Raw genomic sequence first — 72,089 nt, 5'->3', positions numbered from 1 at the left:
GTTAAATCCAGATCTTCAGAAGCGATATTATAGGTGGTGGTGAAACAGATCAATATTTTATCCTTTTTTTTACTTTCAGCCCAGTAGGTGGCCATATGCAAAAATAATGCAAAGCGCCAAAAACTATAGAAGAAGAATGTGAAAGTGAAAGTTGAGATTTATAGGTTTCTCACCCACACCTATCATATCGCTTCTGAAGATATGGATTTAACTACTGGAATCATATGGATTAATTTCATGCTACCTTTATATTGTTTTGGACCTTCAACGTTCATCATCTTTTGATGATGTTGTATAATTTTGTATCCCAACATCTCTCAATTTGAGTTGCAGATGCTTAATAAAGCATTGGAAAACTTTGTTTTGGTTGATTTGTTTGTAGAGCTTATTTATGAGCTTATTGTGATATTTCTGCTGCTCAAGAAATGGCTAGTCTGTTCAGGATGAGACAAAGTTTTTTTTTTTATTTATCTTTTTACATGCATTTCATTATATAGTTGAATTTGTCTCTGTTATAAATTTAGGTAATATGACAATGGCTTCAAACACAGGCGAATAAAGGCCTACCTCACCTGACCATAGTAATAAAGAGTTTGAGACTGACCAGTTTGAGTTGTGGTTTGTGTGCTTGATCATTTCCAAAATCCAAAGTGTTTTGGAAGTCTTTGATAATTAAGTGTGTAGTTTACTGCATGTGGGATTTAATTTAAAAGGTAAGTGACATAGTTGATCAGAGTTGACATCACCATTCTAGATAGCTAGATTTCATGATAAAATTAGTGTATTCCAATTTTCCCAATATTGATTTGATTCTTAGATTCTTTAGTTGCATGTAGATGAAATAGGATTATTTGTTCCTTCTTTCTAAGCATATTGCTATACTTTTAAAAATGTTTCTGTGAAAGAGATGACAAATGCACTTGTTTTTAAGTGTTTTTGTTTCTGAATGGATATAATTATTTCTCTCTCTTTCTTTGTCTTTGTCCTTGTGTGAAAGACATACCGCAAATGGAGCATTAATGTTATGTTGATTTTTTGATCGGCATCTGCTTCCCATTGCTTTAGGTGCAAAGTATTTTCAAACAGTTTAGGTTTTGATTCCACAAGTGTCTAACTCAAGGTCAGCCGCTGTATTTTAAATGGAGGACTGAGTTTACATGAAATGGTAGTAATGTTCCTGTCAGGTTGTGTGATGTGGTTCCTCATTCACTAAGTGTCTCTTTGGAAGTAAGAGTGGGTGCTTTTCAGTGTATGAATGTGAATGTTTTTATTGCAGTTGGAAGAGCTTTGGTATTAAAAGTATGTAAGCTCTCCCTGATTTTTTTTTCTTTGTGTGTATATTTGAATTCCAGTGTAGGACGCCAAAGTGGGAAGGTGGTGTATGTGCTGGGAATGTGTGTGTGTGTGCGTGTGTGTGTGTGTGTGTGTGTGCTTGTGTGTGTGTGTGTGTGTGTGTGTGTGTGTGTGTGCTTGTGTGTGTGTGTGTGTGTGTGTGTGTGTGTGTGTGTGTGTGTGTGTGTGTGTGTGTGTGTGTGTGTGTACACATGTCCCTATGTTATTACGAATGTCTGTGAATCCTTTGTGCAAGAATAAACCCCATTCCTGCGGATGTACGAATTTGATACTCACACAGGAGATGGACATAAATGCATATGAAAGGTTGCATTATGGCCAGTGTCTGGGTGGTTCGGTGAGGGGTCAGAGCGCGTGTCCAGTGCCTCGGGGCATCAGGATGAGGATGGGCTCCGGGGCGCTTGAAGATGACCTGCGCCGTTCCTGTGCAGTCGCGCTTGTACAGCTGCCGCAGTCTGGCATTCAGACCGGTCTGTGTGCCCACAACCAAAGGCCAAAGGCCAAATGTAGGTCATTATCCAGTCTTGCATTGTAGATTTCAAGTTAATAAATCACACCACGTAGGTCTATTCCTCTCTGACTTTCATCAAATCCTTAAACTGGAGTTTTTGATCGTTTTTTAAATCTATATTGTTAAGCCTACGCTTTATGATGATTATCAAGTTATGAGGCAGTGTCCCATCGACAAATCACGACACTTATAAGCGATTTATGTACGGTTTTCTCTGATTTCTCAAAGAGCAGCTGTACGCCACTAATTGAAAATAAGATTATAAGGCTGTTTTCTTCTTTTGAATTTGAACCTTTTGTTTGTGATGAATTGTTTTTAACGGATGTTCCTCGGTCCCCAAACAACTAGCAAACAAAAATAGCATGAATTTAAATAAATCAAACGAATTCAAGTTTAATTCTATATTACCAAAATTTTAAACAAGAGCTAAAATATATAGCCTAACGTATATTTTATGTAAAATAATGTGCATGATAATGTAAATATATATAACCTAATAATGGAAGCCTATATATAAAATATAGGCCTAAAGCCTGGGCTATATATGAATGTTTATAAGTAAAATCGCCTTTATTCTGTACGTAAATGAAAGCTTGTGCATTTACCCCCGAAAATGGAGGAAACAAATTTTGGGTAGCCCTATGTGACTGATTTGATTATTATTATTATTATTATTATTAATTTATTAATTTGGTAGGCTAATTTAGTATTATGCTCCATTTGGTTCTGTCCACTAAATAATAGAAGTGGTAAAATTAGAAAGCCAAGAACCCAGTCACGGAATTGAGGAGAAAGAAAGGAGTTTTAACTTAAACGTTGCTTTTAACGCTGCTTGTAGCATTTTTCAGATTGTCAGATTTGACCATAAATAAAATCATAAAACGACACAAGAATGGTAAGCCAACTTTTAATGAATGCAGATAGGTTTAACCATGATATAGGATAACTTTTATTTAGCCTCCTTACAGTAGGCTACTAAAAATGTATCTAAGGCCTACAGTAGGCCGACCTCTTTTGATGAATGGGGGGGGGGGGGAATTATAATAATAATAATTTATTGCATTTTTAAAATGGAATAAATTTGAATAAGAGAGGCCTCGATAATTCCCATACGCTTTCAGAACATTCTGGATTTGACTTTTATGAATATACTGTATGTAGGCCTAATTATAAATGACTCAGTCTGCTGCTGCTACTGTAGAAATGTGACAGTGAAGCTGATTGTCAATACACGAACAGTACATGCTTAAATCTATTATTGGCCGCTTTACTCTGACTGATGACTTACACGGAACAGACTGAAGGCATGGATTTAACGTGCTTTGAAGCGGCATGACTCATTAATTTTTTCGGTGACGGTTTAAAAGAGCTCTTTCTATCCCGCGTCCGCATGACTCATAAAAAAGCCACAATGCTTATGTTGAAAATAAGGATCTATTTAATTTAGGAAACCAATTTGGGAACCAAACAATGATGCCACAGTCACAAAATGCACAAGTCTGTAAATTATTCTTATTTTCTAGCTCGCAAAAATTAAATGATGTTATTTTTACATCGATCAAAAGAATAATTCTTGTATCTGTTGCCTACTTCCCTGACGGATAATTTACATCCAAACGATGACGCGATTTAAAAAGAAAAAGAAACATCAGCGTAATAAATGTTGTGCTTTCTGTGATGTGCAGGTTAAAGAAGCATGTAGGTTTCCATTAGACTCTTTAAACTGCCTTCTTGACGTATGCATGCCAGGAATAGGGCTCTCAGGAGCAGGGGCGTCACTTTGTTTTAAAAAAGTGGTAGGGACATTTTGGTTGTGTGTGGGGGTATTGATGAACAGTTTAAGAGCTCCAATAAACATTTCACATGATTAATTTGATAACTTGATCTGTACATCTGGTACTGTCAGTACTAGGATTGTGTTAGTCAGTGGATAAATAAATGGATCAATGAACTTTAGCCAGAATGGCTGGTTGGTCTCATGGTAATGTTTTCACTTTTAGTACAAGGAGTTCCAGATTCTAATCTGCTTTAATAAAACTTTTTAAACTTTTAAGGCAAAAAGTGGTAGGGACATATCCCGCCGGTTCCACCCATAAATTACACCTTAAGGAGAGACTGCCATGGCACCTTGGCACATGCTACGTTAAACCTTCCCAATATTGTTGACGATCTACAATCTCTAAAAAGAAGTAAAATAAATATTAGAAGTAATCCAGAATAACATGCTAGACAGGCCTTTATGGATCTGAGGCAAGGTGGTGAACAAATTGCATGCAAGAACAATTACATTTAGAGAGAAATGTTTGGACAGGGTGCTTAAGGAACTTTTTAGCTCTGCATGAAACAGAGTAGAGGTAAAGTGGGATGCTTAGCCAACTCTCTGGATTTAGACATATCTGAGGAGAGGGTCCCTGCCTCAGGCTGCAGCTAATGAAAATCCCATGGCTGAGCATCTGAGCTTCAGAAACTTTTTCATGGTCATTTTGTGAGCACCTTTAATTGAATCAGAGCCACAGGTCACAGAGACTCTGCGCCATACCAACCCCCTCCCCAACCCACTACCCCCCTACCCCCCTTCCGTATAAACACATTTTGGGATTATTTATTTTTTAGCTGTGCGTCCACAGCAGCCAGGTCAACTGATACCCAGATGGTTTCGTTGAGGAGCCTGTTTACGGATTCCTGCAGTCAGAGAGGAGTAAAGTGAGGATCTGTCGGTATGTCGCTGATTTGAGTTACTCAGCTTTACATATAGTCAAGATATGCGTGAGGAAAATTTCTTTTCAGGCCTGCAAAACCTGCTCAATGTTTATACTCTATGTTGTGTATAAATACATTTTTGTTGTTTAATGGATGGATAGATGAGTGAGTGGATGGGTTGGGCTTTTATAATGCAGAGGCTCTAAGAGGACATTTAGAAAGTGCCCCTGAGAAAAACAGTTTTTGTAGCATAATATTTTACTTTGACTTTGAAAGTCAACATTGCATCTCTCTTTGGTAATAAATCTCATGGTGTCTGGAGTGGCTGCGAAAGTGTGTGGGGCCATTGGGAAGACAGTCCTTCTGTTTTTACCCAATGTCCCTCACACACAAACTCACACGCAGACACACCAGCCCTCTCTTTGCTTTTCTGAAACAAACTCTCGCTTCCCAGACTCCCTCTGTCATGTGTTATGACCCAGAGGTTGGCAGCTGTCAGTCAGAGCTTTGGCTTCGGCTTCAGCTGGCCATCAAACTGCTGGACAGAGAGAGTGGGAGCGAGAGAGAGGAAGAGAGATAAAGAGCCCTCAGAGGAAAATCCATCCTCTTTTTATGGGATCATCTCTCTGCATGCAGGGCATATAATTGAATTACTGCACCTCCCCGCCCTTTCCCTTCACATGTTCCAGTGCAAACCTGTAGGTTGACTTGGCATGTTAGGATGATAAAGACTTCCACACATGATCAGAGTCTGTGAATCTGATTGTTTAACAGCACAAAAGTTGCCCTGTTTAAACTTACAGTAACTAATGCTGGTCTTGACCATATTAAATCCTTATCACTTAATCATCCCCAAAAAGTGTAGAGTGCACGTTCTTCAGAGGGAGAAATCCTTTAATCTTCAGAGCCTTATTATAGGCTTGATTTGGTATTTATACTAAGTGTCTATCTTAATGCTTGATGTGAATTGTAGTTTATGAACTGGATGGATCTTGTTCTAAATATTGATATTTTGTATATCTTACTGGGGAAAAATAACACTAGACGAGAGAGGGATAGAAAGGCCAGAATTGTGTGAGTTGAGGGTCTCAGCTTGGTCACATCCAACTCTGCTCAGAGCTTTGTAGAAATGGCAAAACTGGGAGAGAAATAGTGGGAGAGAAGGAGAAGGGAAGAAAGAGAGAGAGACCATGGGCAACAGACTGGACTGATTTCCTGCATGGGGTCATGCTAGGGACAGGTTCAGCCGCCCCAGGTTCAGGAAACAAGAGTGGTCACAAAGCCACAGCAAGCAGAGGAGACAGGGTCAGCCTTTGATGACTTACCAGAAATCCAAAAAGACGCTAGAGATTTTCGTATGGGGAGAAATTGGTGTTTCCCCCTAATCTTTAACCTGAGTTTTGGTTACTGGGGTTTAGGTTATATGGGGTATTTTAATAAGGAGACTGTGTTCTTTTTTCTGTTCATTACAACCAATTTGTTCCTAAAGAAAAGACTTCAGAATTGAAAGATGCAGTTTATATCTTTACCTTGTGAAATGGTCATTGAGATTGAGATTCCACCAGATTCCTCCCATAGCACTTCATTCTGTCCCATCAGAAACTTTATTATGTTAGCTAGACAAAGACAACACACTCTTATTGTACAGACTTGGGTTAGAGTTTTTTCAAAATCCCTAAACCAAGACCATCTATCTATCTATCTATCTATCTATCTATCTATCTATCTATCTATATTTCTGTCTATCTGTCTGTCTGTCCGTCTGTCCGTCCGTCCGTCCGTTCGCCTGTCTGTCCATCCGTTATCAAGACCCAACATCAAAGTTTGTCTTGATAAACTTTATCTTTCACATTTTAGAATTTGTCACTTCTTTAACGTACACTCATACCTATTTAAATTTACAATCAGTCATATGCAAGCACTGCAGTATTCTGAACATATTTATGTGGTGTTTGCTCTTACAGTAAAATGTCCACTGATCTGTTTGATCAAGAGAAGGAGGCCACATTCCCCTCTGCTTTGCTGGTTGCCATTGAAGAAATGGAGAGCACTGACTCTTGGTCTGCTTTCCTGCAGATGCAAATGATATGGCTATGGTTGTGTGCAAGCCAACTCTGTCAACACAAAACTTAAGAGCACTGGTTCCTGAGGCCATCAACTTAAAGTTAGAGTTGATGTTTTCTCCAAATGTGTCTTCTGGAGTACATTTTCTCCACTGGGTTTTTGATTGCATGAACATGCCATCACCTCAGGCTATGAAATGTTCTCTATGAGAGCTGGCTGGAGATTTCAGCCATTTAACTTTGAGCAAGAATCAAAAAACTCATTGAAGGCTACTGGCTAAAACAGGGACTTTGCTCAAACACCAGAAAAGTATCCAGGGTGCATTGTATATATTAGCATTAACAAAGATATATTGAGGTTTACAGAGTATATAGACAGTTAATTAATTTTTAAATAGGCCTAATTTTTATGATCATCTCCATTAGCAGCATGCCTTCTTTACACATTCACTGAATTAATACATTAAACCAGTTCTAGTGTTTTTAGAATATCTGTTACACCAACTTTACACTAACATTATAGACTTCACAGCTGATGCGTTTTTTAAACACATTAACCATGTTCATTCTGCCTTTAAATATGCTCAGTGGATGTAGTTTAATTAGATAGTGTGCGAGGGTCCTATATCGTGCACAGTCTCCAATTTGCGCCCGTCTTTCCAGAGTTCACACAGCATCCTAATCTAAGTCATGTTCTTCATTAATTGGGTTACAAAAATGCGACTGCTACCACGAGCGGCAGGCTGGTTTAAAGCGGTCATGTCTTTTTGATTAACCTCTGCTCGGTAATTAATGGGGGTTCCTCTGCCTCTTTTTGGGTCGCCGTAACGACAGTCCGCGTTTTTTAATGTAACGTTATTTATTTATTTACTTCATTGTATTTTTATCTTTATCTAACCTGTGTATGGCTAAATGTGGGTTATTGCTCAAAACTTTCCAATAACTATATTTCTAAATAAAAAGCTGCCATATTCTTCAAGGTTTATGCACAAATTAAAACCTTTCATCAGAATGTGAGATTTATGTTTAGTCTTACGAAGAATCAGACAGCAGCCTCATAGTGAATCAGTTTTTGATTTTAATTAGCGAAAAAACTTAAGTGTAACAAAGCTGCTTGTCTGAGGAAGTGTTCTGACCACTGCCATATTCTACAGTCTTTTAGCTTGGTTAATTCAGCACAGAATAAAACAGTTCTTATGTGGGCTGACCGAGGCAAATGGACTGGATGTTTACACTTGTCCGTCATGTTGGCTCCGTGAGGCCTTATATCCAAAAAAAAAAAAAAACTGTTAGACATCTTGGAGAGCATTGCGAGCCCCGTAAGTGCTCTATGTTTAGAGATGGATTGCAGAGATTGGCGCAGCCACATCATCGACCGTTTTTAATTTCTTTGATCAATGGATGTTCAAACTCAACCAAAACTTTGCAACTCCGCACTAAGTTGAATTGACAACACACTGGACATCGGCACGAGATAAGTGTTTGCTTGTTCGTTTGTATCAATTCGGAGTCTACAGTTTACAATATTGTTTCCTAAACTTTTAAACTGAACAAAACAATTAATTTAATTTTAACATTTAAACTTAAAGGATAATTAGGAAACATACATAAACGTTTCTCCCGGGCTGGCTTTTTAAGACCTAAACTGAATAAAAAAGCAACCTACCAAGAACATTCTGTATGCAACATTTTCCACTGAAAATGGTAAACTAGCTATAGGTGGTTTGCTCCAGACCTTTAGGTCTGTTTTTTCTGTCTCAATGAAAGGAGTGAAGTTGTAGTTCTTTGGCACAGGGATTATAAAAATGGAAAGAAATAACAGGTGGGTTGAGCCTACAACTTAAAATTATTTATTTTTTTCTGAAAGAGGACGGTAAATTCTCTTTAATGTTTTATAATAAATGATTCTGAATAAACGGTTGGATCATTTTCATTATTGCGCATTGATCACACACTGACCAAACTCGTTAATTTCTCCAGGAATTTAAACAATATAAAATAACTGTTACTATTAAAACTATGGCCCATTTTTGAATTTTGACATTTTTGGTTCTATGTGGGGAGATGGAATGTTCGAAAATTCAGTGGAAATCCCTTTAACTGAGGTAGAAGTTTTAAAAATAATTAAAATCGTTTAAAATGTTACCTTATTGTATCAAATAATAATACATAATAATACAGTAGCCTAAAAAAACACAAATTAAATCAAATATTATTATTATTATTATTAATAATAATAATAATTATTATTGTTATTATAATTATTATTATTATTATTATTATTATTATGGTATTTATTAAAACGAACATTGTATACATCTGTATTATTGTTAAATTTACATTACATCGAATAACATTTTAAGTTAAAGTGAGCAAAGCCCAGATACACATAGGCATAAATATGAATAGTAGCATTTTCTTTCTGAAACATGAAATAACACATATAATGTCCAGCTGCAATTAATTATTTACTTATATTTTTGCGCCTATTCCCCGTAAATGTGTGCCTAATTCTTGATCAAATTTACTGAAAATAAAAGGCGATCATTTTCCAGCAAACGCCAAGTAATATCTGAGTTATAGCTTACACTGATAATCTGAAATATAACTAAAAAGGCCTAATGGCATTTCAAAATGGTTTGTGTATAGTCATAGCTCAGTAAATTACAAATAAATGAATTTTGCCATCGATTCTTCATGCACATGGGATATATCACATACAGTATGTCACATTCTGGCAATTTTTAGAGACAGTAAGCTCTCATTCGCACGGCTGATCCCTGCTTGATTCTGCTTTGACAGCATTGTCATAAAATATCATCTTCATTTGGAAACCCATCAAATCTGGACTCAATATTGGGTGATTTATAGCCTAAGATCCCATCGGTCAGCCAGACGTACTTTAAATAATTACTCGATATTTATCACTCACAATCATTCTTTTATCTCCATTCATAACAATTTTGTTTTATTAAGAGAACATTGGAAACGTTATATGGTTAACTGACGGGAGCAGCATGTGATTGATTACTAAACATATTGAATCAGACCGCTGTCTCATGTTGCCCCCTCCCAGTTCATGGGTCTTTGTTTCTGATTCTTTAAATCCCACCCACTTGAAATGAAGAGGTAAAAAAATCACCCTCTCTTTCGCTTATACTCAAAATTGTTCTCTGTTAACAGCATCCTTGTACTATATGCGCTCTCGCGCACGTGAAGAGGTGATGGAGACGGAGAATTGTTTGTCTTTTTCCTCGCCCCCAAACAGGATCACGCCGGAGAATTCCCCGGGTTTGGAGCATAATTCTGGCTCTTTCTTTCAGTGTGACGATCTACAAAAGTCCCCACATCTTCCACTTGCGCATCGACATGAGTTCTTTAACACACAGTCTATTGGACGCTACGCTGACGGCGGTCCTGGGTACTTTACGCGCGGCGTAAGTACTACAACTCCACGCGCATCGCCTGGAAAACATACAAAGTATCTAGAGAATATGAACCAGGACCAAAAGACTTCATCGACCAGTGAGAAGAACTCGTCATTTTATGAAAATAATTCCGATGGTAAGTGAAAAGTTTTAGTTCAATAGTTGCATGTCAGCGCCAGAAATTCTCGACTGTAGGCTAAATGTTGTGGTCATGGTGGTGTCTGGGTGGTAGGGTACAAAGGGGCTAAAGGCACACCTTAAGGAAAAATTTGTATTTTTCTTGTTACAAAGTTTATCAAGATTGGAAAACTAAAATTATTTTTATTGAATATTGATGGAGCAAAAGTCCCACACACTTGGGGTAAAAGCCCCACACACTTGGGGTAAAAGCCCCCACACTTGGGGTAAACGTTCCACACACTTGGGGTAAAAGCCCCCACACTTGGGGTAAAAGCCCCCACACTTGGTGTAAACGTTCCACACACTTGGGGTAAAAGCCCCCCACACTTGGGGTAAAAGCCCCCACACTTGGGGTAAACGTTCCACACACTTGGGGTAAAAGCCCCACACACTTGGGGTAAAAGCCCCCACACTTGGGGTAAAAGTTCCACACACTTGGGGTAAAAGCCCGCACACTTGGGGTAAAAGTCCCACACACTTGTGGTAAAAGCCCCCACACTTGGGGTAAATGTCCCACACACTTGGGGTAAAAGGCCCACACACTTGAGGTAAAAGTTCCCCACACTTGGGGTAAAAGTCCCACACACTTGGGGTAAAAGTCCCACACACTTGGGGTAAAAGTCCCACACACTTGGGGTAAAAGTCCCACACACTTGGGGTAAAAGTCCCACACACTTGGGGTAAAAGTCCCACACACTTGGGGTAAAATGCCCACACACTTGGGGTAAAATCCCCCCACACTTGAGGTAAAAGTTCCACACACTTGGGGTAAAAGTCCCACACACTTGGGGTAAAAGGCCCATATACATTTTGTGATATATTTTTGCAAATAGTCGTTATAGGGCAAAATTTGCAAGATGCTTTTTTGAATAACAAATAAAGATCAAACTTATTTAAAATAACCACTTCAGAAAAGGGTTGACTATTTTCTGTTAATTCTGTAAAAATATATGATTAAATGACCTCAAAATCAAACAAACTGCAGTGTAAAATGACAAACAGGTGTTTAGGAAAGTACTGTAGTAGTTTTTGTTGCTATTTAGTGTTTTGGGAGAAAATAAAATCAAAAGTGCCTTTTACCCCGGGGGGCCTTTAGCCCCTATGTACCCTAAATAGCTTAATAATAATAATAATAATAATAATAATATATCTCCGTCAGCGTTTAGATAACATTTTTAAAAAACTGTTTATAAGACATATCAAGGAAAACCATAAACACCTTAGGCGAATCCTACACATGCTATTTAATCATTAAAACATAGTTTGTTGCAATGTAGGCTTATCTGATTCATGGACCTAAATAGCCCTCAATTTATTCAATTATCCAGAATTATGTCACAACAAACAATGTGGTGTTTCCTTGTGCCGATGAGCGTAATGCCTTTATTTCATTATTATTAGTCTTTTTATCGGTTAATCCATGTTTGGTTCGATCTGTAACCCAACATGTTTTGTTAAGCACTTTGAAAATAATAGGCAGAATTTGACAATATGTCATTATTTTAAATGCGTTTTCGCAAAACTGACTGCCCCTAATTAAGGGAACGTGTTGGCTTTTATTTTACAACAGCTGTCTCCTTTTGGTTGTAAGAGCTGTCTTTTAGTTTAAGTTCAGGCCTGGTCACATAATCGTCTACAAGTGTCCTGCTCAGTCATTTTAGTATTAGGTCTAATATAAATAAAGCTGTAAAAAAAAAAGTTTCAATTATAAAATAACTGAGGATGAATGACTTTGGCGCCGATGTTTTAGTGTCTCTGCTCAGGCAAAGGCCTGGAACAATATATTTGAAGAGCAATTTCTACTTTATATAAACTTAATTATAAAAATATTACGAGGTGTAATGTTCATAAAGAATCTTTCAGAAAAATATACATGGTTTAATCACGTTGTCGCTGAGACGGCGGTGGATTTGCGGAATTCCTTTGTCTCCGCAGCTCTGAGGTCGTGTCATTTGGTCTGTCTTGTTTGTTTTAAAATGTAGGCCTACTCTGTGACATCCTAAACACGAACACTGACTTCCCGTCATATGGAATAGCGGAATTTAGGAATATTACGACGCTTGAGGATTCTGTCTTTTGCATTTTCAAACGTCATGGCTGGGTTTCAATTAAAGGTGCAAATCACGATCTTAAAATCATATTCAGTTCGTATAGTTTATTATTATTATTATTAGTAGTAGTAGTAGTAGTAGTAGTAGCAACATCGTAGAAAATGCATTTCTTAATTTAATAATGAAATAACGATGGCTGTGATAATGAAAGTAACCCGAAAAAATGCTTTTAACGTGATTGCACGTTATGTGGATCATTACAAGGAGTTCTGGGGTTACTGCTTTGGCTAGCTTTGTGCTCCCTTTGGCTGGAAACTTTAAAAAAGCACACAGAACAGGATTACAACGACGGGCATCTGTGGCTACCATAGTAAACTAGGCCACTCTATAGGCCTACAGTTACAAATAACAGAGGAACACTACGTGAATGAAGATTATCTTGTGACTTCCATTTTGTAACAGACTATGCAACTGGATCAGATTTGAACCTGCCATTGGAGGAAGAAGAAGAGGGGGAAACGCTCCTTTGGCAAACTCTCACTCAAATGCCCCTTTTTAATATTATTTATTTATTTGTATATATAGCCTAGCTATTGTAGGGAGATATGTTTTCTTGTGAAATTAATGTCATTGTAAAGATTAAGAATATTGAAATAATGCGCGTGAGTGCTTTGATGCTCTCGTTAATTTACGGACGTTTTTACCAGCTGTTTATTAGGCTAGATATATCTATCGATGCTATTGGGAAACGCGCCGTATTTAAGTGGTGTAGATGCGACTAACGTACTCAGTGATTCGGAAACCCCTGCAATTTTCTGTATTTTGCATTTTTCCAAATAAAGTTGATAACAAGATAGTAAGTTTATGATACTGATTAGCAACTCAGAACATCAGTCACTTGGCGACTGTTCTGCTAAGTAGGAAGGCATCAGGCTTTTATTTGGTGATTGGGGTGTGTCTAACAAATATAGCCTGGACTTGAATGGAAAGTGCGAAAGGGCCATGTTTAATATTATGATTTCAGTTTTATATACCATTGAGAGCCCAACACAATCTTTCCTCTTTTAAAGCCAGACTCTCTTTCCTGTTTTGTCTCTTGGCCTATAGTGAATAGAATTCCGGGCCATCACATTTCTGTTGTATTGCAGATATTTTTATGTTTTATTTTTTAATCTCAGAAAAGACAATTCTTTTTTACAACTTCATCATTCTTAATTGAACAACTTCATCTTACCGAAGGCCAGTTAAGAAATCTCGGCAGGTTCGTTTTAGGGCAAAGATAATTTACAGTATGGTACAGAATCATCCTGTATTCCTAAAATGTTATTTTAGTATTTTTGTAGTTCTTTAAATATTTCAAGAGATCAGATCAAACAACACACAGTTGAGTTCTTGTTAGGGGACCGTGCAGCACTGTCATTCTCAGACATTACTATGAGCCTCATAGATGTGCCTATATTATTATTATTATTATTTGCTTTAGTTAAGTAACAAGAAAAAGATGTAGCATTCATTTTAGGGCAACCATTTTATTGACCAAAAGATTATGGTTTAAAAGATTCAACCATTATGTGGTTCATATATATAATGACATTATCATATGTCATTATGCTCAGAATGGATCTCTTAAGGCTTCATTCCATAGGCCTACTCAGACAGCTATAAGAAATCTTAATAAGACATTTGAATCCAGCTACGTACATTAGGACATCGAGAACACAATACATGTGCTTTACTTTCTTTTCCATGAAAATTAAGGATTACATTTAAATTAATTTACATTTATTCGTAGTGTTTATGCTATTTATTTAACTCTAATTTGAATAAAAATATTGCATTAGAATTTTCCCAAATTCCCATGTAACTTTCATTTACAGATATTTTTTTTGATACAAGTCATTTAAACAGAAGAGACGTTCTCTTTAATCGCAAAGTTATATGAAAGGCTCATTCCTTTTAAAACAGCACTTCCAATCCTTTATATTCTCCTGAGAAAAGCAAACTCATCCTGTTTAACTTGTGTTTATTGTTAAATTTCACTGGATGTCGTGTTTTTCTTTCTTTTCTTTTTTTTTTTTTTTTTTACGACCCTATTGAATATATAGTCTGAGCTAAAAAAAAAAAAAAAAAAAAAAAAGAAAAGAATAATAATAATAAAAATGACTGCCTTCATTCCTAACCTATTCAAACTCAAGTTTCATGCTTAATCAAAACAAGCTCTACTGACAGTTCTTGTTAATACTCTGTAGTGTGACTCTTCCAGCTGATTTCAATAGCCTGCCATTTAAAATATAAAAAGCAAAGATATTTTTGTTTTTTTATGTGCCTGTTGCTTACCATTTTTTTCAAACAAGTGAAGGGAATTACTATATTAGATAATACATTTTCGATGAAAACACATTGAGCATTCACATGCTATTTATCACATAACTGCAATCCAGTGTTTCAAGATTTATTTTTTATTTATTTTTTATTTAATTTTGTATTTAATTTTTTTTAGCAAAATTAATAGTGAAGCAATATACACAACATTAAAACCACCTGCCTAATATTGTGTAGGTCTCCCTCGTGTCACCAATTCAGCTCTGACCTGTCGAGGCATGGACTCCACAAGACCACAGTGTCCTGAGGTATCTGGCACCAAGACATTAGCAGCAGATACTTTAAGTCCTGTAAGTTGCGAGGTTGGGCCTCCATGGATCGGACTTGATGGTCCAGCACATCCCATAGATGCTCGATCGGATTGAGGTCTGGGGAATTTGGAGGCCAAGTCAACACCTTGAACTCTTTGTCATGTTCCTCAAACCATTCCTGAACAATTTTTGCAGTGTGGCAGGGCGCATTATCCTGCTGAAAGAGGCCACTGCCATCAGGGAATACCGTTGCCATGAAGGGGTGTACTTGGTCTGCAACAATCTTTAGGTAGGTGGTACGTATCAAAGTAACATCCACATGAATGCCAAGGTTTCCCAACAGAATATTGCCCAGAGCATCACATTGCCTCCTCCTTCTTCACATAGGAGGTCATATGCATCCTATAGTCCATCTCTTCCCCAGGTAAATGACACACACGCACCTGGCCATCCACATGATCTAAAAGAAAACGTGATTCATCAGACCAGGCCACCTTCTTCCATTGCTCCATCGTCCAGTTCTGACACGCTCACGTGCCCATTGTAGGCGCTTTCGGCAGTGGACAGGGGTCAGCATGGGCACTCTGACTGGTCTGCGATGCACTGTGTGTTCTGACACCTTTCTATCATGGCCAACATTATGTTTTTCAGCTATTTGTGCTACAGTAGCTCTTCTGTGGGATCGGACCAGACAGGCTAGTCTTCGCTCCCCACACGCATCAGTAAGCCTTGGGCACCCCTGACAGGGGTGGTCCTTCCTTGGACCACTTTTGGTAGATACTAATCACTGCATACCGGGAACACCCCACAAGAACAGCCATTTTGGAAATGATCTGACCCTGTCATCTAGCCATCCCAGTTTGGCCCTTGTCAAAGTCGCAGAGATCCTTACGCTTGCCCATTTCTCCTGCTTCCAACACATGAAATTCAAAAACTGACTGTTCACTTGCTGCCTAATATATCCCACCCCTTGACATGTGCCATTGTAATGAGATAATAAATGTTTTAATGTTGTGGCTGATCAGTGTATTCAAATGGAAAACCTGCAATGCAAAAGTTTTTAATTTATGCTACATAATGTAGGCCCATATCAATATTGCATTTTAATTACGTTTGCTACTTAGTTAAAACTCACATATTTGAAATTCTGGTAAAACTTTACAATAAGGTTCCATTTGTTAACATTAGTTAATGTATTAGGTATCATGAACTAACAATGAACAATATATTTGTTACAGTATTTATTAATCTTATAATGTTTGTTAATAAAAACACAGTTGTTCATTGTTAGTTCATATTAGTTCATAGTGAACTATTGTTAAAATATAGAACATTTGATTTTAAAAATGTATTATTATATGTTGTAACTAACATTAACCAGGATTAGTAAATGCAGTGAAAGTATTGTTCATTGTTAGTTAATGTTAACTAATGTTGTTAACTAATGTTAACAAATGGAACCTTATTGTAAAGTGTTACTGAAATGCGTCTATGATTATTTTGAGGTCACATATCTCTGTCAGACAACTTGCTTTATTACAGTTGAGGAGAACTAATTATACAGTATAAATTATATATTATGGTTAATTCATGACACGAGTCAAAGTCATTGACAGCAGTGGATCATTATTTATTTCAGCTTCTGTTTTGTTTAGCATATCAGGTCTCTTCAGCCGAATGTATATATAAAACAGACAAAAAAGCCCTGTACCTACTTATCTTTTCAGAAAATGATGTTAAATTAGTCTTGTGATTCTTAGACACCAAATCGATCTCTGCTCTGCATTTAGTGGCAAATACTGCCCATCTGTAACACTGCCCTCAACAGCAATCATTCTATCTTGGCAGGAGATAAGCCCTTACCCAAGCCGCTTGGCTATCCCTTCCTAGACTCTGAGTGTTGTGGAAAACTGAAAGAGCCGTCCAATGGATTGCCTGAAGACTCCATCGCTGATTCCATTGACCTTTCAAGCAAGAACAAGAAGAGACGAAACCGGACGACTTTCAGCACCTTTCAACTGGAAGAGCTGGAGAAGGTCTTTCAGAAGACACATTACCCTGATGTCTATGCACGGGAACAGCTGGCACTGAGGATGGAGCTCACAGAGGCAAGAGTGCAGGTGTGTAAGGCTCCATCTTGTGGGACAAGTTATTATCTATACATGGTTACCTGTGAATGTAAGATTCAATGAATAATCTGATGTATATTAGGATTAGGATATTAATTTGAGGGTATTTTTTGGTTGTGGATGCTTAATTATATTCCTTACAAATCATTAAAGCCTACCTATACAATTGCTGTTGCTAATTTAATAAATTCACCATTAAAAAGAATTGTTAAAATGTTCAAAATTCACATTTCACATTAGCACAAAGAATATGCAGTTTTGTTAAAAAATGTATAGGGTGTAAGATGACTGTAATTCTCACAGGGCCTTAATTTGTATCAAAGCAATTCTTCATCACAATAAAAATTTATTTGCACCCCCCCCAAAACAGGTTTGGTTCCAAAACAGACGGGCCAAATGGAGGAAACGAGAGCGCTACGGGAAGATGCAAGAGGTGCGACACCACTTTGCTGCTACATATGATATCTCTCTTCTCCCTCGCTCTGACTCATACCAGGTACACACACAAATACACATTAAAAAACAGAGACCTTGAGAATATGAGATTTTTTTACTATTACTTCAACACACACTGGGGAGTTGCTTTGCTTCAGTTTGGACGGGACCGGAATGCATATTTTCATAGGCTATATTTGTTGTCTAAAACATAGAGATTGAAATTAGATTTCTATGGTCTAACATTCTGGTCACGTTTTATAGGTTAGCACTTACAAACGTTCTTTAAATGTAAAAATATACTTAAACAACTTACTTACTGTTCTCACACTAGTGCAGAGCTAAACTCTTGTCATGCCTACTGAGACAAAACGAAGAACTATTATCCCTATAATGTGCAACACAGAATACTCCATGCTTGGACACAAAACAAATGTGTAATACTGTAATACTATTAATCTGGCACTTTAAACTAAAAAAAACATCGCCATTATTAATTTCTACATTTCTATTATTAGATATTATGCAATCATTTATTGTAATTTAATCATGGGCATATTACAATAATTAATTAATGTCTTTTGTTTTTGACTTGCATGTCCTTGTAGATGCAAAATAACCTATGGCCAGGCAGCGCGGGAATGGGAGGTGTAGGCGGAGCAGGCACTGGCTGTGTCCTTGGCACAGAAAACATGCCGTCATCCTGTATGACCTCTTATCCCCATCCCCATAGCAACCTACCTGGACTCATGGGTATGTCTGCATCCACAGGCCATCCTCATCATCACTCACCCCACCATCCTAGCATCAATGGGATATACTCACTCCATGGCTTCCCAGGAGGCCTGGGAGCCCATTCCTTTGAACCAGGACCAGAGTCTGAATACAAGCCCTCAGGCCTTGTGGCCCTGCGGATGAAAACCAAAGACCCGGGAAGCCTGTTATCCTGGCCAACATGACCGTGCAGCTGCAGCGATTGTAATGACCTCACTGAGCCAACAAGCAGTTAGCATGCCTGCACATACAGGCATATTAGTGTTACCCAGAAACAAAGAACTGAAAGACAATTTTTAATGCTCAATGTACACCTCTCTTTTTTGCAGCCTTTTAATCTGTTTCCATATGGAAGCATCTCATTTGTTTGTGTATGTTGAAACCCTGTGAGCCAATGGGCTTGGCACACAACTTGCCTTAATGAAATTTCTTTTACAAATTTTCTTGGATACTGAAAATTTAAAAAACTGTGTAAAATTAATTACCAAAGGAGATGTGCAACATGTTTATTTAAGTATGTTAATGGTATTCTAATAGTTTCAGTGTATGCAGACAAGTGTTTTAGCCCCATCATGACAGTTAATAAATGATTTTACATTTCCCAACTTTATACATTCAAATACATCACCACTGACAACTCACAATAGTTTTGTGTGCCAATTTCTTATAGATAAATACTTTACATTTAGGCTGATTATTTTTGGTATTTGAGAGAGGATGTCGCCATATTATATTACTGTAATAATGCCGGATGGTGGCATTTTTTGTAAATGGATAAATGGCTGCAAAGTCTGTCAAGTGTCACTCAATGCATCAGCAGCATGTGACAGCCCTGCTAATACAAAACCAACTAAGCAACCACAAACCCCTCACTCTTGGATTGATTATGGATTCCAAAGCGTCTCTCCGTCACGCTCATCAACTTTTCTGGTGTCTTGGTGTGGTGTCTGACAGCAGGGGCAGAACCACAAGCCAGATGAGTTCTTAGTCAGCTTACATGCTATGATACAATAGTTTTTGCCAAAAATTAAACAAACTTTAAAAGCACTTTTGAGTCCATGGCTCTGGTGGATACAAAATAGTGTTCAAGGAGATAGTGTTAAAAATGTTTGGGGGTTAAATTGTAATAGAAAATATTTTAAAGCAATAGGAACCTCCACAAACAAGAATCTGATTGGTATTACCTGACATTTTTGTATGGATTTAAATTAATATATGGACTTCAATTACAAATGAATGTACATACACTCACTGAGCACTTTATTAGGAACACTATGGTCCTAACAAAGTGCCTGACGTTGCCTTCTGTTGTTGTAGCCCATCTGCCTCAATGTGCAACAGGTTGTGCATTCTGAGATGCTATTCTGCTCACTACAATTATACAGAGTGGTTATCTGAGTTACCGTAGCCTTTCTGTCAGCTCGAACCAGTCTGGCCATTCTCCGTTGACCTCTCTCATCAATAAGGCGTTTCAGTCTGCAGAACTGCCATTAACTGGATGTTTTTTGTTTATGGCACCATTCTGAGTAAACTCTAGAAACTGTTGTGGGTTAAAATACCAGGAGATCAGCAGTTAAAGAAATACTCAAACCAGCCTGTCTGGCAGCAACCATCATGCCACGGTTGAAATCACTGAGATCACATTTTTCCCCATTCTGATGGTTGATGCTCCTGACCCATATCAACATGGTTTTATGCATTGCACTGCTGCCACACAGTTGGCTGATTAGATAATCGCATGAATATGTAGGTGTAAAGGTGTTCCTAATAAAGTGCTCAGTGAGTGTAAATCCAATACAGTTCTTGTACAATTATTTCATACTGCTTAGTGCAAACTTTTTTTAATCTATACAACTATGTTCCTCATAGGGACAGAGCTCACAAGCATGGAAAAGTGTATTTCTAAGACAAGTCAATATCAGAAGTTATAGTTTCACATGCTGTTTGTGTTTTTTGAAATGCCAATCCAATGTGGAAAATAGTTAAGAGTTTTGTGTCCCAGCAATGTGACTGGAATGGACTTTTCAGCTCCATCTGGTTTTAAAGACCACATGCCAATCCTACTAGCAACTCTTTAAGGGTGATTCACTTAATCTGGATGACACATACTGAAAGACCAAATAGTTTGAGATGAAAAACCTGACTAGCAGCAGTGACAGGATTTTCAAAACTCCTCTCATTTTCTTAATTCTCTGAATGGGAACAGATCGACAGTTGATTTGGGGCAAGCATTTTCTGATGCTTCTTTCCATTGTGCAGACAGAATGACAGAAATGCTGGATCACATTAAGTGCCAGTTTAGCGGACCATGCCGAGTTTTGAGAGAGCTGACATGTGGTTCCAATAGAGGATAGAAAGGGAGGCTGACACAATCTCTCTCCACACCCATAGCTTCGAATTCCAGCCTGATCTTTTAAGACAGTGGAGCCAGCACTACACATGCAAACTGATTAAATCCCAGATAAAAGGATATGATAAAGACATACAGGAACACAAGAGAAGCATTAAATTAAATTGATGAGAAGTACAGTGAAACTACCAGGATGTTGTGGGTTGAAGAATACAGAGAGCATAGTGTGCTAAATGTTGTAGGATGTGTTAGCATAGACATACCACGTATATGAGACATAAATTCATGAAATATTATGATTTAAAATGAATCCAAACTAGAGTAGAAATGTGTAGGCCTATATAAAGTTAAGGAGATCCGGCTGGGCTATTTTATTGACAAGGCCTACAGCAGGACAATTAGAAAAGTTTTAAATGTGTGAGCGGTTGAATTTTCCTTCTAGTAAGTCTGTAAGTAAGCAATATATTGTACTGGCTATTGTATTTATATTAGGCGTAATGAGTTTATTTCTATTTGATAGTGTTAGATTATAATTGTACCTATATTTGTACCTAGCGCATAACTTTCTGAATTGCATGCTTGTCGTCTGTTGACCACGCAAGTCTCATATATGAAGCAAAAGCACTTTTTGTAAATCACTCTGGATGAGAATGTGTGCTAAATGCCTTCAAGTAAATAAATATCTTAATTCTTTGTATTTTACATTGCATTTTTTTTTTTTTTTTTTTTTTTTTTTTTTTTGTATACTGATATACAGCAAACCATCATATTGGTTACTTGGCAGACAAAATCAGTTATAACCGTTCTGAAAACGTATTTTTCTATACAATAAATATATTTTATGAGGCTGAACCTCTTTGACAACTAAATCCAGCATAACGCAGACATGCTGTTTTTCACGTTTAAACTAAAAAAATGACACTTCCGTTCATCTCAGAGGAACGTGCAATGGTCACCATCTGTTGGACATAAAGTGAACTACAAGATTTTTTGTTCGTTTTATTCGTTTATTTTATCACACACACATTTTATAAAGATAATAAATAATTTAACTTAAACTAAATGTAAGGTAAGTTGGAAAATCCCTTTTAATGGTCGACTATACTATCTAAAAAATTTTTTTTATTTCAAAATATTTTTCTGCCACCAACAAGGATTTATAATTTGATTTAAAAACAGAATAAAACGCTGAAGTGTATATATATATATATATATATATATATATATATATATATATATATATATATATAATTTTTCCTCGGTCATTGTGGAAATACACTGATATTATATATATATATATATATATATATATATATATATATATATATATATATATATATATATATATATGTATGTATATATATATATATATATATATATATATATATATATATATATATATATATATCAGTGTATTTCCACAATGACTGAGGAAAAATTTGTTGAATGACACTCATGTTTATGAAGGGACTAAGATAAATATTTAGCTTTTGGAGCTAAAATGGTGTACAGCAAGACTGGGCGCTGTACGGCCAGCCTTGATTGACAGACACTACAACCAATAGTGTTGACGTTTCTCAGAGCTTCAACCCAATCAAAGTCGGTGGGCGGGATATGCTTTAGTCTTGACAAGATGGCGAATGAGGTTGTTTTGCCGCAGGAACATTGAACAAGTTATAACATTTCTCAGTTAAATTCGCCAACATTGCGGTATCATAATTGTTCATTTTTTTTTAGTTAGGTGCGCAAAGCTTGAGGATATCTAAAATGAAGGGGAAAGAGCGGTCGCCGGTGAAAAAGCGTTCAAGGGCCTTGGATGATATACGAGATAGGGGAGGAAGTCACCCAACCAGTAAGAAAATGGGGGTTATCTCGATTTCTGGTGGTGGAAGCAACAACGGCAATAGTTCATCTAAAAGCGAAGGAGGGTCTGCAAGACGGAGTTTGATCGGAGACAAAAGAGATGTCCGAGATTTTGACGGACACGTCTCCAGTCGGACTGGAAATAACCACGGTTACACCAGCCCTGTTGCGTGCTCGAGCAGCAAGAATCACGCGCCGAGTCTGTCTTTAGAGGCAGCCGCTCGCAGCAACTCACGCGGAGAATCGCGCGCCCCGCTTCCCACCAACGAAAGTGAGTACAAAACTTTAAAAATCAGTGAGCTCGGCTCCCAACTGAGCGACGAGGAAATCGAGGATGGGCTTTTCCATGAATTCAAAAAATTTGGTGACGTGAGTGTTAAAATCAGCCGAGTCAACGACGAGAGAATTGCATTTGTGAACTTTAGGAGACCGGATGATGCCAGGGCGGCAAAGCACGCACGAGGCCGCTTGGTGCTGTACGACCGTCCTTTGAAAATCGAGGCTGTCTATTTAAATAGGAGGAGAAGTCGATCTCCGGTTGACAAAGACCATTTTTCTGTCGTTGCAGGCCATAGACATTTGCATACGCAGAGGCCGCTCTCTCCAACTGGCCTAGGCTACAGAGACTACAGGTTACAGCAGCTTGCGCTCGGTCGGCTTCCTCCTCCCCCACCCCCTCCTTTACCCAGAGAGCTTGAAAGGGAAAGAGAATTTGCCTTTTATGAAGCAAGGGCAAGGCCTGCTTACATTGCAGAGCGGGCCACTCCTTTCCGCGAGGAGGACTTTATCTCTCCAGAGGACGATCAGAGAGCCAACCGCACACTGTTTCTGGGTAATTTGGATATTACTGTGACTGAAAACGATTTGACGAGGGCTTTTGAAAGATTTGGGACAATCACTGAGGTGGACATTAAAAGACCCACTCGTGGCCAAAGCAGCACCTATGGCTTTCTCAAATTTGAGAACTTGGACATGGCCCATAGAGCAAAAATAAGCATGTCTGGGAAAGTTGTTGGCCGAAACCCCATAAAGATCGGATATGGCAAAGCGACCCCCACCACACGCCTGTGGGTGGGTGGTCTTGGACCATGGGTCCCTCTGACTGCATTAGCGAGGGAATTTGACCGCTTTGGAACTATAAGGACTATAGACTACAGAAAAGGGGACACTTGGGCTTATATTCAGTATGAAAGCTTGGATGCCGCTCAGGCTGCTTGCACACACATGCGTGGTTTTCCTCTCGGTGGTCCAGACAGGAGGCTAAGGGTGGACTTTGCTGACACAGAGCACCGCTACCAGCAGCAGTTCTTGCAGCCCTTGCCCTTGCAACACTATGAAATTGTGGCTGAGTCTTTCGTCCATCGTGCCACCCCTGAGTCCATCAGGGTCAGAGAAAGGACTCCACCTCCACTGCACTTCAGAGAACGAGAACTGTATGCTGGGGCTGAATGGCCAGCACCCGCCATTCGTGAACGTGTAAGAAATCCTGCATTTGAGCCCCTTGAGCACTTGGAGCGTGAACGACGGCGAGAGGCGTGGTCTCTGGAGAGGGAGCTGCCAGGCAGGGACCCTGCACGTAAACGGCGCCTCATGGAGGATGGGAGACATCTGGAGTGCTCTCCTGACAGCAGCAGTGAGTGGGTGGCCCGTCGTCGGAGACCACCCTCCCTAGAGGGCAGCCCAGGTGGTAGCAGCCGCGACGGGCGATTCAGTGACTCTGAGCGACCAGTGAGAGTTGATCGACCATCCCCAGCACGAGAGAGCCGCAGCAGCCTGGACCGAGCCCCCGGTGAGAAACGCCTCAAAAGCAGCAGCAGCCTCTCAGAGTCCAACATCGCTGCCAATCCAACAGAGAAAAAGCGCAAAGCAGGTGATTCAGCTAAAGGAGCCTCCAAGAGAGACCGATCTGAGAGTAGCTCCAAAAGCAACCAGACATTGAAGCAGGATGCTGGTGGGAAGCTGAGCATGGCCTGGAATGGCATGTTACTCCTGAAGAACAGTAACTTCCCAGCCAGTATGCACCTCCTGGAGGGGGATCTGAGCGTTGCCACCAGTCTCCTTATTGACTGCAGCACAGGCAGCAAGGTCAGTCAGCTACGCATCACACAACGCCTTCGCCTCGACCAGCCCAAGATCGATGAAGTGTCTCGCCGCATTAAAGTCGCCGGCCCAGGTGGGTATGCGGTTCTACTGGCCGTCCCAGGCAGCTCAGAGGAGACTTCATCTTCAGATCCAGCAGCATCAACACAGAGGCCCCTGCGCAACTTGGTTTCCTACTTGAAGCAAAAGCAGGCCGCTGGGGTCATCAGTTTACCTGTGGGGGCCAGTAGAGATAAGGACAACACTGGGGTCCTGCACGCATTTCCGCCCTGTGATTTCTCACAGCAGTTCTTAGATTCTTCTGCGAAAGCTCTTGCCAAAACAGAAGAGGACTTCCTGGTCATGATCATAGTTCGAGGAGCATCTTAACAATCATAACACACACGCATTGTTAACTACAAGCTTCTCTAAATGTCTCTTAATTGCATGCTGTGTAAAGCAGAAGTGATATTACAGTAAAGGGCATATGTTATTATCTGTTCTGCCAAACTAGTACAACAACAAAACAAAAAAAAAACTTTAAGGCCCATTCATATAGCAAAATTTAGCTCTATGGCAATATATTTGTTTTACGTTGCAAGTTTTTTCAGATGTATAGTTTGGGATAAGTTGTACCCTGCATACAAAAAAAAAAAAAAGAATTATACAGGGCATATTCAAAACGGAACATTTAATTTGGTATTGGTCATGAAACACTTTAACTAGTTATACTTCATGTTTTTCAGTCAGACTGCAGACAGTCATCTTTGTACGAAATAATTTCTGTGAATGTTGATTTATGTGGTTATCAATTGATTTAAGGGGTTCAACTTGGGTTCATGTGTCTTGATGCTTTGAACAATCATTATTTTGCAATGGATAGTGTAATATAGGTATATAGTCCTGTAGGGAACTAAAAAATGCTCATTGAACTGCATGTTGATGCCAGTGTTCTGTCTAGCTAATATACAAAGATGTAGCCAAAAGAAGATGTCATCAGTGTTTTATTGATTGAAAGTAGAAAACAGGCTAAATGTTAACACCTTAAATCCCCTTACCACATTAAAATTTAATTCTGAACATATTTTGATTATAAAGTAGATATATCTAAGCCCTCCTTAGACCAAAGTATAACATCAAGGTTATTCTTGTGTGTTTAAAGAAGAAAGAGGTATTCTGACATACTGTTTCCATATTTTTTGGGTTACATTTCAAAAGATTTTGAATGAAGCATTCTGGTTTCAAAGTGAGGTTGTTAAATGTCTCAGTTTAAATTATAATTGATTGTCAGAAAATCATTTGATTGCATAAGGTGATTTTATTTGTAAAAACCTTTTTTTTTTTTTTTATTTTAATTTTTTTTTATAGGTTTGTCATAATTTACCAGATATAATCAGTTAACGTTTATATTGTTGATAGTGCTGTTGAAGGTCTCTTTATTAAGATTTTCAAGTTAATGTTAAGTGCATATGGCCTATAATGTGATATTTCATCACCATCACCCGTAATTTACTCAATGCCACGTATATAGCAATGAGATTACTGGGAACTTAATGTGTAAATGATACCATACAAATGTAAAACATCAAGCCCCAAGACTTGTACAATTGTAAGACAGTCCTAAATTTTCTTTTATTGGCATTCTTTAGTTGATAATGTAGACCATACATTTTTAGTATGATTTTAGTTGAAAGGCCATTTATGTTTGAAATAATACAAAATGTTGTGATTCTGGGTGTGTCATTGTTCAAATGGTTTTTAAAAAAACAGTCTATGCTTTCTCTAATATCCTGAAAAAATTGAGTTTGTTTTCTTAGTCTATTTAGCTAATTGCAGTGTACTGATCCGATGAATAACTAACATCTTTCATGTATGACTTTTATGTTCCACTAAATTGTGTTTTAAAAGTTGATTGGTTGGTTATTTAACAATATAAAAACAGCCGATTGTGTACATGAATAAATGGACATGCTGTATGTTCAGTCACAGCCTCACAGGACAGGAAATGGACGTTCCACAAGTGGACTTCACATGGCTGGATCCAGAAATGATTGTTTGAAATGATTCAGGAGCCCTTTGGATGCACAGGGCAAGAGCTTTCAATTTAGTGTTAGTGTACTCACACAGAGAGAGCATCTACCTGCTTGTGTAATTGTTTTTGTGCTTACAGTTCCCATATTTAAACGGAAATAATGACACTCTTGATTTGTGCTGTGTTTACCTAATTTCTTGATTGGGGGAAAAGAGGAATCGGTCACTCACTCCTTGCAAAGCTCTGACGTGGCTGTTTGTACACACACAAAAAGTGCACTGGCCCCTCATTTGATTTTATCACGCTATCAATAAATTGTTTCATTTGAGGGAGAAATGTTTATTCGTTGGAAATGAATTGAAGAACGCCTGCCACTGCTTTTTTCGGTTGTGTTTCGGGAGGAATTGTTGCTCAATTGCTTGTTTCTGCTCAGGAAACAAAAATTCTCCCCTTTGTTTTTCGGCCCGGGATCAGGGATGGCTGTGAGAGCAAAGGGAGAGAGCTCTTTTGTTGCTCAATGTTGTTGTTAATCTGTGTTTCCCACCCTTATGTCCTGGAGCTCCCACACATGCTAATTAACTGGGGGTTCTGCTGCCCCCAACCCTCAAACAGATCAGAGAGAACGGGGCTGTTCTGCCAAGTGTTGAGAATGTAGCACTGATCGGTTTTCGGAGTTGAACAAAGTCAGTGGAGAGATGATCTTTGCGCAGACCTTCATCTAAACTGAAATATCTGTTTCGGCACCTTCGCTGGGGTCGTTGAATTCTCGCAGGCATGGCAGCTGTTTCCTGCTGTTTCAAGCTTCCATATGTGTACCTCAGCTGGAAGTATCCAGGCTTGCTGTAACATGGCCGGCCACACTGCTGTTTCACACTATGCGTTGCCAGCACAACCGCCAGCATGATAGAGGCCAACCGAACCTGGTAACAATGATTTCCAATTCTCAGAGGAGCAGGCATTTGTTTATTCAATCCTTTGATTTCTTCTGATACGAGTTTGTCTTGCTTCATTGGAAATCAGTGAAGGAGGAGGATTTCCATGATCAGAGAGGAAAGCAATTTAGAAAAGTGAAAAGCGTTTTAGCCTTCAAAATTGTTCGTCTCGAAGCGAGTTTGATAGTTTTGCTTGCTTAAACATTTATTTTCTGAAACAAATTTTAAAAAGACATCCAGATGAGCATTACGTGGTAAATTGACCTTCTGTTATGAAGAAACCCTGAAAGAAAATCAAACATTTCCTGCTGCGCTGCCCATATGAAGTCCACCAAAGTTTGCTTGCAAGGAGCCTCATCAGAAGAGAATGAACCCACCCTTCTTCCTTTGCTAGGAAGAAGTCCATTCAGCTGCATCACTACACCAGCTGCTCATTCATGTCTATGAAGGGCAAATGTGAGGATCCAGACCAGTGCTCTGGTGTTGGTGGTGAGTAAGGGGCATACTGGGACTTGCTTCATACTGGGGCTTTAGACACAAAGTCTACCTGGTACAGGTAAGTTTAAAGTGAGCAACAGAGTATAAGGTTTTGAACTTTTACCATTGGTTGTAATTTTGACATTTATGTGTCTACATAGTTTCCGAAACCTTTCCCAAAAATAAATATTTTTAAGAAAAATACAGAAATATATGAATATTTAAAGGAATAATTCACACAAAATTCTGAAATTATTTACTCACCCTCATGTTGTTCCAAAGCCTCATTCATTTCTTTCTTCAATGGAACACAAAAATTGTTTGGAAAAATGTTAGAGACTGACTGCCTCAGTCACTGTTCACTTGCAGTATATCTTTATTTTTCCATACAATGAAAGTAAATGGTGAATGAGGCTGTCAGTCCACAACCTTCTGCATAACTTCTTTTTTTGTCCCACAGAAGAAAGAAAGTCATATGGGTTGAGAACATTAGGATGAGTAAATGACTAAATTTTTGGGTGAACTATCCCCAAAAATTATTATTTAAATGGTTGAGACAACTGATAATGTGCTTGTAGTTTTAAACAAATGAATTGGTTAGTTACTCTAGGCAATAAGAATGCTCATGGTTAGTTGATATTAACATGTTTATATATATATATATATATATATATATATATATATATATATATATATATATATATATATATATACACACACAGTACTGTGCAAATGTCTTATGCACATAAGATGTTTCTCAAAAATATTAAAGATGGTCTTAAGATGGTTATTTATATTTTCAGTTTTAGTGTGTCAACAGGAAATATACATTTTATACTCCCAAACATTCCTTTTGCAAATAGAATAGAAGAACAGGGAGTCCTGCAACAGATGGCATAGTCCCCACAGAGTATACCACTGAATTTTGAGTCAGTCTGGGATTACAAGTAGAGACAGAAGCAATTGAGACGGCTGAAATATATAGAAGAACTGTGGCATTACAGAAGAAGCTTGGAACATCCTATCTGCCAACAGAAAAACTATGTCTAAGTGTACCTAGGAGAATTGGGGTTGTTTTAAAGGCAGTGGTCACACTGAATATTGATTTAGCTTTTTTATGTTTACTAGACTTTGTATGACGTTAATTGATAAATGAAAACTATTTATGGCATTATTTTTAGACATACTCACAATTTTTTCCCAAGTGCCTAAAACCTTTGCACAGTACTGTGTGTATGTATATATATATATATATATATATATATATATATATATATATATATATATATATATATATGAGCCTGTTTTTAAGATTTATGCAATTCAATTTTTAATAAAATTCCATCAAATTGAATTGTGATTTTTAACTAAATTGAATTAATAAAACTTAAAATATTTAGTTAAAGATTACCCGATAAATTTGATGAAATTTTGATATGAAATTGAAATGCGTAAATCTTAAAACTCTTGTTTTGAGTGTAGACCTGTACATACCAATTAAAGCTTAACAAAACTGACATTCTCTTTACGTAGGAGTCAGTCAATAATCATTGTCTCGTCTGCAAATGGTTCAGAATGCTGCTGCTAGGCTCCTGACGGGTACACGTAAATGAGATCATATCTCCCCCATCTTGGTTTCTCTCCATTGGCTGGCGGTGTGCTACAGAATTGATTTTAAGCCCTTATTATTTGTTTTTAAATCACTGAATGGTTTAGACCCATTTTACCTTTCTAATCTACTGCAGCTACATAATCCCACAAGGACTCGTAGGTCCTCTGAACAGAGAACTTTGATTGTTCCCAGGTCTTGGTTAAAGCAAAAGGGTGACAGAGCTTTTGCAGTAGCCGTCCCAAAACTCTGGAACAGCTTACCCTTGTACATAAGAAATGCCCCTTCTTTATACATTTTTAAATCACAGCTGAAAACTCATCTTTTTTCTGTGGCATTTGGTCCAACAGAGTTTAGTTAATTATTAGTATCATACATGTTTTATTGTTGTATGTTCACTGGTATTATCCTAATACAGTGTTTTATACTTTATTATTGTACAGCACATGGATCTACAGTCTGTTGTTTTTAAGTCGTGCTTTATAAATTGACATTGACAGTTGACATTTAGCCTTTAAGCATTGTAATTAGCCTTAGACTCCTTATATTGAAATTAAGATAATTTCTACATTAAAATTTATAATGCAGTGTCTAAAGCTCACAGACTTTCTCCTGTGTTTTGTTATTGCTGTAGTGGGGGGATTATTTGAGTACTAAGGACATAATCGGGGCACGATCACAATTACAGGGATGTTAATGTTTGGGTCTCACGGTGTCCTGTATTGTCTGAGCAGTGTGAGGTTCACCCAAAAATGAAAATTCTGCTACTGTATTACTATGTTCAGTGCAACAAAAAAGTAGTCAAAGTTAGTCAAAGTTCAATTTCATTGTGAAAGTTAGTGGTAACTGAGGTTGTCTGTCCCTAATAATCTGACAAACATGTTTTGTTTTTATGGCCTTTTGCAATTAGTTTTGATTTTAAGGAAAGATATGATGTATGCAGTACATCCATTCAGCACAACTCATTTATTGACCAAAGGTATGAGGAAATTGGCAGATCAGTTTTCTCTCTGCAAAAAGGTTTGGGCACCATAGCAAACATTAAAAGCAGGACATTTCATAATTATCCATTTATGACTGATGTAATTTGAATAATTTTCTATAAAAATATATATTTATTTTGCAATATTTAACTTTTTTTTTTTCAGTTTGACATGATTCAAAAAAATTCTAACACCGATGCAAATAATCCGTTCTCTCCCAGCACTGAACATGGCACCCAGCTGTAGTCTAATATGTTCTCTTGTAGCACCACAGTTCTGACTGACTGGCTTGTTCTCAGATGCTATGGAATGGGCCTGGTAACTTGGTAACTGTAGGTCTCCACGGTAACACTCTAGCCCCTCCCCTGGCTTCATTTACATAATCTCTTTGTGTAGCCCAGGCACTGTCCCCTACCCACTTCTCAAAGTAATGAAAAGACCACATTAAGTCCGACAGTCCAAAACATTAGCTCATTGTTCCTAGTTGTAGCTTAGTTTTCTCACAACCTCTGCATAAGCTACCACATGATTTCTGTAAGCTAATTCAGGTTTCACAAGAGGCTTTCTGCCCTCAGATTTTACTAAGACTACTACTTCTTGTAACTGAATACAGTCAGAATTTCCTCTTAAAAGAGTTCATTCTGAATATATTATACCTGCACTGTTAATTTTTTTAATTATTTTGGAGGAGAGTAATGGTTATGGAGAAGATCCATAAGACTCGTTCAACCTTTATCTGTCACTTGGAGTCAGTTGTTGATGATAAAGTTTATCAAAAATGAAAACTCTCATCATTTACTCAACCTTATGCCATCCCAAATGTGTATGACTTTATTTCAGCAGAACCCAAATTAAGTTTTTTAGAAGAATATCTCGGCTCTGTTGGTCCTTACAATGCAAGTGAATGGTGACCAGACCTTTGAAGCTCCAAAAATCACATAAAGGCAGCATAAAAGTAATCCATAAGACTCCAGTGGTTTAATCCATATCTTCAGAAGTGATATGGTGTGGGTGAGAAACAGATCAAGATTAGTTTTTTTATTTCCATAAATCTCCACTTTCACTTTCACATTTAGACAATGTAAGTGGAGATTTATGGTAAAAAATCTGTTTATCACCCGCACTCATTGTTTTAACACCAACCCCCACCATAGCAAGAAACATCACTCACATATTCTGCATATATTCTGTTTTTCAACTGATGTCCTGATCTAATTTCCAGGATGACAGATTTGAGTGTCCTGCTGAGTGTTAAAAGCACAGTTGGTCATCTTCAGATACATCTGTTAGATGATTTGTTATTGTTTATAAGCCTCTGCTCTCATGCCTTTGATTACTAGAGTTGAAAAAGCATGCATGTAGTTATTATACTTTCACAGAACAATGATTTTGTCAGAAGTTGTTGTGATACCTTCATGAGATTAAGTTTTAAGATTTCCCTACACATTTTGCATATGATTTTCTTTTGTATATCCACAGAACATGTGTTGCATTATTGTTATCCATTCATCAGTAATTAAGCATGAAAAGAGTGAAGAGTGTCAGGCCTCATCACAGCTCACATTCTGTAAGTACCAGCTATTTTGTTTTTTAAGCTATGCTGTTATATTTTTAGAATTGAGTAGGTTAATATTAATACTAGTGGCTTCTAATGATATATATTTATATATTTGGAATGTTGCATTAAAAACTATTGATGTATATGCTATGTTCTCAATAAAGGTATATTTTTACACCACTTTGACTTTGTGTAATATTGTGATAAAAGAATGAATAGTTGTGATAATGAATGAATGTGCTTTAGAATCACAACATACACACGAGTAATCCCAACTTGTCAGTGCATAATTTTCTTTCAATATTTAAGATAATTAATGGAGTTCAGACATGGTGAGATAGACATAGACATGGTGTAATAGAGACAGACATGGTGTTCTTACACTTTGCCCTTTATAGCCAAGAGAACATCTCCCAGGAATTAAAAAAAGCTTTACAGGATGACTTTCAAATACACTGCTTGCTTTAATTGCAGTTGTGGAAAAACTTGACAATTGTGAGAGTTGTCAACAAAAATAATCCAAAACCTTCAACAAAAGTAAAAACATAAACGATTAAATTTGATAACAGTACATTATAGCTGGTGTGATCTCTGTCACTGACATTAAGAGGATGTTATTATGTCCCCTTAATTGTCTTAAGGCTAGCTTTTGAGTTTACAAACATTTGACTTAATAAAAAATTACTGAAATACAAGTTTACTTCTAAACCATTTCTCCAAAGAACCCTGTCTTTATTGATAAATCAAAAGTGATAATAATGAAAAGCTTTCTGGATGCATCACAAATCTTGAAAACAATTTAAGGTAACAATTATTTCAATGCCCAGAGCATGCCTTACTCATTCTTTGTGATGTTTCTATTAGACGCTTTCCAAGAATGTTTTCCATTTTGTTAAATTGTTGCATTTGTGCGTGTTTTGCTCACTCTCATTATAAAATTATGACTTTGCTGATGAAAGGAAAGAACTGGATATTCCAGAACTGGACAATTACAGTGTTAACTGGTACAGCATTCCAATGGCAGTACATTGTGCCGCTAGAGAGCAGTAGCTAACATAGAACCTCACCACCAGGCAGAACTGCAACGTGTGAGCTGAAACTAGTGTATATGTCTGCAAGTTCAAATGCAGTAATGCATAGATTCATTAATTAGGCCGATATCACTGTTCCATCTTTGACTCTCATTACAGGATAGTTAACACTGTCATTGTGTTCAAAGGCAAATAGTGGTGATAAACATACTGTAGTTGCACTGTAGGATATTGAGTTGTACCAAAATGTAAAAATTAAACTGACAGAAATATAGGAAACTATATAAAATAATTCCCCATATAAACTCTCACCATCAGGGCCTCCAGTACAGGTACACAACATGTGAACCCACAAGTTAACTGTCCTAATTTTTGCAACTGAATGCAGCTGCAAATTTCTTGGTTGTTGTCAGTAGTGAACAGCAGTATGACTGATTTGGCACCAGCAAGAAAAAAGAAAAAGCCTAGGTCTGGAATATTGAGATCCAAAACATCTTCCAATTGGGGCACTAATGCCAAAAATTTTATCCATCAATACATGTTTGTCCATGTTGCTGTCAGTCATTTTACCCCACCTCAAAATGAACAGTTAATATATAGGCATTAAATTTGGACAAAGGAAGCACCCTCATGTGACAGCCCTGCAGCCATCTTTATGGGCTTATTACCACCATTTGACAAAATATGTTTTTTGTAAATGAACACATGCAACTTTCTCCTTATTAAGTTCTAGTATAGAGTGGTCCCAAAAATAGTTGGGCACTTTTGGAGACTTACTTTACATTTTAAATGTATGCATTTCTTTGCAATGGATAACAAAATATCAAACCAAATGGCATCTAAATGCTAGTTCTTTTCTTAGAACCAACTTGTGTGAATCATTTTACTGGTTAACTGGTCCCAAAGTGATTTTGGTGGATGTATTAAGTCAGCTCCCCTTAAGTTCACACAGGTGAAAATAATATTTGACATCCAGAAAGTGTCCAAATACTTTTTTCATTTTGAGCAATACATTTATATTGATTGATAATTTGAACTTTTTTGTGAAATGTTTGCTTGATAAATGTGTTTGTGCTATATTTCTTTTAAAATAAGCACAACTTGGTTTTTATATTGTTACATAATGCAAAGACATTCATACATTTTTTTATTGTGGCTGTGGCTTAATGTCTTCTGTGGTCTGGGATATACCATCATCACAGTGGAAGCATCTGAGTATTTTTCTGAAGAAAGATCCATGTTAGACTGATTATGTGCTGAAATTAAACTGTGAAAGAACTCAAATGCTCCAATGGTAACAAAGTCTCCTCACTTTGTTCTTGCTGGTCTGATTGACTTTAAAGATGAGGAAAACACAAGAGTGGCAGCGAGGGATGCTTAACATTGTGCTTTGACATGAGAAGTCAATTTGATTTATATATAAAAAAAATTAAATTCACTCATCCTCATGCCATCCCAGATGTGCATGACTTTCTTTATTCAGCTCAACACACAAAAAATATTTTTTTAGAAGAAAATCTATTTAGAACAATAGCTTTGTAGATCGACAGTGAAATTGTGCAAGTGAATGATGACCAAAAATGTGAAGCTCCAAAAAGCACATAAAGGCAGCATAAAAGTAATCCATAAGACTTCAGTGGTTTAATCCATGTCTTCTTCTCAAGCGATCAATTGGTTTTTGGTGAGAACAGACCAAAATGTAACTCCTTTTTCACTATAAATCTTTACATCTGCAGTCTCAGAGCGCTAGATGGTGCTAGGAAGTGCAATCAAGCTTGAAATCATGATGGCCAAGACTGCTGATGTCAAGATTTATAGGGAAAAAGGAGTTATATTTCGGCCTGTTCTCACCCAAAACCGATTGGATCGCTTCAGAAGACATGGATTAAAACAATATGTATTAGATTAATGCTGCCTTTATGTGTTTTTTGGAGCTTCAAAGTTTTGTCCACCATTTACTTGCATTGTGTGGACCTACAGAGCTGAGATATTCTTCTAAAAATCTTCTTTGTGTTCTGCCGAACAAAGAAAGTCATACACATCTGGGATGGCATGAAGATGAGTAAATGAGAGAATTTTTATTTGTGGGTGAACATTTTGTTTAATATAGTGTTGGTCATAAAGAAATCTCTGCATTCAAATGAACATACATTTTTGCCATGCTGTGGTCCAGCAAAAAGTTCAGGTCAGGTCCTTTTCCGTTCAGTCCTCGGAGGGTGATGGAAACTGAGATGGCTTAGAGTTCATTCCTTTTCTTATACGACACCATTTCTCTGAGGTATTGGGCAGAAACAGCCATTACTCCTAATCAACTCTTCATTCAGAGTCTCCAGTCGTTTCTTTCTGGCTTGCCAGCGTCTCGCCACAGGCTCCAGGAAAAGAGAAACTGATGATAACAGGTAACACACACCTGCTAGATAGAAGGAGCAGTCGTAGGTCTGAGTGTAGTCATACAGGAAGCCTTCAGGAGTAAAACGCAAAGCATTAGACACGTATCACAGTCTTGACATATGTAATGTTTTTTTTAAAGGTGGAGTGTGTTTTTTCAGCACCACCAGCATCAACAAATGGAATTGCAAAAATAATGGTGTTTTCTGCTTTTGTCCACCACTAAACTAGCAACATTGTCCAAGTAGGTTAAGATGGATGCTGTCTTGCACAATACACTTGTGAGATCAGTCAGAAACCTAACACATATTATGACTGATAGATGGGGAAAACTTTTTTTAGTTTTCACCTAGAACATCCACACACCTGTTTTGTTACTGGATACACTTAAGAAGAAAGAAACAATCTATGGTGAATTAAAGCAACCAGGTCACGGCCTTGGGTTGAGTAGTCAAATCAGTTTTGCTTCACTGGCTGCTCATTATTTATGGGGGGCGGGGGATTGTGGAGGGGGGCCCTGACAAGATGGTTCATGTTAGCATAACCGTGTTACAGAGTTCAAGGCAAGGTCTATACTCGCCATCCTAAAGAGGCCCCTCTGAAAGGAGACTTGCATTTCCAAGAATTTTACCTCTCTTTAGAGCTGTTGACATGTTTTCCACATAAAGAGATCCTGTAATGTTGTAGTATTTGTGACTATACTGTATATTGTTAATAAATAGCAGTTAATAAGATAAACTAAATCTTTGTACTATCCTCCAAACAAATGATCAAACCAACAAACAAATTGCTGCTTAGTGCTACTTCAAAATGTTTTGAATCTAACCAGGTAGGTAATCCTATTTTTGGATGAGGTAATGTGTCTCCCATATGCACTCTACTCCAAGAAATATGAAACTGTGCACCCTTAACATCCTCTGAACACAAACACATGCACGCACACAAACAAACACACACACACACACACACACACACAAACAAACACACACACACACACACACACACACACACACACAGAGAAAGAGAGAGAGAGAGAGAGGCAGGTTTGCTTTACACATTACCAGGACTGGCCAAGTTTTTCTTTAGCTTTCAATTATTCACTTTTTTTGTGACATCACGGCTAGGTTCACCTATTAAAGTTTATCTCTTTATGATCTTGGCCCTCCTCCAAACCACTCATACCTGCCAGAGGAGGACCTGTTAGACAGCCAAGCCCCACAAAGAACATGGAGAAACCCATCGAGTTGTTCAGCTTTTCAGAACCCACCAAGTCCACCTTGAAAACACAAATATGGAAGTTTATGAAATTCACAATCATATGGAGACTTCTCTGTCTTGGCAATAGACTTTTTGGTTGGTAAAATTTCAAGATTGAACATGGACATTGATGATACTGAACATTACAAAAAAGTTATTTTTAAAAAGTCATTTCTTCTGAGAAAAAATAAAATAAATTGAGGGTTTTGAAGAAAACCCTCTGCTATGGACTAAACAAGAGCCAGCTGGTGGAAGAAAAGTTTAATAAACCCATTTTCTGACATGATTTAACACAGAGACTTTTTGTTTTGTAATATTGGTAAAGTGTCATTTCTGCGCCACGGAACAGAATTGCAAAAATAAACGCTTGTTTTCAAATAGCCTTCCAAATATGCTCTTAGTCTGCTGTTGATCGAACAGATATCCCTGCTGGTTGAGTCAATGTTGTTGTGTCAGGCTGGACGGGCCACTAGAAACAAACAGGATATTTTATAGCGCCATATAGACACAGTGTTTAAAGCTTTCAAGAAAATCAATCAATGAATGGCTTACTTATAGTTTTCCAGCTTAATATGCAAAGACAAGGAGAAAGTATTTTAACACTGAAAAAGTTACACATCAGCTTTAAGATGAAACATGTTGGCGACAGAATCTCAACAGTCTTTTCCCCCCGAGTGGATTTATGTACTAACTTTGTCTAAAAAAATATTTGAAAGGTTAAACCTTAGATTCCTTTCAGAGGAATGAGTGCCAATGCTTACAGCAGTGCTGCCAGTCAATCTATTCCTCTCTCTCTTTACACTATCCTTCATAGAGATACAGTGCAGTACAGGCATATCGATATACAAGAAAGAAGACCTTCGACCACATGTAATGACTAGAGTGAAGGAAGCAATACACAAACTTTTTGACAAGGTGTGTATTTTTACTGAGCAGTACTGTCAACATAACTCTCCAAACTGACCATATTTAGGTGAAAAACAGCAAGACGTAATGACAAGGTTTGAAACAGATCTATCGTCTTTATAACGTCTTTATTAACTTACAATATAGTTGCTGGAAACATTGCCTGAAAGTCACCTCAGAGCCAAAACAATGAAAAAGAAAGAAAATTTAGGCCTACTGGTACTCACCAGCACAGGAAGTATGAGGGCCATGTACCCCCCACAGAAGATGGCAAAGAAGACAGCGTAGACCATGAGCAAAATGTAGGAAGTGGCCAAAGGGGACAGAAGATTAACAACACCGCACAGGATGAGGTAGGCCTTATGGTAGTGATATTTGTGAATCAGATTCCTGTCGGTCACCCAGCCAGATGCGAGCTGGGCCACTGTCTCTGTTATACCTGTGAGAAAGAAAGTGTTTAATTAACTCATTGTTGATTGAACTGATGAACTAATGAACTCCCATACTAAAGAGTAATCCTCTTTTTTTAGTGACTACAAGTCACTACAAGGACTCTAAATGTTTTGAGTAATTCTCTGAGTTTGGAGACCGGTATCTGGTCCCATGGATACCAGGAAGTAATTATGCATAAATAATCGATGATGAGTGCAATTTGGAGGTTGCATTTTCCCTCTAAGATTATATTTTAATTCCACTGACAGTTAGGTTTAGGTTTGGGGTTTGGGCATATGGTTAATATAAAATGCATTTCTGCTGACTGTATTACATCATTTACAACTTAAAATACAACTTGTTTTTGGTGCCACTCTGTGGACATTTCCCTCCAAAACTGGAGCTCACATGTGCTCATTCGTTCAGCAACACTTCCAGCTTCAGCCACTGGGGGCAATGGTTCAAATTTCAGTAAGCACAGACTGATTTCAGCTGAAGAACTTACTCACCCTAACCCTAGCCCGGATGACCTACAATTTCCGGCAAGACTTTGAATTGCGGTTTGACTGGACACTATACAATCCCATAATCCCTTGGCAGCTGAGGGAAAGTCATGTTCAAAATGCTGGATTTAAAAGAATGGTGGTGAACCACAAGTCAGATGGCTCTTCTCAAATATAAGTGATATATATATATATATATATATCTCAAGATAATTGTTCCTTGTGCTTAAATGGTGTTTTCATGTCACAAGACAATGCCCTTATCCAAGGATGAAGTATATTAACCTGTTCATACTACCCGCATACATACCTAAAAGAATGAACTGTTCTGCCGGCAGATAAGTGCGTCCATCATTAAATGCAGTACATACAGTGACAGTATGCTGTTTCAGAAGCAGCTTGTGAGACCAGTCTGGGCTGCAAACGCCATAAAACACCAAAAACTTTATAAAAGTATCATAAAAGTAGTCCATACAACTTGTGTGCTACTGATTTTTGTGACGAACAGACCAAAATTTAAGTCGTTGTTCATTGTAAATCTTACCCTCCATTGTAGCTCTTATTTGGTTACGCCATATGCAAATACTAGTGGTGTCAATGTAGTCAGTGACTTTAAACCTGGTGCAATGCACCTAAAGCACCATATTTCAATTTGTACGTAAGTGTGAATGAGATTTGTGAGCTCTGGCTGAGGGGCAGATGCTTGCTTTGTTCCTTACTCAAAGCTATTGTATGGGTTCAACAGACATGGAATATAACACACAAGTTGTATGGTGCTTTTTTAGTAACTTTTAGTGAACTGTTGTATGATGGAGAAAAGGAGTGTGTACATTCTTCAAAATGACTCCTTTTGTGTTACACAGAAGAAGAAAAAAAAAGGCAGAAAAGTTTGGAACAACATGAGGGCTAGTAAATGTTGACATAATTTTTGTTTTTGGGTAGACTACTCCTTGAAACAACCCTATATTCTTAAAATCTGCATGCTTAGCATTATTCACATTATTTTGGTTAAAGCCTCTGGCACAATCTGTTTTTCAGTCCAAAAAAAGACAGTAGAGAACAGGTATGATAACATTTTATGCTGTGTTGTACAAAGCTTTCTCAGAGCTGCTTAGTATTTGTTGTTGTCTATGATGCAGTCAGAATGTGTGTCAATTCAGTGTTCGTGTGTGGCAGAGCTTTATTGAACAGACCAGGAAAAGACCTGAGGCAGCACTGTTCTACAGATTAATAAATAAACAACAGATCCAAAGTGTGACACTCACTGCTGATCATGCGATCTTTCAATTTATAAAGGGTGTCACAGATTATTCAATTAATAACTAATGTGTATACTAGTTTATAAATGTACAGACCCTATATTTTAGATTTTTTTAAAGGGGTCATGACACACTCTTTTTTTTCTTAATTTTGTTATCTTCCCTGAGGTCCACTGATAATGTTAGTAAAGTTGTTTTTTTCACCAAAACAGTAATAATTTAGTAATATATTATCATTTTCCACCATGTCTCTTGCCCTCTGTCTGAAATATTTGGTTTTGGCCTAAGCGCCTTCATAAAATTTCAAACGTAAACGCTCTCTGTAATGACTGGCTAACATTGTGCAGCCCTCGAATACAGTCATATTTGAAACTTAGTCGGAAGAGAATGAACAAGCTCCACAACATTATAAAACTAAATTTCAGGGTTTACACATAACGCACATCCAGCACATTGCATCAGAATAAATTAAACTGTTCACTCAAGCACAGCAGCACCATAAACTAAACAGTCATGACATTTGAAATATTCATGAATGAAACTGTTTACCCACGGTTTAGCGATTGGGTCCAATAGTGTTTTAAACTGCCCCACCCTTCAATAACAGTTCCTTTGCTAAGTTTGAATTGTATTATGATTGGTTTACAAGCAATCCACGCTGATATGAGCTGGAAAAAAAAGTACATTCATAATCCAAAGCACGATGAAACAAGACTCACACACACATTTGGTGTACAAGGTCATGGCAAGGTCAACGACATCTGTCTAGTGCATTTTTATACACAAAAATTATTCACAGTAGTCCAGATGGGTCCCCTATGGCATTCAGGAATAGTTAGTAGGCCAAACTAGGCCTGTCTGTCTGGTTCTCTCTCTGTTTACAAACTGAGCAGCAGTGGGAGGGGCCAAGGGTGCGATGATGTAAAGTAAGCAGTGATGATGTTAATGTAGAGGCAGTCATGAATTAATGGGCCCCCTAGTGAAGTAGAGAAGTTGTGGAAGTAGAGAACGAGGTGTTTTTGCAGCTTGGTTTCAATAAATGCTTTTATTGCATTGGGGATTAAGTATTGAGTTCTGACATTTACAGTTTGTTTTTATAGTAAAATGACCTATTATATGTCAAAATATCAAGGAAATGTTTTCCCTCATGACATGGCCCCTTTAATAACATTTTTGAAGACGCCAGTAATTCATGTAAGGCATTAACTTATTTAGGAACTTACCCAGTGACAGATTTCCACTATGGTCTCAGAGTTTTGAACCTCAGCATATATGTCTGCACAAAACCCACACACCCCCAGAGGTGCTGGCATGATCTATGATACTGAAAAGCTAAAAAACCAAACTCCAACACTAGTGATGGCTTGAGCTGATGCTACAATTCATACACATGTGGGGTAATTTATTGCTGACCAGACATAAAACAAAACAGCTGTTCAATGTTTGCATGTCCTCAGTGAGCCACTAAAAGTGATGTTCTGATGTGCCTCACTTGGACCCAATGACATTTTGTGATTTGTTTGTGTATTTAAATCTCAGCAGGGCCATTGAGTTTCACAGCTGTTCCTGTCATGCTTTGCACAATGAAACTTCAATACAGTCTCAGTGACAAAAAGTTGCAAGCTGTCTTTAAATGATGGTGCCCAGTCCCTAAATCTCTGTAGTTTAGAAGGGACTTTTACTGGGTAATCGGGCATGTGACAGGTGTTTGTGCCTTTGTGGACTTCACTTAGTGGATACAAAAGGATTGGACGAATGCAATGTTCCCACTACATCGGATAGGGACAGCGAGTCCACACTGAGGAACAGAGAGCCCAAATGCATGTCTGATCGCTAACAGCTCATTAAAACACAAAATGTGCTTGGCTCGGCTCCACAATTGCTTTTGTCTGCATTGCTGCCTCAGTAGCGCTCCACAAAATGTTAGCCACTTCAGAACTGGGCATGGGACTAGGAAGCCTCATGGCAGCTTCTTGGGTTGTTGCTTAGCGACTTCCCTCGGCTCACCAACAGTAAGTGACCTGCCACGAGAGGCAGCTTTCAATGGCCTGAGCTTTAGTTACCTACTCACCCTGTGTCCGATGTGAAATTATTTTTGTAATGCAGGTGGGAGGGCATTGGGGAAGGGACATGTTTAGAACATCATAAAAGCTGCATGCATAATAATTATAAAAGAATTTGCAAAATGCTGTTTATTTGAATAAAGTAGGTCACACTACAGGGCATTCAATTTTCCAAAACTATTTCTATATGTAAAATATAACTGAAAATGGAAATATACCAAAATCCCTCTAATGTAGCACATTTGGGTAAACTCAATAGTCTGGGGGTGTATTATTGTTTCAAATTTTTCATTCAGTGTGGCTTAATTGTTGAATATTACAAACACACTGGTTTTGGCCACTGGGCCAAAGTTCAGCTTTTATGTAATAGCAGTCATTACATAACACTGCTGATTTTACACTGCTCACAAATAATCAATGTGAAATTGTCTGCATTTTTGCATCAATCCTTAAAACCCCATATTTAAGCATATCTGGCTGCAGAGCACAATGGCCATAGTGCATCTTTCAGATATGGCTTTTTGCCCTTCCTGGAATACAGCACTGATGAGTTTGACAAAATGTATCTCTTTGGCTCCCCCAATAACTTGCTTTCCACTAGGGCTATCATTGCATGGTCTTTTGTCTACAGTTTTGCATAGATCAGCACTGCTTAGATCCTATTGATTTTTTCTTCTGTTACACAATATTAGTGTACAGTTGAACGGTTTCAGCCAGAGAACAGCTATAACAAACCTGCTGACTAGAGTACAGGTTTTTGCAATGGGTCACTTTTTAATTTGAATTATCATGTAACCTTTGTTACCAATCTATTAACTCTGCCAATGCAAAATTCCATGTGAAAAGCATATTTACTTAAAATAGATGACAGTGGAAAAACAAGACTCTAGGGTTACAGAGGTTGATCAAAGGTAATATGAGGAAACAAGACTCACCAGCCACAGAGATAATGAAGGAAGCATCCATGGGGTCGATGCCCAAGTTCCGGGCCCTTGCAGACAAATGGAAGTAAGGGATAAAATAGGCCAGCTGACTGAAGATCACCGACCAGGTGTAGATGCAAAAGAAAGGGTTCTTCAACAGCGAGAAGTCAAACACTTTTTGGGGATTTACAGGGAGATTTTCTGTTCTGGTCTTCTCAAGTAAAGTATCCACAGGAGAAACCCAGTTCATCCCTGGGAACGAGTTAATTTGGCTGCTATCTGTTCCATTTACCCCATTCTGGATGGGTTTGGTTAGTTCCAAATGTGGGGGAATGTTCTGCCCATGTGCTGGGTTCTCTATGATAAGGGTATCCCTCTGAATGGAGGGTGTGCTGTCCATTTTGGAGATGCCATTGGACACAGATGTGTTGCCATTCAGGCTGTTCTTAAGAGGGTCTTTGTCAGTTCCAGGAGAGCCTTTATGAAGGCTGGAGTTTAAGGTGGGAGAGTCTGCAGGTCTAATATTAATGGGCCGCAGAAGCATCCCAGAGGCCACCAGGTTCAGCATCAGACCACCCAAAATCAACAGAGCTCCTTGTCACATAAGAGACATTTGAAAAGTTTGTACACTCCTACTTATTGTTTATTATAACTATTTTACACATTAGAAAATAAAAATAAAGTCATCAAATCTATGGAATAACAAAAATGGAAGTATGAGAAATTATATAGAGTCAAAAAATTAAAAATCTCTTATATTTTAGATTCTTTGAAGTCAGCTAAACATTTCCCTAGATAATAGATCTGCACACTCTGGGCATTCTCTTAACCAACGTCATGAAGTATTCATCTGTAATGCTTTTTAAATACTATTAAAGTAGTTCCAATGTATGCTGGGCACTTCATGGCTGCTTTTCCATCATTATCACGTCAACTGACGTGATTTTAGTCTTTATATTTGTCTTGTACAAAAGTAATTTCAATCATTTAAGCCTTTAGATTTAGGTTTCTAAAATCATGAGAAATAAACAGTTAACTGTGTCCAAACTTTTGACTGGTAGTGTACAGCATGATAGCTTAAGGCTGTCTCTAAAAAGCATAGATATACAATAATATATTATTGTGGAAATACATTGACTGATGAATATATAAAGCATGAATCAGTGAAAGATGCACACTGTGTATTGCATTACAATTTTTAGAATAATAGGGCTGAAACCCAATTACCCTGCCAAGCATACTGATCCAAAAGCAGTTGAGTGAAAGGAGCAAGGGCAAAGGTCAGACCCATGCCAGAGCGTCCAATAGAATATGCAGTTGCCAGCCTCTTTCGGAAATACGTCACTATTACAACAGATGTGGCCTGATAAAGAAGAGCAAACCCAAGACCTGGAAAGTACAAAGTTTCAATAATGATATCAGACAATGTTTGTAATGATATCGTCTCTTTGTTAACCTTCAGATATGTACTCTAATTTATAATATCTGTATATTTTGAAAAAATAAAATAAAATAAAAACTCACCTACAATCAGCCCCATGCTAATGTAAAGGTACACCACGCTGTTAGCAAATATGCTGGTGAGAAAGCCGGTGCTGACGAGAACTGCCCCCAGTAGAGAGGTAACCCTGTTGCCCAGCTTGGCACAGGCCACTGAAGCCAACGGACCTAATGAGTCACAAACCAAACTGAGTTCATGACCGCTTTATGTGACAGAATCTGATTTTGGATTGTGAGTTGACCCTTTGGATCAAGGATGGTTTCTATGGTGACTGTACCTCCGGAGAGCCTGAGGCTGGACATAATAGATCCAATCCAGCTGATGCTCTCTGACGAGCTTCCAAACTCATCCTGCAGTGCCACAAAGAAGATCCCGAAGCTCTTCAGTGTGCCCATTACCAACACATTCACCTGCAAATCACCCCAACAGCAGTTCTGATCCAGTTCCGTTTAATTCAATTCAATCATGTTCACATTGAATTCAAACTAAAGGTGCTGTAAGCGATTTTAGCCATTCTAGAATTTCCACAAGCTGAGCCATTGGATTAGCCACGCCCCCTCTTTCCAAAACCCCGCACTCCGAAGATATCAAATGAGCTTTACTGAGACAGATATCGAGCAGAAACGGTTGTCAAAAACAACAGCAGTAAAAAAGCACCCTCAACTGACAACTGTTATGAACAACATGGCATAAAAAATGGCTTTAAGCTTCAGTAATTCATTGCAACTACAATACTAAGAGAATGCGCAAAATGATTGACAGGCAGAAAGCGTCATTGACCGCAGACCACGGACACATTTTTGTTTACTGTTTACAGAGTCTAGAGCTGTCACAGAGACCGGAGAGATATCTCACAACACTTATTTCATGAATATCTTTCAAGGAGTGCGACATGTTTTTGCATTCCTTTCCATGAAAAAAAAAAAAAAAAAAAAAAAAAAAGCTTACAGCACATTTAATAAAATTCTAATAATTTCAAAACTATGATTTTATGCTTTCTCTGTGACAAATCATTTTGTATTATGGGAAAGAAGCCCTAAATCAGCATATATAATAGTGGGAATGAAAACATACCAGGAAACAATGCAGAACCACCATCCAACCCCAACCGCCATCTGGTGGGTCCACGTACACAACCTCCTCCTTTTCCTTCTCCATTGACTTTACTTTTTTTTCATAGTGGGGGGTTTTGGCTGCCTTGCCTTCACTGAAACCATCAAAACATCCACTTAATATTAACTAGTGAGTGATAAAACTTCATAAGTTCAGTATCACAATTATCATCAGACTCTAAACAAATGTTCTTCCTCTTCATCTTCTGAACATAGACAGCCATGTCCAAATAAACTAGCTGTTTTTCATTTTGATTTACACTGTAAAAAGTAGCAACATGCAATTGTTACCTTAAAGGGATTGTTTATTTAAAAATGATCATTCTCTCATCATTTACTCACACTCATGCCATCCTAAACTCGTAGGACTTTGTTTCTTCTGCAGAACACAAATATATTTTGAAGAAATCAATGTTTTTTTTTTGTTTGTTTTTTTGTCCATACAATGTAAATCAATAAGGTTCAAAGCTTTCTAGCTCCAAAAATGGCACAAAGGTAGCATAAAATTATCCATATGACACAGAATAATCCATTTACATTTTTCATTTACATTTATAATTTAGCAGACGCTTCTATCCAATGCAATTTACAAAATGAGGAAGGATACAACATAAGCGATTCATCTTAAGGAGACAGTAACACGAAAAGTGCTGCTTTAAATTTTCAATTGCATTAGAAAAGTACCATCCAAGACAGAAATTAGTTTAACAAGATTTTTTATTTGTATTTTTTATTTTTAAAACTCATGATCCATGTCTTCTGAAGTGATACAATCACTTTGTGTGTGAAACATATACAAATTTAAGTCCTGGGGGCCTGGGTAGCTCAGCGAGTAAAGCTGACTATCACCCTTGGAGTCGTGAGTTCGAATCCAAGGTGTGCTGAGTGACTCCATCCAGGTCTCCTAAGCAACCAAATTGGCCTGGTTGCTAGGGAGAGTAGAGTCACATGAGGTAACCTCCAGTTGTGCGAGGATGCCGTGGAGAATAGCGTGAAGCCTCCATACGCGCTATGTCTCCACGGTAACACGCTCAACAAGCCACGTGATAAGATGCGCGGATTGACTCTCTCAGATGCGGAGGCAACTGAGATTCGTCCTTTGCCACCCGGATTGAGGCAAGTCACTACGCCACCATGAGGACTTAGAGCACATTCCAAATTGGGGAGAAACATTTTTTTTAAGCCCTAATTCACTATAAATCTTGACAATTTTATTAGTGTTCCTATAGCTCAACTTGTAGAGCAAGGTTTTGTCTCTTTGGATAAAAACATCAATGACATCTATCACGTTATCATTGTACATCAATGAGACGTTGAATTTTACCATCAACCTTTAAGCAACCATGGTACATTTGAAAAAAAAAAAAAAACTGAACCCAGAACTATATCATTTAAGATAGCATCTGCATTTTCAAAATAGCCCAACTGGGCATGAAAACTGCGACCCTGACAACACTGTCTCTGGTTTGTGAACAGCACTCTGCATATGCGTAAAATGCGAGGAAGGGTGTGAATGATCTTCTCTCGTGAATGCACCAAGGAGACTGCAGATGTCAAGATTTATAGTGAATAAGGAATTACATTTTGGTCTGTTTCTCACCCAAAGCAATCATATTTCTTCAGAAGACATGGATTAAATCACTCGAGGTGTATGCATTACTTTTATTTTGCCTTTATGCCCTTTTTGGATCTTGACAGTTTTGGACACCGTTGAGTTAAATTGTATGGACAAAAACACCTACAGTAATACATTTTTCAAAATATTTTGTTTGTGCTCCACAGAAGAAAAAGTCCTGAGACTTTTTGGGAGAACTTTAAACTCCTTAAAGCATCTAATTCTACTTAATCTAAAATTACTTTTGATTGTGTAACATGACACAATTCAGGTTGATTTAGTCTTACTGAAGGTGCACTCAGTAATTTTTTCCTCATTGAAAAGGTTTAACTCCTAAAGACATGAATTGTTAGTTATTTAGTGATTTTACGCCATGCCAGCTTCCAAAGCTATTCTTATGGTGAAAAACAAGTTAAAATATATTCAAAGGTAGAGTAATTAAAAAAATAAAAAAAAACTATATAAGGTTTTTAAAAAGTATTTTCAATAAAAACTCTAAAACTGATTCAGTGTTGACTTTGTTAAAAATCTCTTCAAAGGTGTTTGCTGAGTAAAGTAATTTCCTAAAAGAAATAAATCCAGCACAATCCAATAAAATATGTTTCAAGGATAGAGGATTCTGGCATGCGGTGCATAATGCTGGATCTTTATCTGATATTAAGAACATATGTGCGAGTCTGGATTGTCCTATTAGGCAACAGGTGTAAATTATCTGATCCCAGTGATTACTGAAATTAAAGATGCGTCTTTTGCCCACTACAGGGATGTTTTCATGGAATTTGTTTGTAATGCATTGATCCCATTCAGTTTGCCATTTGTTGATTATGTAAGAGATTATGGTAGATTTCAGATCTGAGGGTGGTATGGAGCATTTTTTAAGATCTGCAGAAAGTGCTTCTTTAGCAGCTGGGTCTGCTTGTTCATTTCCTCGGATTCCACAATGGCCAGGTACCCAGCAAAAACTAATTATTACAATTCTGTGCCTCCAGAGCTGACAAATCTTTACAAGGGCTGGGTGGTCATTTTTGAGTGATGCAAGAGCTTGAAGGCATGATTTTGAATTTGTTATTATTAAGAAATATCTCTGTCATGATGTTTTAATGTGAACCAGTGCTAGAATAATAGCATTGGCCTCTGCTGTAAAAATTGAACTCCGATTGGGGATCCTTATTCCGCTTTTGTGTGATTGATCACATATGCGGCCGACACATCCGTCTGTATATACAGGTGTGTGTGATGGAAACATCTCTTTGATATCCAGGAGTTGTTGAATGTATTCATTCGGATGGGTTTCAGATTTTTTGTTTCTTGTTTAATCCAGGATTCTAGGATGGGATATTGCAGAAGTATGTCTGTTCCAGTATGCTAGTAAGTCAACTTTTATGTTTTCTATATAAGAGTTAATCTATAGGCCAGGAGGTTGGATATGCCTTGGTTTTCTCTCATACAGATATGAATATTGGGGTTCTGGGATATTGAGAAAATTACATGATATGAGATAATTCATTAGCCTCTACATATAGGCTTTGAATGGGTGATGTTCTGAAGAACCCCAGTGCCAGACGTATGCCTTGATGGCGAACTGTGTCCAAAAGTCGGATATATGATTTCCTGGCTGAGCCATACACTATGCTTCCACAGTCCAAGTGTGATGTGATCTGATCAGCATTCTGTAAAGGTTTAGAAGAACTGAGTTCTCTGCTCCCCACTTAGTCTTTGCTAAAACCTTTAAAATATCCATGGCTTTAAAACATTTATCGTTTAAAATCTTTATGTGAGGGATAAAAGGCAATTTACTGTCAAAGGTTATTCCAAGGAATTTGGTCTCCTTGACAACTTTGATAGGATCATTATCCATAGATAGCTCTGGGTCATGATGGAGAGAGCGTAACTGGCAAAAATGCATATATACTTTTTTACTCTTTGAGAACTTAAAACCTGTTGGACACAGACCAGGCCTGAACCTTATTAATTGTCAGCTGGATTTTCATTCAGTACTGTTAATGAATTTGCCTCTGTAGCAAATACAAATGTCGTCTACATATAGACTGCAATGAGTATTTGATCCGATGACTTTTGCAATGCTGTTTACTTTGATACTAAAAAAAGGTCACTGATAACATGCTTCCGTGAGATACTCCTAACTCTTGTCCAACAGGGTATTACCTACCCTGACTTTAAAATGTCTATTTGACAAAAAGTTGGCAATAAAAATGGGTAGATGTCCTCTAAAACAAAGTCGATGTAGATCCTTTAAAATACCATACTTCCAGGTCGTGTTGTAAGCTTTATCCAAATCAAAGAAGACATCATGTGATCTGCTTATGGCCCTCAATAGCTTTTGTAAGGTTCCATATTATTGGATGAAAAGGTAACATCTTTCCTTTTTCCAGCGCCTGAATTGTTTGAAAGACAGGGCGGCAGTTCTAAATAAAGAACTAATAAATAAAGAGTTCTTTTCAAAGGTTTTGCCTATGATATTTGCAATTTCTTGTGCTGTAGTTAAGACTGAGTCTTGATGTTATATATGTTGAATTTGAGGTCCACTGTTCTTGCCCTTCATTCCGCGAATAAGATTCCAAATCTTTTTCGTTAGAATCTTTGATGTCAAATTGGAGACAAATTGTCTCCAACTTTGTTTCTTTGCCTCATTAATTACTCTACGTGCTTGTGCTCTATTTATTTTTACTTTGAGGAGGTTTTCCATTGTTGGACTTTTGAAGAATCTTCTTTCAGCTTTCTTCCACTCTTTTATAGCCTTTTTGTAGTTATCCTTGAATCATGGCAATCATTTGCAAGTTTTTGGAATAGTATCGTTTGCTAAGGAGATTAAAATGCTGGTAAAATTTTTTAGAGGATCTGGATCATCCTCATGAACTGCATTGAACCTTTCATAGCATAAGGTTTGAAAATGGTACCAGTTGGCGTTTTTAAGTTGCCATCTTTGTATAGTTTCTCTTCTTCATTTGAAGGTCAAGATTAGTGGAAAATGGAAAGAGGTCATTCCACACTTTCCATGAGAGATCTAGTAGTAGCTATGGCTGGCAGATGATGAGGTCAATGGCTGAATAGGTACCATGTCCAGGGTGTAAATAGGTTTGAGACCCATCATTTAAAAGGCACATGGCATGGTTGTTCTTGCCTTTTGTATTACACTGATTACTACCTCACAAGGTATTATGGCTGTTAAAATCCCCCATAAGTATGAAGGGGGAAGGAAGCTACTCCACAAGGTTGGCCAGATCTTAATACTTTATAGTCATGTCCGGTGGAATGTGTATGGAGCATACTGTGATAGTCCTCTGGAGGGTTAGATGTACAGCTGTTACTAGTAAATTGCTATTTAGTGTGATGTATCTGTGTATCACATAATTTCTAATTAAAATAGCTGTTCCACCAGAAACACGTCTATTGTTTGTACCAAAAGAATCTAAAATTGTAAAGTTTTTAAAAGAAAGGGTAGTATCAGGTGACAACTGCGTCTCTTGTACACAAAAGTCAAGTGGATTGAGAATTACAGCTAATCATTGCAATTCTGAAAAGTTTGCTCTGAGCCCACGGCAGTTGCATTGGATAATAGTGTGATCCATATTTAAGTTGGGAGAACAGGGATATTACCCCTAGTTCTGCCTTTTGGTGAGTGGGTCCTACTGTGATCGCCACTCTTTTTCATTTTGACATCTTTAATAGCTTTTGTCTTTGTATTCTCATCTTGTGATACTTTTGATTGTGAACATCCTGCTTTTTTAAGAGTTATAGATTGTAGATTGTAGGGGACCTGGGTAGCTCAGCAAGTACTGATGCTGACTACCACCCCTGGAGTCGCGAATTTGAATCCAGGGCATGCCGAGTGACTCCAGCCAGGTCTCCTAAGCAACCAAATTGGCCCGATTGCTAGGGAGGGTAGAGTGGTTGCGATTAGGGGTTCTCACTCTCGATGGGGCGCATGGTAAGTTGTGTGTGAATCGCGGAGAGTAGCATGAGCCTCCCGTGCTGTGAGTCTCCACGGTGTCATGCACAACAAGCCACGTGATAAGATGTGTGGATTGACCGTCTCAGAAGCAGAGGCAACTGAGACTTGTCCTCTGCCACCTGGATTGAGGTAACCGTGTCACCACAAGGACCTACTAAGTAGTGGGAATTGGGCATTCCATATATATATATATATATATATATATATATATATATATATATATATATATATATATATATATATATATACACACACACACACACACACACACAAACTCTTCCAATTGTCTATAAATCCTATGCTACTCTCCAGACACCACTCAGACATCCAGCCATTCAGTGACACTAATCTACTATAAACCTCAGGGCCAGAGCATATTACAGTGTCTGACATCATTTTTGCAAGTTCACACACCTCTTTAACATTATTTCTAGTGATCTCCAACTGGCAAAGCCAGACATCATTAGTGCTGACATGAATAACAATTTTAGAATATCTATGTTTAGCATTAGCCAGCACTTGTAAATTTGATCTGATGTCAGACGCCCGAGCCCCCGAAATGCATTACAATGTTGGCTGGAGTCTCTGTTTCCACGTTCCTTACAATAGAATCACAAATTATTAGGGCTCTTTCAACATGATTCTCAGTGGGTGCATCACTGAGTGGGGAGAATTGATTGGAAACCCTAACAGGAAGGGGAGAGTGGTGTTGCTTTGCTCAGCGAGTATGCCGCTGAGACGTCATCCAATCGCCCTGCGGCGGGGGCTCTTCAGCCGGAACCAAAGTGTGTGTTTTGGTTGCTGTACTACCCGCATCCATAACAGTATCTACCGGCTTCTCTTTCTCTCTGACCTCCACTAGCGTTCGGATGCGTGTCTCTAACTCATTAACCTTCTCCGTCAGCCTGACTAATTCATTACATTTATTACATGTAATTCCCTGACTGCTGACGGAAGAAGCTATAGTAAACATGTGGCATGTAATGCAGGAAACAATAACATGAGCGGATGCTATGACTTACTGCAATTGTTTGTTTTTGAGATCAATGTGGTTCCTAATCAGCAGATGTTTGAGATTGATGCAATAATCCGTGTAAAACACAGTGGAGAAAAAAAACGAATACACGCAGTCGAGACACGAGATGTAGACAAACGGAAAAAAGTGGAAAAAAGAAAGAAAAAAAACGAAAGAAATGGATGCGCGCGGTATACATGCAGATGAAAGTAGAAAAGCGGAAAAACCCGAAGCATGCGGTAAAATGGCAAAGGATAAAACGATGAACGTATAAGAATAAGCAATGCTAAGCAGGCTAGCAAGCTACAAACACTCATGCAGCGTGCCGTCAGCAACAGGAACAAGTGGGTCCCGCGCTGTACCCAGAAAGACATGAATTGTAATTTTGCATTATATGTAGGAAACCATGACCACTCACATTAAAATGAAGGCTCCAGTCATATCAGTAACCTTATAAAAGCTGTTTTACTCTACATGGAGAGGGTCCGCAAATGGGGCTGCCATGTTAGAATCACATGACCAGCTGAATACTACTCGCTTAATCTCAGTAACCATCCTGTTATTTGATACTTCCACTGATTGATTAAATTATGGCTGACTGTGAATACAAAATTTCTACAATGGCATCTGAAACTGAAAACTTGATTTTAAATTATGCTGCTTCCTAGCTGCTAGGTGTCAGTGCAAGTCCAAGATGACACAAAGACAAAAGTTACTGAGCGCACCTTTAAAACATATTTTTTTTTGCCATGATTACAACCAGTTAATTTAGATGTTAACCCATCAAGCACATTTTTAGGTTTACCAGGTACATTTTACTGTTACTATTTAATCTCATCAATTGGTACTCTTCTATCTCTTTTGCAAGCATTGCATTTGGTGTAGAATTTGGACCCAAAAAGTGCCTGCACTTTACAGTGTGCTTAGATCTGGTGCTGTGTAAATCTTTAAACATTTTCTATCTCAGGAGGCAGTGAACCATGTTGTTGTCGGTATTGTGTGTTGTTCTATTTATTTAGAGTGGTTAAAATTTGAAGAAAGTTGATGATGCCACTGGTTTACACTGGTTATCAGTAAGTGGTGAAGTGTTCACTATGGATCAGGCCTCGAGACCTCTTTCTTTACAGCTGATGCAGCTGATTACAGAATGTCTTGTACCTATGCCTAGTACATGTTTAGAATATTAGCCAGTCTACAAGAGAGTGAGCCAAACAACCATGCTGAAAAGACCAGCTTCACTAGCATGCAATTCCCAATTCAAATGCTGGTTTAGGCTGGTTCAACTTACCAGATGAAGCTGATCGACCAGTATGTTTTTTTCAGGTATTGCTGGTTAACAAGGAAGTCTTGCTGGTCTAAAAGCCTAGTTGAAACATGAGCATGCTGTGTTGTGAACCAGCATTGGAAATAAAACATGTGTTGGTGACTTGCTTTGCTTTTTTTGTTCAGCAGGGAAAGGCTAGTGGGTTCATTTAAATAAACACTGGGCATTAGGTTAACCAAACAGCAAGCCCCATTGCAGAGGTGGTGGATCATCTGAGATATGAATACTGGGTAGCCAGAGTCAGCATTTCTAGCTTTTCTATTTGAAGGAGGAACATGATGAAACGTATGATTTGAAAGCACATAAAAGTACATTTACACACTACAACAAATGTGTATTTATATCAACATATTTATTCTTTTTTCCCAACAGTAAAGTTGAAATTTCTGCATCACAAACGTCACCAAATGAAACTGCCAAAATAATGACTGGTTTCAAACAGGTTTTTCTGAACAATCCCCCCATCTGCTATTGGTCGACCAAACCGAATGTCGACCCCTATTCTCACAACAAGCCAATATTGCTACATCATGCTGTTTGGGATGATCAAACAAATATAACAATGTTATATTGTTAACAAAGTCACAGTGTTCAAATTTTTGGGGAAGATCAACCTACAAATGGCTTAGTTTTATTTCTGCATATGATGTTCGGTTAAGAAAAAGTATTTTAGCACTGGAAACAATTACATCATCTTTAACAGATTCCATAGTGTGTGTGGAACTCTACTTAAAAAATCATGACAGAAACTAATATGGAAATGCTTATTTTGTGTGGATCCATGGCTGACAGATGAATATACCTCCACACAGATGGAGAATCAGGGGGTATTTCTGAAAATATGTGGTTCACTATCATATGTAAAGCTCATGAGTTCAATTGCTAAGTAGTTAGCAGTTTCTTAAAGAGAAGACAGACAAGTGGAAAGGCCAAAGCATGCAGAAACTGTTTAGAGGATTACAGGGCAATGAATTAGACCAGTGTGTTGTAAGGGAAAACATTTTCTTCCATGTGCTTAACACAGTCTGCCCCGGAATGTGTTTGTGCATGTGTGTGTGCTGGCATGCATGTATTTGAGATCACATGTGTGAATGCTTCAGTTTAAGGCCAAAGGCAGGAAGTTGTACTATGGCAGTCTATAGTCCACCCTATTCTTCACCACCACTCTCTCTCTGTCTCTCTCTCTAAAAAGCCTCTTTAAATCCAGTGCTAATTGCATTTTTGGACTTAAGCAATAATGGAAGACTTTTAGTCACAACAAAATATTTACATCCTCTCGTACATGCATTGTAAAGGTTTTATCTAGAAAATTTGTCAGCCAGTTACACCCTTACCCAGGGCTGGACTGGGGGGTAAATCAGCACTGGAAAAAACATTCTGACTTAATCTGACCAGAAAACAATTCAACAAGTGTTATGATAACATGCAAAGGCAATGGAAAATTACTGCTTTTCTACATTGTCTTATGATGTTGAAGACCTTGAAATGGAGACATTCCCTAATCTCGAACATGTGAAGACAATACAGCACTTAACATTAAATTAAACAGCAAACGCAAAATACATCAAGAGCTACTGTATTTAAAAAATGTAAAGAAATAAGTAAAAATAAATCTATATAATGAATTTAAATAATTAAGTAAATATAAAGAAATAAAGAAACAAAACAAATGAAGTACAACACAGAGTATCTTTGCTCTCTCGAAGACACGCACACACATGCACAAACACACACACAGGCTGCTATCAAGAACTGAAATTAGATCCTTAGAACCTTAAGACTAATAACAGTATCATTATTAATTAATCCTAAGTACAATGTTGTCATTTCAAACAGTTATTTCTAAGGCCACATCCATCCTAATCCGCTTTCGTTTGGAAACTGGCAAGCGTCTCCATTTTCGGTGAAGGAAAACGCGGTTTCAGTGAGGATGAGAGGCTTAATGTATTAAAATCAATGCGTTTTCAAATGAAAAATATTAGTGTGGACTTGGCTTAAGTTAGAGGACACTGGCATTTAGGGTCGTCGGACTGGGGGTATTGGTGGACCTGAGTAACAGGGGCCTCACTGGAGGGGGGCCCACAGAAAGGCTATATTGATATTCCATGATCTTATCATGAACATATTATATATAATAATAATAATAATAATAATACGCTATTGGTTGGAATAGAAAGTCACATTTTTACATTTTCCATCCATAAAAAAAATGGGGAGTTCCCCTAATCTGCCCTGTACAAACTGAGTACACATAATGTACATTACTTAGTCTGTTAATGTATCTGCAGAAATGAAGCCAAAATCGGATGTTCAAAAGAGAAAGGAGCGAAGAAAGATCGAGAGGTAGCAGACAATTTATGAGATTCTTACAGAACAGTCAGCCATACATGTCAAGGTAGCTACTTAGGTAAATACTTGTTAGATATCCATGTAAAAAAGGTCCAAAATTAACACTCGACACGTACCAAATGTGAGAAAATAAATTACTACGGCGAGTAAATAAAACAAAAATATTCACCAGTTGAATGGTAACATTATTTGCAAAACTATCATTACATGCTTTACATTGAACTGTGAGAATAATAATCTGACCCTTGATAAATAAAGTGACATGCACGATTCAAATCAAACTGTCTGTTAACATCTGCCGCTACTTGTGCATCTATAAACATCTTTTACCTTAGTGGAAATTTCACCATCAGATGTTTATCTATGATGCCTAAAGGTTTGTTTCTCCAGAACTCCGTGAGATACATGTGGAATATTCCTCACATTAAGCCATCAAAAGAATATGTGAGGAACAAAATCATGATGATGTATTTGACTTTTTCTGAGAGGTGCAGTTACACTTTACTGACACAATGAAAAACCTGTGTTGTTAGTCATTGATATGCAAGGAAAAAAACAGCCATATAATTCCACTATTATATGGACAAAAATAATGCAAAATTCACGGCTAGTAAGAATTTGTTTAATAAATAATTATATAATAAATAAATTATTAATGTTATCATTCATTTAATAGTATTTTAAGTTCATTTTTTTTTTACCCTGAGTAAATCTCAGTTAAGACACAACTTCCAAAGAGCTGTAATGCCTCAGGATAAACTGAACAACATGCCACTTCTCTCTTTTCAGCCATCTTATTGTGATTTTGCCAACAACAAAACTTGTAAATGTATACATGTATAATTTATTTTGTTTCGTTTTTTTTCCTTCAAACTAATTTATTGCTTGATTCAAATAATATTTGTGTTTGAAAATTAAAAGTTGTGAATTACTTAAATAATATAGCACTGTTAAATATCCATCTAAAAAAAACTTTAAAAATGTTAATTAAATATTACCCCCAGATATATATATAACTGGTACTTCAGATTTACCTGTGTTGTTCTTTCGGTAGCATACTCGTTGCACAGAAAATTGAAGAAACTCCAAGCAGGTAGCTTATTTATTCCACGTCATCTTCTGCACTGGAAGCTTAACTTGCAGATCTTGCTTTTGATGAACCTATCACACAAACAATGTTTCAGAGTTATCTTACCTGCCCAACATCTGCAACCAATGGATGCGGCTAGAATTTCAAGTTGCTTAATCATTATAATCCATTACTACAATTTAGCTTGAAAGATGCATGAGATGCATGTTATTCATTGCTAGAGATGTCTGCTTTTGAACCAGCAACCTACCATAACTTGTATTTTCTGGTCTGAAGAGTCATAGTGTTTTTCAACTTTTTTAACAGTTGTTGTGTTGGCATATCTGTGTAGAACTTGACACCCCTGTTAATATCGACCCCCTTTCCTGCTGAAATATAAACTCAATTTAAGAGAGAATTGTATAAATAAATCTCACTTATTCAATGTATCTGTAAAGACATAGGCTAAATGTTGTTGTCACATTACAGCCAGGGAAGGAAAATTTCTTGTTTTCTAAACCCTTACGTTCACAGAATGTTTGGCAAGTACATTTCCACCATGGGCGTAAAATACGAGGGGGACTTTTAATAAAACTTTGATTCATCCCCTGCACGTTTTCATTGGGCAAATGTGTTTACGTTGTGGTTTTCATCGGGCAAACTTGTTTTAACTCGTTTTTACAATTAAGTCAAGCAGTGCAAGTTGCCATGTGGTATATGAATTGTGCTGTACATGAATAATTGACTGTGTATTTCTTCTTCTTTTTTTCTTTTTTTACTCTGCCTATTTCTCTTAGTGAATTAGCAAGCTATGGTGGAAATTACAAATGCTAGTGACATGCTCAAATGTGCATCTAAATTCCGTCTTTTATTTTCACAAATATGTTATCAAAGCCCTTCAAATCGGAAAAAAAAAAAGATTGTTAATGTTTAATTTAGATTTTCATACATTAACAGCCACTACATCTGTCTGTATCAATGCAGTATCCTGCATGTTATGACAAATGCTTATTACTGTATATTGACCCTAAAAGGATAACAAAATTACACTAATCACAGTATTGACCATTTTAATTTTATCAAAAAAATGACTGACTCACAGCAGGCTGCTTTAATAACTTTAAACATGATGCAGTTTAGGTTAGTGGACTCCCAGTATGCAGTGAGAAAAACATATTTAATATTTAATTAAATTTTTTGTAACATTATACTATATAATTCAATAGAAAAGGCAGAGAGCTGAAACAAAATCATCTATAGTTTTGTGGATATGTAGCATTTAAAGTTATTCACAGTTTAGACATGTTATGCATTAAAGTTGTGTGATATTTCTTAATTTATAGGGTTCTCTATTATTGCTAGGCTATACTGTACATTTGTCTTTTATGTATTGTGTAATATCTATTTGCTTTTGAACTACCCAGTCAGAAAACAAAGAAAAAGATGTTAAAAACAGCTTGAAAAAGTTGGTTGAAATTAAACATTGATTAAAAGACCTAAAGATGTCCTGCATGTTGTTCTTATCTCTACTGATATAAGGTCTAAGAATATTTTAGTAAAAGCACAATTTCCTTACAGAGAAATGTTTGTCACTTCGGTTCAATTACATAGTCTCTTTGCAATAGTGCTGTTTGAGTGACTTTTTATTTCTTTCCCCAACGGTGGACTGTAGAATAGAATAGATTAGATAAAATAGTATGCAAATATACAGGTATCCATTACTGTGTGCAATATGAATACAATACAATATAACATACACTACACAACAAAATTTGCAATATAGAAAGAAAAAAAAATAGCGTTCAGTATACAGTACAATGTGAACATTTATCCAGTACAGAACATATTCATGGCTTTCTTTCTTTCTGTTTTGTGGCCTTAAACATAAAAAGCATATAAATCCAATTAAAGGAATATTAAAGTAGAGATATGAGGGAAATAAAACTGTTAGTCAACTAGTTAATTAGTCAACTGTCAGGAAAAACTTGTATTACACTCACTTCTGAACTGATGGCTACACCCCTGATTTCCACACACACATGACAGCTCCAAAATGCCTATGTATAATGCCAGTTTACAGCAGTCATTACATCAGACATTTCAGGATCTACAAAACCTGTTTAAACAAAACTCTTTACTAGTACAGTACGATCAATACAGCCCATCCAAATAAAGAAAAAGGTGTTATTATAATTCAGCATCACTCACTCACTGTCCCTCAACCTGGTTAAGAAAGAAACAGGCATTTTGGCACACATGAAATACTTTTAATTGTAAAATAAATAAATAAATAAATAGCTCTCTAAACTCATTTTTGCTACGTTTCTAAAAAGGGCTTGTAGCTTTTCAAAGATTCACACTGGGACAGCACCGTTCAGGACGTTCTGCACAGTTTGAAAATGGGTTTATCTTTCATCCCCATTCTCAACTCAGCTCTCCCAATATACGACAACCGAAAAGCGAGCAACGAGCCTTGCGATCGTGTAATTTAACGTCTAAAAACTTGGCTTAGTTCATAATTCCAAACCACGACTCAAAGGAGTGTGAAAGCACGACGGTGTTGCACTTACCGCAAATGCCTGTGCCTCTGCTGTCGCGCGCTGTCCGCTGCCGCATAGCGCTCTTCTCTGGCTCGCAGTGGCGTGCACGTGAGTGGCGCTACTGGAGTGCAGTACTTTACACCTATCAATAACAGTCGATAGACGATGACCGTAAGTCTTTAACATGAAAACATGTCTTAATGAATGTCTTTAGAAAGATAAGTCTAAACTTGTTCAGTGCATTGGGAATTCTCAAGTGTATTTCTGCGGGTTACGGGACAATTCAACCCAAAGTGTCACATTACATAAATAAAAACAAAGGGTTTAAGAAATAAACTAACGTACTTACCATATTTTCCCAAAAGATATCAGTCACTTTAATCCAGGGTTCACTTGTTCAGACTCGAGATCGGCAGAAGTCTCTTCACTCGCACATCTACAGTTGCGCTATGGGCAACATCCGTGGATTCCCCTGTGACAGCTATGTGAAAGAGTGCCTTTTCAAAGCCATCCCTGACCAGGACCGGGAATCCCTGTGGCTGATTTCCCTTCTTTTCTAAATTGTTGTCCCCGTCTCTCTCGGGATCTCACATCTGCCCCCTTTGGACCGGCACAGTTCGGATGCATTGCGCCGAGGCTTTGCAGAGCCAAAGAGAGACCCCTTGTGAATTTCATGGCCACGTGACCGGAACCCAGAACCCAAGTGTTAAAGTGGTACTAATTTCAGAGGAAACTTGAAGGCTTTCCTGGGCTGCATATTTGAAGGTCAAAGTACTACACTTGCTTTGAAGGCCAAATTATGAGGGTTTCAGGTATTCAGACTTCTTGGATAATAGGGCACACTAAGTACACTTTTTGCTTTTATGCTGTACTGCACAAATACAGAGCAGAAAAAAAAAACATGCATTTTTTTTTTTTTCAAATGAGAGACCTTTAATTGTCTACTAACAAAATAAATGCCAACAACCTGCATACATTGTTCCTATTTACTACGATACATTTTTGAAGACAAGGAGCGCTTTTGTTTTGCTGTTGTAACACTTCCCCGAGACAGTTAATGTGCTAAATAAGGCATTATGCATAACTTAAGTTAAATATACTGACACATTTTATACTCTGTGATTATTTTCAAATATTTCTAATGCTTGCATATGTATCAATTCTAACACATCAGCTGGGCATCCTGTGATATGAACATACATGCAAACAAACCAAAATACTCATTTACAATCATACATTTACACAGCATAATTATATCTATCTACACTGCCTGGCCAAAAAACAAAAACAAAAAAAGAATTGCAGTTTGGATTTAAATAAGCAGACACTTAAGAGCCTATGATTGGATCATTATTGCAGTGATTAAATATGTTTCAGCTGGCAACAATTCTTTTAACCCTAACTGATGCAGTGTGTAGCTTCTCATTTCTTAATCAACCATGTCGGAAGACGTATCCCGTGGGCTTGGAAAAGATGTTAATGTGTATCAGAAGAGGCAAATTATTGGCCTGCATCAAGCAAAGAAAACGGCTAAGGAGATTACTGAAATCACTGGAATTGGGTTAAGAACTGTCCAACACATTATTAAAACCTGGAAGGATAGTGGTGAACCGTCAGCTTCACAGAAGAAATGTGGTCGGAAAAAAATCTTGAATCAGAGATCACTAAAACGCTTGAAATCACATTGTACAAAATCGACAGTAGAACTCACGGCTGTGTGTAATAGTGAAAGAGCATTTCCACACACACAATGCGACGAGAACTTACAGGATTGGGACTAAACAGCTGTGTGGCCACAAGAAAGCCATTTGTTAGTGAGGCTAATTGGAAAAAACGTCTTCAATTTGCTAGGGAGCATAAAGATTGGACTGTGGAGCAATGGAAAAAGGTCATGTGGAGTCCAGATTTACCCTATTCCAAAGCGATGGGTGCATCAGGGTAAGAATGGGAAGTGCATGAAGCGATGCACCCGTCATGTGTAGTGCCCACTGTACAAGACTCTGGAGGCAATGTCGTGATCTGGTGTTGCTTCAATTGGTCAGGTCTAGACTCAGCAATGTTATATGGCAATACAATGAAGTCAGCTGACTACCTAAATGTACTGAATGACCAGGTTATCCCGTCAATGGATTTTTTCTTCCCTGACAGCATGGGCATATTCCAGGACGACCGTCCTGACCTTAAACCCATTAAAAGTCTTTAGGATGTGCTAGAGAAGACTTTACGGAGTGGATTGACTATCATCAATACAAGATCTCGGCCAAAAATTAATGCAACTCTGGATGGAAATAAATGTTGTGACGTTGCATAAGTGTGTCGGAACAATGCCACGACAAATACGCGCTGTAATCAAAGCTAAAAGCGGCCCAACAAAATATTTATTTATTTATTTATTTTTTGGCCAGGCAGTGTATCTATCTTTTGCTCACTTATCTAAGCTTTCTAACTGAATGGAGAAAAAACAACAACAAAAAAAAAACACTAAACATTGGCAACCATGTTTCTTATGGGACGAGTACAGTTGTAACACAGTGTTACATCTGTCCCCTGCTGATCACCTTGCATGTTTGCCTGATTTTCACTGTGACCTTACATCCTAGGATGTCCCAAAATACATTATTGAAGGTAGACAAATCAATAATTACAACAAGCAAAGTTTCCTTTCATGGTCATTCAGAAATAATGATTTACTCACAATGAAAGAGGAGTAAGAACATTTAAAAATTGCCCCCTAAAACTGATGTTCTCTAATTTCTCATCAATGTGTATACAGAGCTGAAATTCTAACAGGTAAAAGATAATACTATCCTCTCAGGTGTGTGGTAGTAAGAGGTTTAAAGGGATAGTTCACCAAAAAATGAAAATGATCTAATATTTTATTCACCCTCATGCCATCCTAGATGTGAATTTCTGTCTTCTGAAGAGCACAAACTGAGATTTTTAGAAAAAATATTTCCGCTCTAAGTCCATACAATGCAAGTGAATGGTAACTAGGGATGTGTAAGACTAGTCCACTAGATGACTAAACGGTTCTGATGCTGCTAGTCGACACTGGAATTACTAGTCGGTTAATATTTCCCCCCATTAAACTGATAATAATTTTCACACATTTACGTTTGGCTTTATATTTTTACAGAAGCTGCACTTAAATTACTGTCATATTAATGTTACATATTTTAAATAGAATTAATAATACAAATATTATTTAAAAAGAGGATATCTGGAGCAGATACAGAGTTTAATTTCACCTCAGGCTGCGCGTGCTTCTTCCCTCTCTCACTCACTGCGCGCGCAGGAAAACGTCCTCTCACTAGACAAGCAAACTCAGCAAAGTAGTTATGAAATCACTTCGGTGGTGCGGGAATTGGCTTTCCAAATGTTTGAAAGTCCCTAAGGATGTTTTCACATTTGAGTCTTCTTTACATCTGTGCATGCTTGTACGTTATTTTTCCACTGAGCTGGGCTTTATCAAGCGTAGGATAGATGCCTCAGGTGAGTCAAGTCCCGTCTTTCACCGGACCATGTCGATGGGTTAATTTTGCTCATCCAAAAAATTATGCTTTTGAGTAAGTAGTCTAGAAAATAGGCTAGGTATGCCATTTTTTAATCTGCTGATTAAGAAGGCTATTTTCAACGAGGTGCCTACTGCTGAATGGTTTAAACTATATTTTATTCTGTGTGCAAGTCATGTTTAGAATACATTAGGTTTATTGTAGGCTATATCACAGGCCTATTTTTTCTATCCTATAGCTATTTTTTTTTTACATCGTAACTGTTATTGGTTAACGTTCTTTACCGAACAGCTGTCACATTAGATCAATGGTTTATGCATGACTGCACGTCGTGAAATACGCGCAACTTTTCAGCGCATTTTTTTCTCTCTCGTAGATTTGGCTTACCTGTTAATTATTTTCAATTATGTCCTGACTGTTTTAATATGTTAAGTAACTTTTACTTTCCGTTAACATTAGTTTTTGATCTAAGAGATAACAAAAAATTAATAAACAATTGCCCAATTCCGTGATTTCCGTTTAGAACAGACTTTTAATGGTTGTTCCATTGATCCTGCACTATTCATTCAATTGTTTTCAATAAATACGTCTGTTAAATATTCGCTAATGTTGATTCAGTGAATGCATGTCATGTTCTATATTTAATGTACAATGATCATAATTCAAGGCGAGGACGTCGCAGATAAATGCCCCTTTTCAGTGGAATTTAGCATCGGATTTGGAATAGATTAAGTATTTTAAATGGGTCGCATAAACACTTCTTTTTTTACTGTTTTCTGAAGGTTGGTTTCTCTTTAGACCTGTCGGTTACAAAACTTCCGTTTAAACGACAGTCAAATTAGTCCTAGCGCACATCCCTAATGGTAACGAGAACTATGAAGGTCCAAAAAGCACATAAAGGCAGCATAAAAGTAATCCATACGACGCCAGTGGTTAAATCGATGTCTTCAGAAGCTATATAATAGGTGTGGGTGAGAAACAGATCAATATTTAAGTCCTTTGTTTTACTATAAATCTACTCTTTCACTTTCACATTCTAAAAGTGAAAGTAGAGATTGAAATATTGATCTGTTTATCACCCAAAGTGATTGCATCACTTCAGAAGATATAGATTTAACCACTGGTGTCGTATGGATCACTTTTATGCTGCCCTTATATGTTTTTGGACTTACAGAGTTCTGGTGACCATTCACTTGCATTGTATGGACCTTCAGAGCTGAAATATTATTCTAAAAATCTTTGTTTGTGTTCAGCAGAAGAAAGTAAGTCATACACACCTGGGATGGCATGAAAGTGAGTAAATTATGAGACAATTTTCATTTTTGGGTGAACTATCCCTTTAAGAGTTTACAGATAGATCCAGTGTCATTTTTTTTTAATGTTTTCTCCTAATAGTCTTAAAATTGTGTCAGATAGATTTACACTTTCTATGCTGATGCTTACATTGTGCACTGTTCTCAGTGCTATTTTTCCAGCATAAATTGTTAAACATTAACAAATCACTCATGCTAAACATTATGAAAGAGAAATAATACTTAGTATTTCAAAAACTGGGGCAAATTTGTATTCTGCATAATTTAGTAATATTTAGGATGATCTTATGTTTCTTAGCATTCATGCTGCATACTTTTTATTACTTTTTATTGATTTTGACCTAGGGAACACCTTACCAAGTCAAATTCCAAAACCTTACAGAAAATAAACTCCATATGAATCTAATTCTGATTAACCATGTTAAGGTGAAAGTGATGAATCTTTTACAGTGGAGAGATGAGCCAAATCCTTTCACCTAAAGTGAACTTATACAGAATGCTTCTGGACACTGGCCATCTTATCCAGTCAGGGAGAACACTCCTGAGATATTTGAATACCCATCAGTCACCTTGTTTTGGTCTCAGTTTTATACTCCTCTGTTAAAGAAATAATTACTTCTATAATTAAGCATTACTGAAAAGGTTGCACAGTATAATTTCAGAGTATTGGAGAGATGCTTTGAATCCAAGTGTTTATTTCTAATTATACATGCAGATAAAATATGGCTCATGTCTAAATGATCCGGTAAACTGATCTCTGTGTAGTACTTGATGTATGTAAAATCATTATGTTTGGTTTACGGGTTTGATTAACAGTATTCTGCTTCATGCAAAATGTCTTTCAACTACTTTCCCCTTCTGGACACTATGTGGTACTTCAACACCCATCATAAATGAGCAAATTAGATTCAGTCACAATCAGTTACCATAACGCAATTTATTAATTGAGGAAGAATATCATTTGACAAATACATCATTTAAACAGGAGACATGATCTCTGCCAATCATTAAGCTTTTCTGTTGATGACAAGGGACTGTTTAAGCTATTCAAATACTTACAAACACTGCACAAATTCAGAGACAATTAGAGAATTCATGATGCCATCTTATGCATGGCTACTGTAATTGTTCCATGTGTTTTCATCAAAATGTTCCTGCAACAACAGAATTACATTAGGGTTATTATTTAATATTAAAAGGTGGCTGCAATATTTATTATTAATAATTTGTGTGTGTGTGTGTGTGTGTGTGTGTGTTTGGGGGAGGAATTGGGGTTGGGGGTGCACATGGCCTCAGTTATAATAATGGTCCCTGTAATAATGTCCCTGGTTTGATTTTCAGTACTGAATACAGATAGTAAGTCGTTTTTCCAAATTACCTTATTTTGATTTATACCGTTTGGTATAGAACTATAAAATTGCAATATCGAAGCAGAAAATTATAAATGATAAATTAAATGAATTTTAAAAGCCTTAAAGCTCCCTTTGTCTAAGAGAGATATCTTTATCAGAATCAGCTTCATTGCCAAGTATGCTTACACATACAAGGAATTTGTCTTGGTGACAGGAGCTTCCAGTGCACAACAAAAACAGCAGCAAGACATAGATAATAATAAAAAATAAAACTAATTATACACATACGTCCAGACACACACATACATACATGCATACATACATACATACACATGGGTAGTGCAAATCTAATACAATCTTATGTACAGTGCAATTTTTTTTTTTGTATTTTGTTTTCAGAGGAATGAAATGGCAGATGAGGTTGGATGTGTTGGATAAATATAAGAAAGACTAAACTGTGTATTGCACATCATTATTGCTCAATGGGGCAATTTAACTGTTCATGAGATGAACATTTATATATTTTAATGAGGATCCTCAGCCATTAGATCTCTCATTTTTTATTAATTTTTTGTTATCTCTTAGATCAAAAACTAATGTTAATCTTCATGTGTCTTATGTAGATTCTTACCCACAGTAAGACTCCAGGCACACAGTAGGGCAGTAAGTTGGGTCTTTGGTTAGGGAAGCAGCTTGCTTGGCCAGTACAGAAACAACTCCTCCATGCTCATCACAGAGTGAGCCTCGGCCTGGAGATAAAGGAGTATAAATGATTATTCATTCAGTTTTACTCCCCTGATATTAACCGAGAGACTACATGTCATAGTTGTACTTTTAAAAGTTCTTTTCTTTCTCTTTCCCTGGACCATTGAAAACGAATATGTCCAGGCAAAACATTTACTAAAAATGTCAAAACACTTAAAATAATGAGTGACAGTTACAGTACATATGATATACAATTTCCTTTGTACTCATATGTAAATTTTAACTTTAAATTCTTGATTAGTTCAAGTGCAAAACAGTTCACGGGCATTATAAACTATGTCTACTATCCAACTAAATTCATAACACACTCATCATAATCTAGGGGATGAATGAGACAGAAATGATAGTTACATCCTAGATTATGGCCTTGAGCGTCTGTGCACAAAACCCCAACAATGGCAATTTTTTTCATACTAGAGAAAGAAAACACAGATTAACAACAACTTTACCATCTCCTGATACCGAACAGAAGTATATGCTTAACAAAGAATGATAAATATATACACTTACGTATCGTCAAGTTGCTGCTCCAGTGCACCCTCCATAATATCGGATAAAATGCTGTTAAATTAACCGACAAGAGGGGAATACTGTGCACACAGTTGCGTCGTTGTTTATCTTCTTCTTCTTCTTCTTCTTCTGGTTTGATTTGGCGGTTGCAAACCAGTTTGCAGGTGCATTACCGCCATCTACCGGACTGGGGCGTGGAACAGTAGATTTGCAGGAAAAGAGAGGAGAAAGAAGAAGAAGAAGAAGAAGAAGAAGAGGAAGAAAAGACTAAATTCTTTTCATCTAACCGGCGTTGTTTATTTTCTGCTACTTCCAGGATATCAGATGGCATTCTAATATGTGACCCAAATACCACAGCGACCTCTAAGGTATAGCGCCATCTAGCTGAAGTCAGTCTTGTCAAGAAAGAGAAAATAGGACAATCTTCTCATGCAGTATCTTACAGCCCAGACATGCATTACATGCATTTGTGTTAAAAGAGATACATATGACAACAAAACTGTAAAACCAAGATGGCAGGTCATGAATATGTTCATAGTCAGCACAACCATAAACTGAATATTGTATATTTGTTCATTTGGTAATCTGTATGAGATACAGATTACTTGATTTTATGTTTCTTGGCATTCATGTTGACTTGCAGGGACTAAAAATGAAATGTTTTTCAGTTTGTTTCATTCTGAGTGGAAGCTGTATTTTTTCGTTCCGATTCTGGTGTTCCACAGCCTACTTTCCAATTGGTAACCAGTTAGAATTAAATATAAGAACTGTTAATAAGGTTCTTTTTAAAATGACAGTACTCTGTGCTAAGGGTGGGTGATGTACCTGTAAAAAGGCCAAACTATTAGTCCGATGTCGGATTCCAATAAAATGGCTGAAGGTTTCTGCATTGTTCTGTCTTTTCTGAGTGCTGAAGCAAAAACACTTATTATTAATTTGCACATTATCAATTGACGTTATTAATTTTATCTGACTCAAATTTTATATTAATCTGACTCCAATTTAAGTTGAACCTCTAATTTAGATTTAAGCTCTAATTGATTTCTGATCATTCTTATAATTTAATTTAAAAGTTATTGATTACTCTGAATCGTCTTAACTTTCATTATCCTTTCATTCGGGTCCCGATTGTCGCTCAGAGTCATATGCCGGCCGATTAATTACACAGATATCACGGACACAAAATCGCCAGTTCCGTTCATAGTCAGCGGCTGCAGGGTTTACTAATATCATCTGGTTTGGCCGCCTACTGCTTGCTCATAACCAGATGATAGTTTGATTTTGTCACGTTTCATACAACTTGCTAAGACGGTGATAAGCAGTGACTGGTAGTCTTACGTGGTTTTCTCCTATTCATAAGCTCCAGTAATGATCATTATCTTGGACATAAGTTTGCATTAACAAAAGGCATCCCTCGAATTTACCGGTGATAATGATTTCGGAGGAATACAGAATAAATCAAAAAGTAACAATTTATTTGCCAGGTCGGATTTAAAACCTATGTTACAAAATCAATCAATGCCAATTTCACACATGATCAGAATAAACAAACATTCCTAAAAATAAAAGACAAGTTAAAGATACATACCTGGCAATAGAAAATGACACGCAGCATTAAGCTTGGGATATCTGACTACAGACTCCCCAAGTTCCTTGCCAACCATCCTTAAATATCCAGACAGAAAACACTGTGTACCAAATGGTGTTGTCCTTTGAACAATGAGAATTTGGGGGTGAATGGGTTCTTGACTTCCTGGGGTTTAACCTTATTAATATAGGAGATCATTTAAATTGCGGGTCAAGGAGGGGGATAGGCCTCCAGAATTATGCAGTATTTGGCAAAGACCTTATAACTTTGTCACCATTAGTTTTACCGACACGGGAAAGAGACCATTATACCAGTCGCACAGATACCTCTTAAATGAATCAAACACATAGAGTTGCATTCTTTGTTTTCATGGTATTTTTTTACATATAAATCTTGTGTCTTTGTATTGGTCATGAGCTGTTGAAGGGGAGAAGGGGGAGAGAGAGAGAAGAGGGGGAAGCAAGGTGATTTGCAATGTATCACACTGTGGTGATATTCAGGTGAAGATTTTCAGCTTTGTAAAACAATGCAAAGGCGATTTGCAATTTATCATACGTGGTGATATTCAGGTGTAGATTCCAGCTTTTGTAAGAGAGTTCAGATGTTGTCTGAAGTCGAAAGTTCTTTGTTATTCCATGAATTGATGTGTGTTGGGCTATCTGACATCTTGGCATCGGCCTTACATACCAGCTGCTGTGTTGCCAGATCTCGCAAGAGAAACAAGCGACCTGGTGTAGACAAACCAGCTCAAAATAAGGGCTTGCCTCACCCAAAAAAAAAAATAAAAAAAATAAAATAAAAAAAAGCAATACATTTTTTTCCCATGTGGGGGAATTATCAGCATAGAAATCATTATGACCACTCACAGTTGAAGCGAATAATGTTGATAATCTCCTAACAAGGCCACATGTCATGGTCTGGGTAGATTAGATGGTGATCGAACAATCAGTTCTCGTAGTCAACGTGTTGAATGCAGCAGAAATGGGCAAAAGTAAAGACCTGAGCGACTTTGACAAGGGCCACATATTTATGGCCAGATGACTGAGTCAGACCATCTCTAAAATGGAAAGGCTTGTGGGGTGTTCCCAGTCAGCAGTGGTGAGTACCTACTGACAGTGGTCTGAGGTGGGACAAACAACAAATCAGCGAGCTGTGTGTTTTGCTGGCGAACTAATGACTAGGTCTCTGCTTTTTCTGCAAATACACCTGCATTCTAGAGTGTGCCCGTTGCGCTGTCTTCAGGGCTGAGCCCGTAACTCTGCTGTTTTGTTTCTCCCTTTTTGTTTGTTTGTTTTTGAAAATCACTGCTAGTTGTTCTGAAACACTCTTGCATTTATGAGTTTAGTGTTTTTGTTGCTCTAATGCTGCCTGTGCTTTGTTTTCTTTGTTTTTGTTTATTTTGCTTTATTTTTTTTGTTTGTTGACTTAAGATTTATATTGGTTTGGCTTAACAATTTTTGGAGTAATTCTGTTTTGTTTTGTTTTTTGTTTTGACAGGATAGTCTCAATCTTTTCCTATCCTTTTAGATACTTGTGGTAGCAGGGGCGTGGTCAAGCGTCCGTCCGGAGAGAGAGAAAGCAGTAAGGGTGTTTGCACCTGAGCTAGATTATGTTTACCACCTGTTTCTAATTCCAGTGTGCATGGGGAGAGCGGCATATAAGCAGCCATGCCACCAGCAGAGAGGGAGAGAGTCTGGCACAAGGAAGGCCATAGTGCTCCTGAAATTGTTGCGTTCAGTCTGTTGTATTTGTTAAGCTGATGTGTTTAAGTGACTACGTGCCTGTGAAGCTGATGAGTTTGTGAAGTTGAAAAGCACTGAAGTGGCCGATTAAAAGTCTTACCTGAGCCTGGAAAAACCCATTTCCCTGTGTTCTCCTTCCCTTCTGCTGTGAAGTTTGTTACAATACTCAAATAGATTTGTGAAATCATTGCTAATATTTAAGTATTTCTGATCTTAAGTTGAAGGTTTGTGTGTCTTGTCTTCTTAGCTCTGGTCCATTTAACGGTGGCCAGCACTTTATTTTTAACTGTTTATTATTGGTGTTTTCCTCATTGTTATTGTTTTTGTTAATTCTTTTCTTTTGTGTTTATTCAGGAGCTCAAGGCCCAGAGTAGGTAGGCTAGCCGTTCCCGTTTGCAGTGGTGGTCTCCCCCCGTCACAGAGTACTGTGTAGATTTCACCTCCTATTTCACTTGTGTGCGTGTGTTCGAGAGATATGGTGCAAGTGTGGTGATTGTGTATCTTTTTCAGAGGGAACATTTGGCTTGTGGCTAGACCGCTACTGTTAAGCCTTGGCCCTTTAATATAATTTGTTTTGGATATATTTTGTTATAACTTGTAGTGTGCCATTCAGCTGCTTCTGGCCAGTAGTTCCAGCACATACCCTGTAGGTTGGTTGTAGTTTTAACTAACTTATGTGCATTTTATCTGATCTATTTATTGCCTTGTGTAAGCTAATAAAGAAAAATATATTTTGTATCCATGCCTCCTGCCATTTGTTGTTGGGAAAACTTGAACCTGTGTGGCCTTTGTTGGGTTAGCATTTTTCCCTGGAGTATTTTCCAGGGTGGCATAGTCTGCTTCCATTTAATAAATCTCAAGATCTGTACTGTGACTTCTATATCCCTTGCTAACTCTGGCTACATTTATATTAAACATATCCCCAAATATATTTCAAATATACATCTGAATTATTTTATATACAGTACTTATTTTATTTTCAATTATTTAATCATTGTTATTCTATTTTATTTTAATTATTAGTATTATTTTTTTAATGACAGATCTGCTTCTCGGTCAAAACCCAACAGCATTAAATCTGTATTAATGCATCAAATCTAACAATTAAACAGTGAAGGCTTGGAAACAACTGAGAAATGTACTTTTACCTCGATATTTTTCCTTGCATTTGGATTAATCGTGCATATATATGTAGTAATTATATATAGTTGCCTAAAAGGTCTTCAGCATGCCATGGAAGATGTGCAATATGGCAAAGAAATGTGTGATGCAGCGCTTTCCTTCAGAATCAAAGCACATGGTTATGCTCTACTAAAAAGAGTGAAGCCCTATTTTTTGGGCAACAGGAAGTAGTGGTGTAATTCTGAAAATTCACTCTGATAAACTATTTAGTCTTTGGTTTCATGAAAAAATGATCAGGACGAAATTAACCAGTTATTTACAGGTTACGAGCATTTAAAACAAAAATTTTAGCTCTGGAACAATTGAAAGGGATTTTTTTTTTTTTTTTTTGTGGTAATCCTGCAAAAAATGTAGTTTGTTTTTGGTTTTATTTTTGTTCCTTGAAGTGTTTTTAGTCCCTGGTTTTATGTTTTATTTTGTTATTAGTAGGCCATTTTTGGTAGGCTACTTTTAGCATAGTACCATATTGGGTTCAGAAGCTACAACTTTTTTCCTCCCCTTTTTCATAAATAATAAAAGCATTATATATATATAATACAATCTCAAAGGGCACGGAAATACATCCAGTTAAAACTGGCAAGCTAACATTTTGCTGTCATTGTCAATGAGATCTCCCAGGGGAACTTCAGTGGCTCTAGTAAGTGTTGAAATGTGGATATCTCTTCAGACGACCCCATGCTCTGACTGCAAGTAGAATAAAAGACCAGTTTTGTCTCCATCCATCA

At 37.5% G+C, this 72,089-nt stretch overlaps 4 protein-coding genes across 4 annotated transcripts; 2 read left to right on the top strand and 2 right to left on the bottom strand.

Moving 5' to 3' along the window:
• The first annotated feature begins 9,793 nt into the window (after window positions 1-9,793).
• On the top strand, window positions 9,794-20,340 carry LOC127414964 (homeobox protein aristaless-like 3). Its single transcript, XM_051653386.1, has 4 exons — window positions 9,794-10,191; window positions 16,768-17,039; window positions 17,419-17,544; window positions 18,092-20,340. The coding sequence occupies exons 1-4, from the start codon at window positions 9,825-9,827 to the stop codon at window positions 18,440-18,442; spliced, it is 1,116 nt and encodes a 371-aa protein (XP_051509346.1). The 5' UTR covers window positions 9,794-9,824; the 3' UTR covers window positions 18,443-20,340.
• A 1,900-nt stretch (window positions 20,341-22,240) lies between these two features.
• LOC127414947 (RNA-binding protein 15-like) lies at window positions 22,241-32,320 on the top strand. Its single transcript, XM_051653359.1, has 2 exons — window positions 22,241-28,069; window positions 29,524-32,320. Exon 1 carries the CDS (start codon window positions 22,375-22,377, stop codon window positions 24,937-24,939), a length of 2,565 nt encoding a protein of 854 aa, XP_051509319.1. The 5' UTR covers window positions 22,241-22,374; the 3' UTR covers window positions 24,940-28,069; window positions 29,524-32,320.
• Window positions 32,321-32,430: 110 nt separating this feature from the next.
• On the bottom strand, window positions 32,431-64,045 carry LOC127414958 (monocarboxylate transporter 5-like). The gene is made up of 12 exons (XM_051653377.1): window positions 59,750-64,045; window positions 59,431-59,542; window positions 57,132-57,249; window positions 56,826-56,952; window positions 45,478-45,610; window positions 44,681-44,813; window positions 44,427-44,570; window positions 44,130-44,291; window positions 42,915-43,496; window positions 37,950-38,161; window positions 36,742-36,835; window positions 32,431-35,632 (listed from the first exon to the last, which is right to left on the bottom strand). Exons 4-12 carry the CDS (start codon window positions 56,846-56,848, stop codon window positions 35,427-35,429), a joined length of 1,689 nt encoding a protein of 562 aa, XP_051509337.1. The 5' UTR covers window positions 56,849-56,952; window positions 57,132-57,249; window positions 59,431-59,542; window positions 59,750-64,045; the 3' UTR covers window positions 32,431-35,426.
• Window positions 64,046-65,143: 1,098 nt separating this feature from the next.
• Window positions 65,144-67,007, bottom strand: LOC127414812 (ragulator complex protein LAMTOR5-like). Its single transcript, XM_051653138.1, has 4 exons — window positions 66,853-67,007; window positions 66,694-66,755; window positions 66,209-66,326; window positions 65,144-65,379 (listed from the first exon to the last, which is right to left on the bottom strand). Exons 1-4 carry the CDS (start codon window positions 66,885-66,887, stop codon window positions 65,319-65,321), a joined length of 276 nt encoding a protein of 91 aa, XP_051509098.1. The 5' UTR covers window positions 66,888-67,007; the 3' UTR covers window positions 65,144-65,318.
• Between the last annotated feature and the right edge of the window lie 5,082 nt (window positions 67,008-72,089).

Source organism: Myxocyprinus asiaticus, chromosome 24 (assembly GCF_019703515.2).
Source record: "Myxocyprinus asiaticus isolate MX2 ecotype Aquarium Trade chromosome 24, UBuf_Myxa_2, whole genome shotgun sequence".
Classification (NCBI taxonomy): domain Eukaryota; kingdom Metazoa; phylum Chordata; class Actinopteri; order Cypriniformes; family Catostomidae; genus Myxocyprinus; species Myxocyprinus asiaticus.
This window is presented reverse-complemented; position numbering and strand designations above follow the sequence as displayed.

Coding starts and splice junctions, on each gene's coding strand:
- LOC127414964 (XM_051653386.1), top strand. CDS start 9,825: ATGCGCTCTCGCGCACGTGAAGAGGTGATGGAGACGGAGAATTGTTTG. Junction 10,192..16,767: donor TTATGAAAATAATTCCGATG/GTAAGTGAAAAG, acceptor CTATCTTGGCAG/GAGATAAGCCCTTACCCAAG. Junction 17,545..18,091: donor CTCGCTCTGACTCATACCAG/GTACACACACAA, acceptor ATGTCCTTGTAG/ATGCAAAATAACCTATGGCC.
- LOC127414947 (XM_051653359.1), top strand. CDS start 22,375: ATGAAGGGGAAAGAGCGGTCGCCGGTGAAAAAGCGTTCAAGGGCCTTG.
- LOC127414958 (XM_051653377.1), bottom strand. CDS start 56,848: ATGCTACCGAAAGAACAACACAG. Junction 43,497..44,129: donor GGATCAGTATGCTTGGCAGG/GTAATTGGGTTT, acceptor TTATGTGACAAG/GAGCTCTGTTGATTTTGGGT. Junction 38,162..42,914: donor CTTCATTATCTCTGTGGCTG/GTGAGTCTTGTT, acceptor TCTTTCTCACAG/GTATAACAGAGACAGTGGCC.
- LOC127414812 (XM_051653138.1), bottom strand. CDS start 66,887: ATGGAGGGTGCACTGGAGCAGCAACTTGACGATAC. Junction 66,756..66,852: donor GAGCAGCAACTTGACGATAC/GTAAGTGTATAT, acceptor TTCTTTCTCTAG/TATGAAAAAAATTGCCATTG. Junction 66,327..66,693: donor TCAAGGCCATAATCTAGGAT/GTAACTATCATT, acceptor CTTTATCTCCAG/GCCGAGGCTCACTCTGTGAT.